Genomic DNA, 68,730 nt, shown 5'->3' on the forward strand with positions numbered 1-68,730 from the left:
TGGATTGAATGGAAACTCAATTCAGCTGATTTGGCATTTGTAAAATATAAACATTGATTTTTCGTTCAGTCGAGCTTCTGCAATCTCATCCACCGAGTTAAATAACAACTGCTTAATTTGATTTGACGTATTAAATCATTTTTACACCATCCTGTCATTCTACCTTAAATCCACGTTTCTGGACTGAAGAGACTCATTGGCCTTCTTTAGTTTAAAGATTAAAAGTTAAAGACTATTCCTCTTCTTTATGCCTGTGTCTACAGCCATGCTGCAGTGTGAGGCCAAGCAGATGCTAACATTGTTTAGCATGTTCACCATCTTATTCTAGTCTGCTAACATTTAGTAGCTAAACACAAAGTGTGCAGGTGCTCGGGTGAACAAATGGCGGCGATAAGGGAGAAGGGCAGTCAGCAGATTACACCGTGAATAAGATCACATGACCCGCATGTGGAGTTCAGCCATTAGGGGAAAGCAGATATGACTCCATATGGACAACCTCCTCCTTGTTACCCACGATGCTCCACTTTAAGAGGAATGCAGCGCTGCTGTCGGACCTTTGATCTTTAAGAAATGAAGCTTTTAAAACTTTTATTCCTCCTGAGAACAGTTTCACGGAGCACAGTGAGTGTGTTCAAACTAACGCTGCCTCACGCCCACATTCCATGTTTGGGAGACTGCAGCTGCAATGTGAGAAGCAATATTTCCTCAGCTTTGTTTATAACATTCTAAGATGAAATTAAAAGAGGGTTGATGTATTATATATTTAGGAGTTTTGTAATTAATTTTTAACCAAAAAGATTCAGATTCATATATACTTTCCCAGATGTATTACTTCAATATTGATGAAATATTAAATATTGGCCAGCTGTCACAGGTGATGAGATGCAGATTCCTCCATGAAAGCACACATCCAAACACAATAATCAAGTCAAGTCAACGTAGTGAAAACGAGCTGCTTGGCTCATCCACCCGTGTCCCTGGGACCAGAATCCACTGTTATCTAAACCCACAAAACCCACATGGAACCTGATTTCTGCAATCAAAACATCTGACAGGCCACGCAGGTGAAACGCCCCCCCCCACAGGCAGGCGTGACAACGTGGGTTCCCCTGATGATGATGTGTGTGTGGATCCAGGCTCCGGCCTTGGCCCGCAGTAATAGGATCGGCCTGTTTGGGCCTGACGGGCTCGGCCCCTTTCAGGGTGGCCCATCTGGCTGGCGCCCCCGGGCCGCGGCGCCAGCCGCCGGCGCCCGCCGAGCGGGGGGGGACCCATCTGGGGTCCCGTGCGGAATATATCGACCCTTGCGCTGCCAGGCCCGTACCAGTCCACACATGGGTCCACTGGTGTGTGTGTGTGTGTGTGTGTGTGTGTGTGTGTGTGTGTGTGTGTGTGATAGCGGCTCCACTAACAGCAGGGATTGTTGCCTGAGTGGTGCAGATGGGCTGGACCCACCAGTCCTTTGGTGCTGGAGAACCCGACTGGCAAAAATAGGCAAAAAACACACAGGTGATTGGTGCTGGGGGGGGGATAGAATAATAAAACACACCAGACTCTTCTTCATCAGCTGCTTTAAAAACACTCATAAACCTATGGACTTAATGAATGAATTAAGAAATAGGACGAGATTTGACGGTGAACACATTGAGGAACAGGTTTACTGAGAGTGGGATTCTGGCCATGTGAGCAGTGAGCTCAAGTCTAAAGTTTCTCTGTAATTCACTTTCAGAGCGCAGACATGACAGCAGCTGCACAGCCGAAGGATCCCGAGGCCTGAGCCACATCTGGCGCTGGGATCAGGTGGTCTGTGAGGCGCAAACACACACCGACCTGCGTGCTCCTCAGAGGGTGAACCCTGCTGACTCATGATCCTCAAATGTAGACTTTTCCCTCTACATTTTAAATTTCCCTTATTCTAGACAAGGTATTTCCCTGTAGGACAATCACACAGGGAATTCGGAAAGAGGGGGGGGGAGGGGGGCGGGGGCATTGCAAGATAACTTGGATGGTTCCAATAAAACCTTTCACACAAGTCATTAAGCTCCATCCTGCTGCATATATTTTAGACATGGGGGGGCCATTAAAGCCCCGGCAGCGCTGGTGTTAGCCATAAAGTAGGTGCACGTATCAGCAGTGTTTTAGTAACCGGTTATTTCTACCGGGGGTGGGGGGGGGGACTTCAAACGCCTCGCCGTCCACTCGCCTGGCAGCACAGTTTAGAAAGGCCGACACGGGGGGCGGGACAAAGGCGCCTCTGGGAGGCGTCGAGGTAATCGGGGGGACGGTGGAATTTGGCCGGCATCATTAAAAAGGGATCCGGGGTCCGTTCGCTGCGCTGATGGGAAGTTTAGTAAAAAGCCAACAAAAGGTGCCGAGGCTGCGCCCCCCCCCCCCCGGAGATGAAGGGCATCGCGGGGGCTCTGATCCCCCCCCCCCCCCTTTGTGCCGATGAACCCTTTGACCACTTCCGACTCTGATCCCTGCAGGTTTGGGTGATTTAAGCAAGTTTGTGATCCGGAGGGGGGGGGGGGGGCACCACTTCCCTCCTCTTCCTCCTCTTCCTCGCTGTATATTTTGTTAATATGGACTGAAGACATCACCATCCAATCATTGGGACTTTTCACATTTTATAGACAAACAACTAGTTCAAAAACACGAGGTGAACTATTTGATGATTGAAGGAATTGGGGGCTGCAGCCTCAGTTTCAACATAATTTACTAGGATCCACTAGAATTAATTCGATTAAAAACAAGTTCATTTAATAATAAAATATATGGAACAGGGAGCTTTTCTCTTTAGGGATCATCAATACACAATCACTGCTGGTTTAAACATTACAAATATTGAATGAATCAATGGGGAAAACGCTTGATTTTTCTGCGAGATTCATTATTTAAAAATAAATTCAATTATATTAAGTTAATTTAAGGACAGAGAGTTAAAGATACAATATTCACATAAAACATGAATATAAATATGTATACACGTTTGCGTGTGTGAATACATGAATCCTCCGGGATGAGAGGGTGAGTAACAGCAGAGAGCCGGTGGCCGTGACAAAGCACTCGAGAGGCCAAAAGGCAAACCCTAATTTCGGGGTCGACCTTGGCCTGTTTAGAATTCCCCCATCGGTGCTGGTGACCGCGACACGCGTCTGGAGCCGGGTCGACTCAAGGAGCAGAAGGCGTGTGTGCGTGTGTGTGTGTGTGCGTGTGTGTGTGCGTGTGTGTGTGTGTGTGTGTGTGCGTGTGTGTGTGCGTGTGTGTGTGTGTGTGTGTGTGTGTGTGTGTGTGTGTGCAGATGGACGGACCGTTAGGGATGCAGTCTTAATGTTCCCAAGGGAGGAGGCAGAGGTCAGGGCTCAAAGGCCCGACTGACTCCTCCCCACCCCGCTCTGTGTCTGGGCTCCACAATGAAGCGCTCCTCCGGCCGGCCGCATAATGCGGTTTGTGCAAATGAAGCGACGGCAGGCGTGTTTGTGTGTGTGTTTGCATGGAAGGGGGTGTTGTGTGTGTGTGTGTGTGTGTGTGTGTGTGCCAGGCCGTTTGCACACTGTGGCGGTGCAGCTGGCACGTGCCACACACACACACACACACACACACCCAGCAGTGTCTAGAGAGGTCTTTTAATTAAGGGATTTGTTAATTTTCCATTCAACTTGACAGTGATGAATGGGGGAGCCGGGTCCGTCTCGGCTGTGGGGCGGGCCGAGCTTCCTAGGAGGCCTCGAGGTGCCATCGTCACACTCGGGGAACCAAAATCACGCGTGAAGATTCTTTTTTTTTTTTTTTAACCCTTTGAAGGCCAAAGCTTAAGAGTCACTGGAGCTGAAAAACAAAAAGCCTAATAGATGTGATTCATACTGGGCAGCAGCCTGTGTGGAGGCAGATAGGACTGTGGGGTAAACAGAGGGAAACAATGGCCACACATTGTGGGAACAAAGCGCCTGTTTGGCTCCAGAGGAAGTAACTCTGGCTCTTTCTGGTTATCTTAGCGAGGTTATCGTGCACTCTTTTTAAGTGCCTTTAAATGCCTAAAATGTACTTTAAATCTTTTCGAGCTCCTTGCTTCCCAGCAACTAGAAGGGGTAACTGCACTTGAACTTCAAATACCAATCCGTGTGGGCCTTTTAACTAATGTACACAAATGAATCTGAATGAATGTGACCCACAACTGAAGTTCGGTTTGCAGCTTTTATTTTCTCAATTTCAACCAATAGAATAAAAAGATAAAAATGCACTCCCAAAACCCCTCCAAACCAATTGCTATCTACTGAAGATAGATCTTCAAAGAACACACAGATACACAAACACCTGACAAACAGAAGTAAACAATGCTCACATTCATCGTTGGTTTACGTCGTTTCATGGGATTTGCTCTGTAATTTATATCCCATAATACCCTAGAATGATAATAATAATAATAACACAACAGGGACCGACATATACACACAGCTCACACTACTGCGGTGCATCAGGACACGTTCAGGTGCACTAAGTCAACGCCGGCCTCGTTTAAAGCTGAATTAAAGGTAAAAGATGGATTTTCTTTAGTTTTCGTTATTAACTTTGGGGGGATTCACGTTTCACTAAAACTGCACTTTAGGGTTTATTCTTTTGTCTGTTCTTTGTTGTGTGTTAAAAATCCCTTTTTATGCTGCTCTGTGTCGTAAAAGGTTCGTGGTAAGAGAAGCTGCTGCTTTGCACTCCGCATACAAGTCTCCAGATGAATAAGTGGATGTATTTCATTTGCATTTCTCTGTGCACATTTTGCACTACGGGTCACATGGTGAGTCTGAAGCCATATTGGCCCCGATGCAATTTATCTATTGTGATTTGGCAGCCATTCATCTTTTAAATGCTCTCTCATGATTTCCTTTGTGCATACAGAGCCGGGGTGACCTTGGAAATAGACCATGTGGTGTATTCTGGTGATGATGTGTTTTCAAGTGTAAGAACCCGTCTCACTAACGTGATTTTTCGTCATGCTTTGTGCTCCACTCGCTGGAGACTGTCATCGCCGAGGTGTTCTCTTTTCAAAGAGTCCTCTTCAGGATTCATGGGGTCATGCAAGTTTTAGATTCTAGGAGGATGGAACATAGGATTCAGTTATTTAGCACTAAATCCAGGTCTTTCTCTTCAGCATTTAAACTGATTGACAATGTAGACAAACATGAAGACACACACACACATGCAATAAATGTTAAAATCCAGAAGTAGGAAGATAAAACTGTATTTATGTTTTAATAAACATTTTCCTGTAACATAGTGGAAGAAAACTGGATCTCATCTCCAATGTTCAAACATAAGAGATGCAAATGACTTTTGTCTCCACTGTGACTGCCCTTAATACTTCACTTGAGGGTCTGATAAAAATAGGAACGCAGTCATCGGCTCGGCAGTTAGGGTCAGTTATCAGGCTCTCTTTTTGTGAGCCCGTTTTACTGACACACACACACACACACACACACACACACACACACACACACACACACACACACACACACACACACACACACACACACACACACACACACACACACACACACACACACACGGCACACTCCGTTTTAATGCATATTAATGAAGTTAAACGGGGCGCTGTAGGGAGGGGACAATGGAGCAGAGGAGGGCTGGTCCTGAGCACAAAGCCGTGGGCTCGGGGGGGGCAGAACAGGTGCAGGGAGCTTCACGGGGACGGTTTGGATGTGTCCTCGTCACTGAAGCTCCATCAGGGCACGAAGGGACCTGCTAACGCGCTCAAAGGCACAGCGCTTTGTTTGCGTGGCCTTTGTGACCGAGAAATATCCACAAGTAACCGAACACAAGATCATTTTATGTTTGTTTGTCTCCAACGCTCGTTCCTTATTATTAATGAGTACTGACTTTTAGTATTTCTTTCGTTTTTTTTAGCCTGTATAATACATTTCAGATGAACATGAGACTCTTCGTAATCTAAACCTCAGATTTCACATAACAAAGCTATGTCGATGTGGACATAAGTTGCCGTGTCGGGGACGACCTCCAATGACTTCACACAGATTCTCTGCTGGTGGTTACTGGTGCATCTGGTTTTGTGCATTCTGAGGAAATATCTTTCTGATTTAATGAAGGTTTTCGGAGCTTAGCCTGAACCGATAAACACGGCTCTTAACCACATGTTTAGGGTGAGAGGCTATGAGAAGAATGTAGAATCCAGGGGGGTTTGGAGTTGTGTCTTTAATATAAAACATAAACAGTCTACAGGTGTCTTCTCCCCCGCTGCATTGATTTTCACTTTTCTCTTTCTGCTTCCAGAAAGTAATTGAGCTTCGTGGAGATGTAAAGGAAAATGAGTAGTTTAAATAAACTAAACTCGCTGTGTGAAAACAGCAGCAACCGAGTATTAATATGAATGAACTTTACCAAGTATCTAAGACAAGGGGCTGATGTCTCATGTCTCCAATGTGATGATACTAAAAACCAACAGAGGGAGGGAGGGGGGGGGGGGACTGTCATATAAGAGAAGGGATGATTTTCTCACAGCACAAAGAGATACTCCATAGTGATAACAGTCACATCCTGGGAGGGAAACAGATTGTTTTTTTCTCAGCTCCCCCCCCCCCCCCCCTCTCCTCCACTGCTCTGTGGACCCTATGGCGACGGAGAGATAATCAACTTGAACCAAACCACGCCCCCCTGGTTTCATCCTGGAGGGGGTTTATCTGCGCCTACATGTTGACTGCTCTGCATACGAGACCCAGCAAGAGCAGAGAACAGAACCCCCCCACACCCTCCTCCACCCCCTCCGCCAGACCACTCATGCTGACAGACCCGAAAAGAGCCTCCTCACCTCTGCGGACTGTGCCGGGATGGACCTGCTAGACAGCGGCTACCTGGACGCGCGCTCGCCCTACGACAACACTTTTAATTTCTGGAACGACTACCTCGGGCTGTCGACACTGGTCGCCAAGACCAAGATCCACAGCCCGTCCTGCGGGCCCAACTCCATCACAGAGTCCCTGAAAGCGACGCTGGGCTTGGAGGACGACTCGCCGGTGTGCTCCTGCGTAATCGGGCACGGCCGCGAAAGCGACGCGCACCTGGAGTGCTGCTGCTGCTGCGGCGGCGGCGCGGCCCCGGGCTCCCCGCCGATCTCCATCTACGACCTGAAGGAGCGCATCGCGCTGCTGAGGCCCTACGAGCACCTGGCCGGCGACGCGCAGCCGGGAGACAGAGACTCGCCCCCTTACCGGGGCGGCTTCGCCGGCCTCGACCTGCTCTCCGCGGACCGCAGGCGCAAACTGACCCAGAGGGGCAAGCCGGAGCCCAAGGTGTGCGTCTTCTGTCGGAATAACGGCGCACCGGAGGAGGTTTACGGCACCCACATCCTGAAGACGGCGGACGGCAGGGTGCTGTGCCCCATCCTGCGCGCGTACACCTGCCCGCTGTGCAGCGCCAACGGCGACCACGCGCACACCATCAAGTACTGCCCGCTGTCCAGAGAGCAGCCGAGCCAGAGGCCGGCGAAGGGCGGCCGCCCGACGGGCAAACGGATGAAAGTCTTCTGAGGCAGGAAGTTGGGAGTAGCTGTAAATGAATAGTGTGTATGCCGCCCCCCCCCCCTCCCTCCCTGTCCATTTCATGCACTAGAAAAGTCTGGTGTAAAAGATGTTCCTCTGTTTTCTTTGCGCGTTACTGCTTCATTTGTAATGTTTTTCTCTCTTTGGGCACGTCGTTTACACTTGGAAGCATTACGCCCCCCCCCCCCCCCTCTCCAGCACTCTTAAAGACTTGGTGATCAAAATGAACCAAAGTACTGTACCCATCGACCAGTGAATGACCACCTCCATGCTGTGATCAGAAGCACAGTGCGCGTGCATGTCCGCGCGCTGCTGTGGGTTTATTATGATGAGATGCCAACATGAATATGCAGCACTCCTCATATGAGATATGAATGTCAAGTCCCCTTTGTCGGCCCTTCTAGATTTTCTTCTTTATAATCGAGCACAGTTTTTTCTTCCTGCAGATAAATGTTTTCTACCAAAGGAACACACTTTTGTATTGAAACCTGAAGGGTCATTTCTGTATGTTGTTTATATGTTGGATCACGTTCATGATCGGATTTCATGTGAATAGTTTTTTGCAGATTATACCTGAATGTAAAAGGAAGATCTCTCTTCAAGTAGCTCCAAGCTCTTTTATTTCAGTTCGCTGTTCAAAAACAAAGATGCTGAATAGATTTTTTTTTTCAAGTGAAATTGTATTTCTGCGACTCTTGTAAATGTAATTAAGGGGTGAAACATTTTAGCAATGCAAATCCTGACATTCCAAAGTCTTTATCAGTCAATAGAAATGTTTTATGTACTTATTTTTACTTTATGTATATTCACTGTAAATGACTCTGAATTAAATGTGTAATTTGCATTTTTTCCTGACTGACTGTTTGGCACTACAACTCATTTTAACACACAACAAATCCGTCATTATGAGGACTGAATGTTATTTGGAATTGAGATTATTTTGTCCCATAACCTAAGAAGCACTTTCCTCTGATGCAGTTACGCCATCTAGTGTTACAAACCCTGTAGTGACCTTTATTAAAATATCACCACTGGACTCTAAGCACTGGGTGAATAGACAAAGACGACACAGTGAGTCATTAATAGAAAACAAATATAACGCACATCGTCCCTGCTACATCAACCATACCGTCATGAACTACAGCTTAAAGGGGACAACAACTGCACCAACACAAAGAGACCTCCGTGTCTTCCTCTACAAAAGCCTTTTGGGTGAACATTGACGTTTTTGCACCCAAAAGAACTTTATCGATTGAAGTATGCTGCTCTAAGGCCTGAATCTTTTTAGGCCATCTTCCCTTCATCAGGGTGGCGTTTCTAAAGAGTCTCGCAACCGCCCCGCAGCTAAAATGTCTGCCCCCAGAAGCCTTCCTGTACCACAGGATCAGCTGGACGGCTCTTTTTCAACATCAAGGATGACTGAAAGGAAACCTCCGATGGTTCCGCTGTGTCAGCAGACGCAGATGGTCTCCAGCGCATCGGTGACTCATCAGTGAACGACCTGCACTAAAGATCCTCTGGGAAACAATACATGGGGCCTGGAGAATGAACATCGGTTGACTAAAGGACATTCAGACCAATGAAAAGAAGTGCGTGAGAAGAGAATAGTTATTACTTTTTAAAGGATTAATGTTCAGTGACGTCAGGGCCTCGGTGTTTGTCGTGGCTCACATGAGACGGCGGGCATCGACCACATCAATCGGTTTCATTACCAGGCAACCTGCGTGCTAATCAATTAAAACCTTTAACTGCCTTGCTGTCAGAGTACACGCACGGCTACGTATTGATCGTCTCTAGGTGGGTTGTGGAAAATACTTTGTTTCCAGTCGTTTCCTACAGTTTTTGGTGTCCGTGCTTCAAAAGCTGCATTCAGGGAATAACGTCAAAGACGTATGAGAGTACGTGATTGCAATGCAATGTTTTAGGGTGAAAAGGAAAACCTGCACTACCACACGATTTCTGCCCACTGAAGCTGAGAGTGAGTCTGAAAACCAACTCCTCTCTTCACTGCAGCAGGCTGCTATTGGCCTGTTGGATGCTGACAGCACTGATGCTAATATGTGCTGGAGAGGGAGGGGGTGGGGGGGATGTGAGCCTCACTATAAAAGCCGGGGATCTGCAGCATCACCGAGCTGGTGCAGTGCAAAACGCCCGCTCATCCTCACCGATGGTGTGCAGAACAAGGGGGACATAAAAAAAAAAAAAACTTGGAAACATCCACATTCTTTTCTTAAACAAATAACAAAAAAAAAACACAACAAAAAATTCACCATGAACAATGATTCCTTCTTCTCTTCCAGCCGCCCTTGGGACATCTACAGATCCACCATGACCTCCTCCCTCTACTCTACTCCTCGAGCTCCTCCGCCTGGGAAGAGGATCCCGAGGCTGTTCTCCTCGACTCTGCCCGACGGCGCCGAGCGGATGGACCTGGCTCAGGCCAGCTCCCTCAACGCCGAGCTGATGGGCCAGCGCTCCCAGGAGAAGGAGCAGCTGGTGGGCCTGAACGACCGCTTCGCCACCTACATCGACAAGGTGAGGCACCTGGAGCTGCAGAACCGAGCCCTCCTGGCCGAGCTGGAGGCGCTGAGGAGGCGGCAGAACGACCCGTCCCGTCTGCAGACGCTCTATGAGGGCCAGTCGCGCAGCTTGAGGGCCATGATCGACTCGGAGAACGGGGAGAAGATGCGGATGGAGGCGGAGAGGGACTACCTGCGCGATGTGTATCAGCAGATGAAGGAGCGCTTTGAGGAGGAAGCGAGCCGGCGCATGGACGCCGAGGAGACCCTGCAGAGGTCCAGGGAGGAGGCCGACAGGGCCGCGCTCTCCAACTGCGACGCCGAGGCCGCCGTGGTCTCCCTCTGCGACGAGATGGCGTTCCTGAAGAAAGTCTTTGCGGAGGAGCAGGAGGAGCTGCAGGCCCAGCTGCAGGTGGCCAACATCAGCGTGGAGGTGGAGGTGCCCCGGCCCGACCTCTCCGCCGCCCTGCGCGACATCCGCGCGCAGTACGAGCGGCTGGCCGGCAAGAACATGCAGGCCGCCGAAGACTGGTACAAGGGCAAGTTCGCCAGCGTGGCGGAGATGGCGAGCAAAAACAACGAGGCCGTGCACGCCATCCGGGAGGAGACCATGGAGTACCGGCGCCTGCTTCAGTCCCGCTCCTCCGAGATCGAATCCCTCCGGAAATTCATCGACTCCCTAAATAAGCAGCTGGAGGATCTGGAGGACACGCAGACCAAAGAGGTGGCAAAGTACCAGGTGATTGAGGGCGGAGCGGATTCTGCTCTGCATGAATATTCACCCGATAGGGGATAGTGAACGAGTGTGTTGATTTGTCTTCAGTAGTGGCTTCATAGCAGTTCTCCTCCAGCAGACACAGCAAAGAGTCTCAGCCTCAAGGTTGGACGTAAAGTATAGAAACAGAAGGAAAGAATCTTCTTTTTTTTCTAAATAATGCAAAACACATTCTCTGCAGCAGCTACACCCTCCACATGCGTGGAGCTCAGCAGGTAATGATGGAAGGCTCACAGCAAAGTCACTACCCAGGATCAACCTTGAAAGCACAACGTAGATAACCTCTTAAAGTAAAAAGACATCCTGGTTTCTAGCATCACGAACAAGGATGTTTTTTTGATGAATTCATAGGTGAGGATAAGTGAGCTGGAGCGGGACATCACTGACGCCAAGCAGGAGATGGCCCGCTACCTGAGGGAGTACCAGGACCTTCTCAATGTGAAGATGGCCCTTGACATTGAAATAGCTGCGTACAGGTGAGACTTGTTTTTTTTTGTCCTCCACTAACATGTCGACATTTACTCGCTCTTACTCCACTTCATCCGTTTCCTCTACAGGAAACTTCTGGAGGGGGAAGAGATTCGTCTGGCTTACCCTTCCTTTCCCGCCCTGAACTAAAACCTAAGCCTGGCATCAACATGGATTCTTCACACCCCCCCCCTCTTCCCTCCCTGAACCCCCCCCTCATTTATTTTACACCCCCCCCCAATACTCGTCTCGATCCTTTCCTCCTCCTTCCTCCCCAAAACCAAACCTGCGAACAAAAGCTCATCCTTTCTCAAGACAGATGCGCCCTTGTGCTAAACAAGAGGTCCACCAGAAGTCCCCCTTCTTCTACACACGTTCTGACACCGCACATCAGGAAGAAGACCAACCGTAAGATGTAGAGTGGCTGCACTGCATCAGTTAGACAGCGAAGTCGGACCGCCGTATTGTTTTGGCGGAGCTCCTCATCGGTCACACGCCTTAAGGTCCAAGCAGTAGAGGTTTTTTTTTATTATTTTCTTCTGATCCCTCGTTGTGCAAACATTTGACCAATTGTTTGTGAAGGAGGACAAAACTCCCTTTTATCTCTCCATGCTTGGACTTTATCTGTGTTTGACCTGATGCAAGAAACCTGCAGCTTTGCTGATGAGGAGCTCTCCCAATCGATCACGCATTGTCCCGCATCCCTGGTTCTCTAGTAGTCAGTGAACCAGTGACCTTAAAATTTACTTTCACTATATTATAGACGCATTTTTGTTCTTTTAGTTACTCTTCCTCTGCAAATACGAGTTGGTTGGTTTAAAAACCAGAGTGAGTTTAGGTCTTTAAATTTGGCCGGTTATTTAAATTTCTAATTCCTTATGAAACAGCGTTGATTATTGCGGAAGAATTTGGGCAAGTAAATGCTTTGGAAGATTAAATTGTTACTGGTTTCTCCTTATAGCCATGCAGTGTGTCTCACAGCTTATCTGCATTCTATTTGTTTTCTGTGAGTTCATTCAAAGCTAAACAGTGAAACTGAAAGAGAAATGCAGGAGCTCCTTGTTGTACGTCTGCTGATGTTAGATCGAAATGGTGCTTTACATCCATGAAACTAATATAAACGCTCGGTGTACCTGTAACCGCAGGCAACAAGCTGAATAAACAAATAACTGAGCTGCAAATCGTTCACATCTCCTGTTTTCATTTGACATTTAGGACGTTACAATTGTTCACGCTGCTTAAATTTGTCCTTACTTGAAGCTCCCAATGTCACCACGGACGACACAGCGGCAGTGCACCATTTCCCATCATTCCATGCCCCTGGCACGCTGACTGCAGCTGTAATGTGTCGGTACCTCGCCTCAGCATCATCAATCACCGAGATGACACCTGCAGAACCCTGTGGAAAACAAACAAATGAGGCAGTTTGCACATTTACTCAAAAAAGGTGCGAGTGTAACACTAATGCTCAGCGGACACAACATGAAGTGACGCATCACTGTCTCGTTTTAAGAGATGTCCCTTTTCATGAGAACATCAAATATTATAGTCTGTTATTTTTAGCACAAGTTCGAGGCTCAGGTCACTTTATTTTTACTCGTAGAATAGAGGTATCCGTCTTTTACTTTATTTATACAAAACCACACAGACAATATACAGTCATGTATAATCAAGGCAACAATATCCCATAATAAATAAACAATGTGATGATTGATGGAGCAAAGCTCTTTTTACACCACGAGGTGTGACACCTTGAAAATATAGACCTGCGTTCAGATGGAAGAAGCTGAAATTCAACCTACTGGACAATTTAACAATGCAATTCTGTGCTTTAAAAAAGTTAGCTTATAGGTTAAGTTAACTGTTAGCTAATGTTAAGTACCAAACGTTAGCTTCGTAGTTAGCTGCCATTATTAGCACTAACATTAGAACGCCGGCGTAGGAGTGCCATTAAGTATGAAAAGTATTTCACTACAGCCAAAAGGAGCACATCATGATTGACAATCGTCCTGTGACATAATGTTATTGTATGTTACAGCGTTGTTTACGACCTACAGATGGCGGTAGAGGCTAACGAGCTCCTTAGCCGACCTGGCTAGCTAAGCTAGGATGCTAATTACTTCCTCCGGTCAGAGGACACCAACATGGCCGCCGTCTTCCGTCTATAACATTTCTGTCTCAATGTTAACTCTCAAATCCTTGTGAATTACCGCCGTCACGCGTTGAGCTTACTCACAGCTCTGCCCCCCCCCGCGCGGCCACGTTTTGACGCCGTCATGTTGCAGGCAGTTGGCGGGAGGAGCGTCCAGGCGACCCGGCTCTTGGCCGGCAGGAGGGCCGTGCTCGTCGAGGCGGTGCGGGGGAGAAAGTCCCGCACCGACACGGTGGCCAAGTCCAAACAAGGGCGCATCAAGGTGCCCCCCCCGGTCGACCCGACGGAGATGGTCGTCCTGAAGGAGAGGTACGCGGAGTACGAGATGATCACCAGGGCGCTGCGGTGAGTTAAAGCAGCAACGTTAATTGACGTGCCACCTGGTGTTTCGGTAAATTCTGTTTCCCTGCTCAAAGTCGAACAGGTGTTGGTGTGTAAACACGTGCATGCCCTCATTTCAATCAGCACAGCGTCACAATGTGCTTATTTCGATTGAAGCTGTTCAATCTGATAACATTAACCCCTATTGATCCCAGATGGACATTAGTTATTTGCTGTACATGGAAGGTTTTACATATAAATAAATCTCAAACAAGACTATCCATATATTTGAAGATTTATCAACCTGCATTCAGTTAAAATGTCATGCTAAATCCAACTAGTTGTTTCCTTTAAAATCTGAATAGACATTACTTCGCTCTAATTCCATGTTCCTGATCTGTGTCAGTAACTGTAATCTGTCTAATAAACATATGTTTGGTCCTGAAGCAACAACCGAAGGAGATAATAACCAACAGTCGCAGACATGATATTACACAATTGACAAATGACAAATGTTACGTTAAATGTAATGTTGCTTGATAGTTTCCATCTCAAACCTGAACCACGGTTTTAAAAGCGTGTATTTTGAAGAGTCCATTTTTTAATTGACGGGGTTCTCGCCCCTGTGTCCGTCAGTCTGGAGTTTAAGGAAGAAGTGCTTCGGAAGAAGTACGAGGAGGAGACGGGCTCCATGGCGGAGGAGAGGTCGAGGCAGGAGGCGGAGGAGCATCGCGCCCTCATGGCCTTCAACGACCAGGAGAACCTCCGCTTGCTCCAACGACGGTAAGAAGAAACCACAAAGGCGAAAGGAACCCATTTTTAGATGTGATCAACCGCTCTTGGTTCCGTATCGCGTTTCCGTCTCACGCCATTAGAAAAATAAGTGTTATTTTTTTGTCTGTTGTATCCCAAAAGTGAGCGTTCTCCTGTGTGTTTCAGGGTGTTGAGGATCCAGATGGAAAAGGAGGAAGCTGAGCGCAAGCAGGTGGAAGCTGTCCTTCAGCGAGAAGAACAGCAGCAGGAATTCATCAAAGAGAAGGAGAGGGAGATCCTGAAGTTACAGGTGGGATTATTTTGCTTTCTTCCTCCCAAAGTGAAGTCAACATTACATTTTATAGGGGACTTGTGAAAAAACTTTTTTTTGTACGACAGAAAACGTCGTGCTTGAGTGACAGCGAATGAGCTTCCTTTGTCGTTCTCTCTTCACAAGGAAACTGGAGTCTCTCTCACATGGCTTCAACAAAATAAGTTTGAAGTTCTGTCTCCAAATAACAGCGTGCAAAGATTCCCAAATATTGATCTGAAACGTTGTCTTACAGGAGGAAGCAAAGAACTTCATCACTTTGGAGAACCTGGATCAGCGTATCGAGGAAGCTCTGGACAGTCCGAAGAATTACAACTTTGCCATCGACAAAGAGGGGCGCGTTGTTAAACAGACGATGCTGCAGTGAAGCCGCAGAGCGACCTCTGACCTTTACACCATTCAGGACTGTGAGCCCAGTTCAGTGTTCAGTCCACCCGGTTTGCTTCAACTAAACGCAGAAAAACCTTCAGCGACAGATGAGCATTGTACCGACATGCAAGATCATTAGTACATTAAACTGAGTTTTGTGGATGAAAAGCTTATTTTCACACATTTGTGCTTTATATTGTTTTACTTGAGTGCTGTATTGTCAAAGTAAAAACATGTTGTTTTGATCATTGCTGTCGTCTCCCGATATGTAACCTGTGTGTGAGGTCACTTAATGTACCTTCAAAAGCTATTCATTTATATACAACATACCTTTTTGTAATGCATGTGCGTTGACTTAAAAAAAAACATAATTTGACAGACATTCTTAGATTTTTTTCTATTAGGATAAATAAAAAATACATCATCAACTTCTCACACTTAATATTCACCGGTTTGTAGTTTGATAAACAAGAGCACGGTGGTCTGAACTGGTCACACCCCCAAACCTGCAAGAAGGTACCTTCACACCGTTATCTAATCAAATAGGTCTCGGAGATAAAGCGTTGTTCTTGTTCCTCTCCTTTTTATTTGGCGAGAATACATCATCATACATACAAACGTTCTTGAGGGTAATTGTAGTTTGTTTGCCCCATAACGTCTATGATCTGACCCTGAATGGCCACCAGACGGCATCAGACTGGTCCTAAAAGTTGACGAGCACCTGGAATTTATAGCAAATACATTAAATATTGTAAATAGATGGTCACAGTAAAGGACGTTAAGACCTTCAACCCAGAGTGACTTATGGAGACGTTTATTGTCCAGCTGGGAGGCCGATCCCCAGTATGGAGACCAGTAAGCATTTGTTTATGTGTCCCATCGAACCAGAGAAAGATAAAACAAACATCTCATTCATAACTTGGATCATTCATAAAATTAATTTCAATAAAAAATATAGCATTAGCTCATATTAAACACTTAGCACTTGAATATTCAAGTATTATATAAAACCCCCTTCATGAAAACACTGTTGGGTTCTTCCACGACTCCAGATGTGAGGGAACGCTCTCTGGTACCTGAAAACATTCAAAGTCCGCAGTGTGTTTTACTTTAAGGAAGGAGGTTGTTGAGCTGCCCGGGGTACTTCTCAAACCTCCTCTCTGCCTCCTCGCTGAAGGCGTCACCTGATGGGTTCACAAACAAACGATCACCAAAGCAGGTCAACGCAAAGGTCGGAATAAAAGGCCCAATGTGGTGTTTGAGGACTGGTTACCAATGTGACAGTTGTGGAGCCAGACTCGGTGTCCGTCATATTTGCAGTTGCACTTCATGGCGTTGTTGGTGAAGTCGCTTTCAGACACTTCCTGGTTTGGATTGATGACAATCTGAAAGGGTCAGAAACGCAATAAATAATCACATGCATTAAAAAAACACATTCTACCCATTTGTCATTTGGAAATTAATTGCTTTGTCTGGCTTCCTGGTGAAAGTAACGGTGTTAATTAAGTATTTGAGAAGAGTCGATTTGTGATAACAAGTATTTCCTCCATCACATGTTACGCTGCTCTCCAAATACTCAACAACATTCACAGAATGATGCAATGGAAAAGTTTCCCCAACAGACCCTTTACCTCCAAAATGGCCTTCCTTAGAGGGGTTGGAGTTGCCTCCACAGGGGGTCATTTAAAAGAAATGGTGCCTCAGTCCAAATACTCATGGCCCTGACTGTAGATATACCTTCTTCAGCCATGTGCTCCCTGGGCTGCACATGCTCACCTGCAGGATGTAGTTTCCAGGTCTGACGTCCGTGATGTCGATCCACTGGCAGTCGATGTCGTGTCGGTACAGGTCCCAGCAGCCCACAGTGATGCCCTGATCGCCAAAGTTGGCGCACTCGTAGCGCTTAGAGACACCTGCAGGGCAAATGGATTCATCGGCTTTAAGATGCGTCAGCCAATTCACAATGAAGTCATCTCCAACTCAGGGGATGCTTAATTAGGAATATAACCATAAACCTTTATTCCACGGGAGGAAAACCGTCTCACCTTCCTGACAATCCGAGTCCTCCAGACAGAAGCTGGCCTTGTGGCCCTCGGCCACTCGGGAGCCGTTGGCGCTCATCAGGTCGTAGTGGGTGAAGATGTCCATGCTGTGGTAGTGGCTGGAAAACACAGGGAACAACAGTGTTGTGGATAACAAAAGCTATTTTGTGTACACTTTAAAAAGAAAAGAGCGGTAACAGCCCGGGGAGGTGAAAGTGAAATTAAGATCTTCTTAAGCTGTCTGTTTCGATGATGGACCACGTTACCCGTGGCAGGCGTGCCAGACCCACGAGTGGCGCCCGGCCTTCGGCTTGAAGTCGGCGCGGCCGATGTTGTGGATCTGGGAGGAGAAGCGCAGCAGGCGCCGGTGTCCGTAGGGCCAGTTGGCCTTGGCGGCGGACTTGGACAGGCAGTCCTCCTCGGCGGCGCAGTAGAGCATGTGCAGGGGCCGGTCCTCGATGTAGACCGTCTGCTGCACCAGAGGGGCGTTCAGGACCAGGTCGGAGGTCGCTGCGGACAGGAACACACAAAACACATGGAAAAGGAATGTTTGATTCACAGAAAATGAATTGCCCAATAAAACTATAAATCCATTTTTAATAGTGTAACTATTCAGTTATTTTGCTTTTAAAACTTTAAGAACATTTTGTGTTGACAATAACAACTTATTACGCTATTGTCACATGACTACAGCGGGCGATGTTGTCGTGGTAATAACGCGGCTCACTGTCGGAGCAGATGACTCCCGCGGCGAACTTGGCCGCCGCTTTCTGGCAGCTGAGCGCTCTGTGGTGCTGGCACTGACTCAGAGACATCTCGCTGCCCGCGCACTTCACGCCGCTCAGAACCATCTCCGTCACGTTGCTGCTGTCCCAGTACCACGTCTCCTTGATGGGGTTCAGACAGAGAGACGAAAAAAAACAGCATCCGTCAGGGGAGAAGCATTCACAAACTGGTTAAAGTGAAACAGATGCTCAGGACTCATATTTGGGCTTTCTGGTTGAGAACAATAACTTTGGTCATGTGACTCCATAATCGTTGACTTACTGGAAGGCCTCTACACACTAATACGAATGTAGCTATTGACCGAATATGATCACTGTAGTTCAATACATTTTCTCAGTATTTTGTATCACACCGCTTTGGTTTCTTGTCTTCAAAGTTACCAACTTTTTTTTCAAATGTCATTGTGTCATTTGTATACTGTATATATAATAATAGTTATTTTATACACATTTTTGTGATATGTTTAAATCTCTTGATCAATTAAATCTGTTCATATTTCTTATTTACACATTATATGTGAATCTTTTTTTGTGTCTCTGTCCCCTCTGTAAGTATCTATATTGAAGATTTTGATTGGAATAGTTTACAGGGTTATTATTAACTAACTTTATCCCTCACACATAATCAAGTTACTCCTGATGTAAATAAATGAGTCTCGATGGGTCACACCATTCTTCTCCTTCACTATTAACCGTGCTTTTGTTAAGACATGTGTTCAAACATCTCCACTCTGTACTCACAGTGACGGCATGCATGGAGTAGCCGAGCCCTAGCTGCCTGCACACCACCATGGCCTCCTTTGTGGTCCAGCCTGCGCTGCACACTGTGCCCCACTTGGAGCCAACCTGAACCTCCACCCGGCCCTCATAAGTGGACCGGCCTCCCACTATCCGGATCTGTGGACGGGCCCTGCTGGGAGTCAGTGAGGGGAAGACACTTCCTGTCCTGTCTCCTAATCTGACACCTTTAGGCCACGCGGGCGCGGCGGCGGCGGAGGAGAACGTGTTTATGGAAGCTTTGTTTGACTTTTACAGGCCTGGAGAGCGTCGGCGTGGTTTCCAGGTGAGGTCACCGCTTGGCTTTAGTTGTCAGTAGCTTTTTCAGTTTGATTAGAAAACTTCTCTTTTTTCGGTCAGCCCATTGAGAAAAGAGTGTCATCGACAAACAAGAAGCTTCTACTCCATATGGAAATGATAATGCACTGTCATTAAGGAAGGCATGTTTAAGAATATCCCAAATACACCAAGATGGAGATTTTGCATATGTTTTGGAAAGATATTAGTTATTATAGTTATTAGTATGCTGCACGTATCACTTAATACGTGACATAATTTGTTGATTGTAACGAAATGAAGTCTTCATGACAGCATATTACATTTGCATATGTAAATAATACCAGAGGTCAAGTGTTATTGACCTACTTGCACGCCCTGGTTAGCGTAGCCCAAGCCCAGCTGCCTGCAGACCACCATGGCCTCCTTGGTGCTCCAGGTCTCTCCACAGATCAGACCCCAGCCCTGCGTCCCGTTGGCGTCCGAGCGCAGCACCTCCACGCGGCCCTCGGAACGGGTCCGCCCTCCCGTGAGCCGGATCTGTGTGTGTGTGTGTGTGTGTGTGGGGCCGAGGGTTAGAGACCACAGAGCGAGCGGTGGACACACAAGGGCCGGGCTCAGAGAACCTGGGTCTGTTAGAAGTTCGTTTGGTGACATTGTTCGTATGTCACGTGACTCGGATTGAAAAGATGAGTTTTTCATCCCACTTAGTCCGGCCTCAATGTGTATCCACACGGAACAGGGGAAGAGTTCCTCTGGTGAAACGTTAAAAGGAAATCATTCATTCAAAGAGTAATTAGTTCTGAGATGTTTTCAAGCATCTGAACTAATTTGGAACACACGTTGTTTGTGGAGAAGTGTTGGCAGAGAGTGAAAATGCAAACCGAGAAGACGTTTAGAGCAGCGAAGAGCTGAAAGAACCCAGTAGAGGAATGGAAGCCATATTTCACTGTCATATCTAAGCTACATTAGTCAAAACAAAGTGATTCACAAATCATTTAGATCTGGGGTAGTAAATAGTATAAAATGAGGACAAAGCTAACAGAAGGTAGGAAGGTTCAGCTCTGACCGAGTCCTCGAGGCCCATGTGGGGCACGTTGCAGCGGACGGCGGCGTCCTCCACGTGCTGACAGTCCTCGGAGGTGATGTTCTTAAAGGGGCAGTTCCAGATGGACTTCTCTTGGCCAAGGCACTTGACCTCGTTCATGTAGATGGGACCCATTCCTGGAAAGACACACAGGCAGACTCTAAGTGGACCTTCATTTACTAAATGAACATCGTGTTGAGCTGAAAAACACTTGAAACTAGAGATTAAGACCAGAAACTTGTAATAAAACAAGTAGTTATTTTCTCACAGACCTTCAAACAATCAGTATGGCAGCGTTGTCTCTTCTTTGTTATTATTAATATTGAAAATATCGATCATGTTCTACTTTATTACTGTACTACTATACTCATGTAACCATTTCACCCTTTGAAAAAAAAAGGTTCTGTGTCTCTAATTCTTGAATCCCTACAGAAATGGAAGTTATGCAGTTCAGTCTTCCACCAGGAGCCGCTTGGATCAGGAAATTCCTTCGGGGACGTCGCTTGGATTAATTGGGCCGGGTGGTGGTTTGAGCGTGTTTGTGCTCCGCCTTCGGAGAGTTTATCATAATGTACACACTCACACAGGAGAAGACACGTCTGCACCCAGCGTCTCTGAGACCTGCCCCTCAAAAGACTGCTTGTTTCTTCTATGGTGGAATCTGAGGGCGGGTTACCAAAAAGAAAAAAAAAACTACACACCACGGATTCATAAATTTATAGAATCGACCGCCTCATTTTGACATGAAAGTGGTCCATGAGGAAGTGTAACATCTGGATTCCAGTGGATACTAAAATGTCACTGTTATTGTAGCAGCTTATTAGGAAAATGAGCTGCGTGTTTGTTTTCCTTGGAGGGCGTTTTTATTTCATGCGTTTGATCTTTGTCTCTTTTCTTTCGTCATGTACAGAATTCCTGAACTTATTAAAATAATGAGGAATCTGTGCAGGAATGCAGCCTCTCTGATGAGGGCAGATGATCAGAGATGACCTGACAGAAGATAAGATGATGACTATTATGAATATTAATGCTATAAATGAAGTTACAGCACAGCCCTTCATGTTTTTATTTGTAGTGAGGTCTCATTAGGGACTCACAGATGTTACATTTCCTACAGCTCCTTTCTAAAAGATGCCTCTTAAGGCGGTCATGATGAGGCTCAATCCCACTTGTAATCCATACGAGGTCCACTAACCTTGTCCCATGCGCCCTCCAGTCAGCGCCTCCTTGGCGCTGCCGAAGCCGAGCTCCCTGCAGACCACGCTGGCCGACTGCAGGTTCCAGCGATCGTCACACACGGTTCCCCACTCGCTGTCTTTCAGCACCTCCACGCGACCCTCGCCCACCCGGGCGCCTCCCTTCAGCCGCACGTTCCTCTGGGCACAGACGGACACATGGAACGTGAATGTATATATATATATATATATATATATATATATATATATATATATATATATATATATATATATATATATATATATATATATATATAGTCAGCCTGGAGGGAGGTATTTTGGAAGAAGCCATTTTGATCACAACACCTCTGGTTTTTCCAGCTTGAATCAGTTAAAGAACCTGCTTGGGAATAGAAAAAGACTGGTCTGGTGATCGAAAAGACGACTTTACCGAAGTCTTGGGTTTCTTTTTCAAGCCGTTGCTCTGCATGAAGAGCGGCCCCGGCATGCAGCTGACGACGGCCGCCGTGCCGCCCCTGCAGGCGGAGGTGGCGTTGGGCCTGCTGAACTCCAGAGGACAAGCTGCCAGGTGGACCTCGGTGCCCAAACACGCCACCGAGTGAATGAGGAAGTGGTTCTTCTGACGCTCCAAATACAACCTGCAGAGAGCGGAGGGCTGTGATGACGGAACTGGTCGCAGTGCAGCACGTATTTACTAATCAGCAACAAAAACACATATGCAGGAATGGTAAATTCACAAAGTCAACGCATTACTTTTTGATGTCACATTTTATCAACATGTTTTCCAGCTATATTTGCTTTTGCATTGCATTGTGGGAGAAGAGTGTCCATCAGCAGCACACTTAAAATGAATTGTACTTGGTCTCATATGTAGTATGAAGTTTTAACTTTAGGCTCAGAATTAATATCAGATAAAGTCCACACATGACTCCCTGAAAGTGAGGCGACAAAATGTTCCTTATCTACAAAAGAAAAAGACTTAAGGTATAAGCTTAAGTTGTGGGTTTGTTTCAAGTTATTAAATGTTCCTTCATAGAATAAATCCATGCAGTCATTTCCATATTTTTAGCACATATCAGGTGTTTTAATTCTGGACATCTATTCCAGGCAGCTTTAAATAACTATCCTTCCTTATCAGTTGAAATGACGTTTGCTGGTGAGTCTCGTGGGAGCAGCATGTGTGCGGGTCTTTTCACAGAGCTTAGATTTCTGTTGATCCTCAGATTACCTTTTGCCAGCGCTGCTCTGTTTAGACTTAGAGTTAGCTTTAGCTTTGGATGTCTGCCTGCAAGGTAAACATGGGTTAGACTGCACACCACGGGGACAAAGCAGCAATCACACGACGCACAATTATGGGAAGAAAATAAATCCATATGCATTTGGCCACAAATTGTATAACACATAGAACATTATATGTTTGTTAGTACATGTAGGTTTTCTTAAGGTTACCACTTATTGATTATGTTTGACGTATGGCATTGCTTTTAAATCAATGAGGTAGGTTTAACAAAGAAAGCATGATATCTAATGGGTAATATCATGAACCACACACACTCTTTGTTAATTGGTTTTTCATTTTGTGAAACAAACCTCGGATATTTTGTTACTCTGGTACAGACCCAAGTTCAGATAAGAATCTGCAAATTATGAATGTAATCATTATGTTTTAATCATGTCGTTTTCCAACATGTGGACAGTTTATAAATGGTGTCACGTCGTAGTCGAGCGTGGGAAACTCCACCCGAGTGGATCTCTCAGGAGGCCAAATGAAGCGATGTGACGTATTTGCAGATTCTACCGGACGCAGGTTGTTATTTCTTTTGTTGAAGAACCCAACAAGCAAAAAACATGCCATACTGTAATGAGGAATGGATTTTCCAGCTGATTACGGGACTAATCCGTGGAAAAATGAACCCCTGTTAGCTGACACGGCACAGATTAACCACATCAAAAGGGGCCTGAAACGGTTAACTTCATGTTGAAGTTAATTGTGCATTGAACTGCACTTACATTAAATTTGAGTATGGGGTGTTTAATACATGCCATGTGAGTGGAAAGACAATGAACAGAAAGGAGAAGACGCATCCACACACGGCAACCATGAGCTTCAGCGGGATGAAACACAGAGGTTCAACGCATTCACGATTCCATGATGTCACAAAGGGGGCAAACGGCTAAAGGGTCTAAAGGAGCTAACGGGTCGTCGTCTTCTACCAGCAGGAAACCCACTGTCAGAGCTACGCAGTGCGGACGGAGGGTTTTCCTGGGGACGGAGTACCTTCCACCGGCTGAGACAGGGACTTTTGGCCTGGAGAGCGTCTCAGCTGCTCGCTTTTTCAGACGTCTGCAACGGTCAGACAGCGAGATTCCATCACATACAGGAGAGAGACTACATGCAAACACACACACACCCAAGCTGTCTCTGAGCCACACACACACACACAGATGCATTTCGTTCAGGAGAGGTACTGGAGGGTCAGCGGTGAATAGCATTTCTCACATTCCACAAGACTTCAGCATAGTGGATTACGGACTTTAGGTCACCAAAGTGTGATCACAATCACTGAACTATTCCAAGTATTCAGAAGGTTCAGCAGCTGTGGAGGCCTCATTAATGCAGGATCTGTGGTACCGGCTGGTGATACCATGGAGGTCCAGTGACAATAACGTCTCAATGCTGGTCTACCTTGACAGTCACACACGTTTCTTGGCATTAAAATGGTCCCGGCAAATAGTCCCAGTAAGTTTCTGCCTTTAAACACCTTTAAGATCAAACTGTTTTGACGCGATTCACTTTATGGACTGACTGGCCGCCCTGAATTCATACAATATAACCCAAAGCCCCCAGAAGGTGACAGGACACCACAATGGGAGTCTTTCTGAGTGCAGGTTGGCTTCTCTTCCTTCCTAAAAAGCCGGATCCTTCCTCTCAGCCTTCACACGTGTTTGAGAGAAAACACACATTTCCCCTCGTACGACTGTGAAGCATCTGCATGAGATGGATAATGTGTGCACTCATTGGGGGGGGAGGAGAAGTTATTTGTGGTCCTTCCAACTGAGAGTTTATGTTTAAAAAAAAAAAGTGAATTGGTTTTAAATGTTAAATGTAATTAGAATCATCATTATTTTGGTTCTTTTTTGTCCAGTTTGCGTAGTTTTATTTTTACGCATCTGTGCCTGAATTTATACACACTTACATTTAACTAAAAGGTTGCACGCGCACAAACAGAAATATCAAGGTTCCTCTTAACATTGTAGACAAACTCTCGCGCTATATTTATACACATATATATATATATATTTATACCACTTTTTTGACATTTATCGAGCATAAAGTGCTATAAATTATATCAACAAAGAACTGAAAACAACGGTTTTTTTCAGTACTCAGTTTTACATTTTGGGTGGATTAAACACATGAAGACACATCCACACACGGCAACACATGTGTTATGAACAAGTAAATAACAACCTTCAAGTAATAAACAGACTAAGAACATGAAATATGTGACCCGGCCACATAAAAAAGAGAAAGAAAAGGCTTTACTTTCTAACCAAAGATAAAAAAAACATCCTCAGAAGGAAGCTTAAAGACACAGAACAGACGGAGACTCGTGGGCTTTGTTCTGGAGAAGGTCGACACTTGGTTGGTTGGAGTGCAGCGACTCTACTTACTTGTAGAAGTTCTTGTTGACTTTCCTCTCGTGCGGGAATCCCAGCATGCCGCAGACCACGTGCGTGTTTTTGATGGTCCACCCCAGGTCGCAGATCTGCGCCCAGCCGTCTCTGTGCTTCACCTCCACCACGCCCTCCGTGATGGGCAGCTTCTTTCTGGACATGGCGACCACGGGCCGGAGCCGCACCCCGTCGATCTTGTTCTCATCGACTTGAGTCTGTCCGGAATATTCCAGATTTAAATTACACTGAAAACTCAACTCATTACTGAAAATGGTCTTTCTTCCTATCATATCTTTTGGTGGCATTTCTTCTAAATGACGATGAGTTAAATTAGGTTTTAGAGGCTTTAGTTTGCAGCTAAAAAGGGTGGATTTCTTAAAAATGGCCACATGAAGGAGACTAAACAACGCGTCCCAGCTACTACCGAGTCATTTCGGGTCCAAACGGCTCATACAGGGTGAACGGAACAGTTCCTGATGGCCAGCTTTGTATTGAGTCACTGCCGTTGTGGTTTACTTGGAAAGGAAAACAGGCTTGTGGTCACAGATTGAAGCCTGGGCGCCATATTGGACTGAGCCCGACTCCACGCAGCAGGCCGAGGGAGGGAAAGGGCCGTCCCACTTATGAATCTCTTATGAAACTCTTTTTTTTTTCCATAAGAGCCTTCTGTGTAACAGAGACCCCTCGTCCAGCGGCTCAACCCGGGTCCAGCAGTCCCCGCTCTAACCTTGTTCACCTCGGACCAGTCGCTTAAACAAATTAACAAATGGACGAACGGAAAAATAAAGTAAACAGTGTTTTCTCAGATCAGGAGACCAATGTTCCCTGAGTTCTGAATCGTTTGTTTATCCAAGGAGGCTTTAATAAAAACACTCGCTCTTCATTCAAACATCCTTCACATTAGCAATCATTCCAATCTTTAATTCATACACATTTGGTGTTATTATGTGTACACATATTCATGTAAATAGCGCATTATTCACTTTTCTATTTTGCCCATTCCAAGAAAATTCTATAGCTCTTTTTATTTTGATATATTTTACATATTTCCTTCATTGAAAATGTATATTATTTGAGCTTTAGTTACTTTTTTTTCTCTTTGATCTTCATTGCAACATCAAGTCCAACATTGGACTAAAAGCCTTATCACCCCTCAAATGTTCCAGAGCAATCTGATGATGCCGTTATAATGAATTATTTTAGGTAATCGTGAACTAAAAATCATCGTGTCATTACATGTTTTGAACTAAATGATATTATTTAACTGTATTTAAGCACAACGATGCTCAGAGATAAAACCCAGACCTTTCTGAAAAGTGAACTGAAGCAAAGGCAAACCACACATCTACTGTATCACACACATCCACACAAATGCACAAGTTGTCACACCTGAACTGGGAGATGCTGCTGAGAGAGAAGAAAACATTTAAAATCCGACCCGGTGACCTCCACAACCCCCACTCACAACCAGTCGATGCAGCTGATGCTGTGCCATGTGACGGAGGAAGCTCCTCTCACACACACACACACACACACACACACACTACGTCAACATTAGGACAACACACATATGGAGAGCCTGTGCTTTTAAAAGGCTCACACACATGGTGTGGCGGAGAGGCAACGAGGAGACAAATGTCTTCCATGTGTATTGAATCATATGGTCTCAAGGCTGTGGAGACCCTGAGCTCAGTTTATGGGCCTTTAACGGCTTCTAAATGAACACTCTTTTTCCTAAAACAACACTTACGTCAATAACATTTGAATCCACGAAGCCCGGGATCCTCTCGTCTTGGCACACAACTCCGGCGTCCTCGTCGTGAGTGCAGTCGCTGTTGCCCCAGCCGCGGGACTTGCAGAGCTCGATGCTCTTCTCGCCCCCGTTGCACTGCACGTTGTCCAGCCAGATCTTTCCTGCACAGGCAGCAGACTGTTAGTGCACTCTCCTACTACTGGATTTATTCATCTATCAGGGAGTGTGCTCTACAATCACCGTTACAGTTTCCAACTTCATGTGCGCAAGACGTTTATATGAAGAGGAGCCACGCTTACCTTGGCCCTTGCCGTATTTGGCGCTGTGGGTCCATCCTGTGGCCGAGACGAAGCCCAGGTGGCGACAGAGCACGTTGGCGTTGTGTATCGAGAAGTCGTCGTCACAGATGGTTCCCCACTCGCCCTGGTGGAAAAGCTCCACCCGACCCTCGTTGTGCTTTCGGGGGTAGCCGGACAGTCTGACCTTTAGCCGTGCGCTCTGGGACTGGGCGGACGGGGACGGCGTGGACAGCGGCGAGGGCGTCCGCGTGGCTGCCCGCGTGGGTGAGTTCGACGGCGTCGTCTGGGCCAAACAGCACGGCAACCACAACCCGAACAGAAGGCCGCAAGCCAACTGTTGCCTGCGTCTGGACTTCTGCATTATTTGGACTGCACGTGAGAAGAAGGAGCAGACGGTCATGGTCACACTGAACGGGAGATGAACATAATGTGAAAAGCTAGACGATCAGTTTGCCTTTGATACCACAGTAAGACATTTCATCCACTTGTACCCCAGAGGCCTCATTCGGTTGGCCCAGAAAGAGCCTTCTGGTCGGCCTAAACGAGACCCGGAATGAATCCTAAAAGGTGCTTGTAGCTAAAACCAGGAGGCTTCACACATTCAGCATATGGAACCACTGTAAGGAGGGATTAAAGCGTCTAGAGCTGCTTCAGCAGCTTGATTAGAACCACCTGGCCAGTGATGACGTCGCTCACACAGGGGAAGAATAACAGGAAACATTTATACATGTGTGGATGTCAATGGCTGCACGATGACACGGGTCACAAAGGTCACATGAATCTTAATATGTATGTTATCAACAGCTGTACCTTCACGGTATGTTTGTTCCTTTTTTATAGTTTCTCTGTCAATTTTTCTTTCCACAGTTGTTATTGAGCAGACTGCTCCTTCATTCAGGACATTTTGCTGTGGGTTCATTCATAATTCTTGATGCGAGCCCCCTTTTCCATTAAAAATATTCCCACCGGTGCTCTAAAAAACATTTGTGTACAGCGTTGTTAACATAGGCCTGCTATTGATAACTTTAGCAGGCGGTTGGGGGTCGTTCCTCCAGAGACACAAATACAGTAGTGTGATGTGTTTGTGCAGAAACCACAAACTTAAGGTGCCCTTTCCAAAACATGTGTGAGACTGACTGCATCGTCTGAGTCCCGTTTCACGGTGTATGGAAGGACACGCGTGTCCTCTCTGAGCCGCTGTGTCTGAACTGAAGCCCGGTGCCACATTCACAGCAGATACTTGTGTTTAAGCGTGTTTAACCGATTCAAAGCGTGATGATGATTAGTTGTCACCTTTAACTGAGTGGTGAAATGATCATGTTTTCAACATCACAATAAAAACATGAACTTCCTGCTATTTTAACAGTCTTCCTGTGAAATGAGGTCTCAGTATGTTGGTGGGTGGTTGTGGCTCAGGGGTGAGAACGGGTCCATGTGTGGAGGTGTCAGCTGATCTGACCTTTTGGGTGTGTTCATTTCAACAATATATAGTTATCGTAACTGATAAAGACCCACGTTTAGTCACGTCGTGGCAGCTGTCATTACAGGAAACCTCAATCACATCAGGCCAAAGAGACTAGAAGATATCTGAGTGGAATCACCTTACTTCAAATCAAGCCTCTCTCTCTTTTACTCACCCGTTGAACGGTTTCTCTTCCTGTCTCACCCCCCACTGGAGAAAGGACTCCATACCAATGTGCACATGGATCAGGTCTTGCGGGACGCTCAAATCAACCAGCAGCAAAGGTTCACTTTGCTTCGAGACCCAACAAACTCTGAATCTGTTTGCTGATCAATTCACTGACAGAGTTCTGCAACTCGTTGTGCTTTTTAAAATGAAAGAACGCGTTTGAAAGCTTTCTGGGCAACGGAAAGGATTTTCTCGCCTTGTGCATTGTGTTGAACTTTATGTACGAACGAGTCAACATGAGATTACGTCAAAGAATGCAATCGTAGAGGAAGACTCAGGGTTTCCGTTTTAAATAGAGGAAAAATTAGAAAAAGGAACACTAAAGATTCTCTAAACGGAAACAAATGGTGGGCAAACCTTTGATTGGATCATCAATAATGAGTTAGTAATGCCTTCAGAACATCAATTCCCGAATACAAAGTACAATCACAAAGTATTTTAAAAGTGTTGCTCAATGCGGTACAAATGAAAAGTATTAATAAACAGTGCAACACCCTTCAGACTATTTTTCCAGGTCAATATTTGGCTTTGGGGACACATCTAGTTTCCTGTTGCAGCAATCCTCACATATTTCCATGTATTTGTATACATGTATATGGGCTTGATTTAGTAAGAATCATATATGAAGCAACGTCATGACTCACAGAACATTCTATAATTGTATTACAGATGAAACTAAAACTTTATGTAACGTAACGTTGAAGAATTTAAGTTCTTCAGCAAAATTCCAAACGGCATTTCAAACTTAAAAGTACAAAACAAATGTGCCTGACCTTATGTTTCCAGTGAGAGGAGGTTTTAACGGTTCCAGTGGAGGGGGGCTGGCTCTTCAGTTTTTAGCTGTTCCCAGAAGTTCACAAACGGAACCTCCCGAAGGCAAAAGTTGGAAGAAATATCCCAGAACTCGAGCTATTTCATCTCCTGCATCAAAAACGGGTCCAATTTGGGGGCCGGTGGTCCATCGAGCAGCAGAAGTACTTCTCACAGCGGTGCCGTCTGCCAGCTGTGCGGCAGTCACTGAGGAGGAGGAGGAGGAGGAGGAGGAGGAGGAGGAGGAGGAGGAGGGGGGCTGGCTTTATTCCCTGCAGAGACACTAACTCTTTCATGGATGGGTCTCTAACAGCCGGTCTTACCTCGCATAACGCCACGCGCAAAAAAAAAGAGTATTCCACGTAACGTTGTTCAGGTTCAAGCGATGAAAATAAGTGCAAATAAGCTTCTTGGGGATCACATGTTTTTGTAAAATCAATGAAATATAAGTTAGTATAAATGTAACGTTAGTTTGGAGTTAAGGAGATTAAAATGGAATCTTAATTCCCGATAATATAGCATATTATGGTATGGGGGAGGGGGGTAGCTAGCATACATCATTTATAACATCCATCGTTATTTAACATTAAACATTATGCTTCAAATTGTTCCCCCATGAAATAAAGTTCGCCAGTTAAACACAAATCTAACTCAAAGGAATGATTAAAAAGTTTGGGATAAATTAGCATTTTCCCAAAAACCTCCAAACTAAGCGAGCGTATCTAATACGTCACTGAGTGACGTTAACAGTTAGCTCAGTTAGCTCACTCATTAGCAGCTGTACAATGCAGTGTACCGCACTTCCTCCCGTGGTTTCCTCTGACGTTGTGCCGGGCAGCTCTTTTTGCTTTTAACTGTAATCCTGGAGCGAGGGATACACAAGGTACAACAGTGTTTCTCTGCAATTGAAATTAAAGACCAAAGATTCGCCCGCCTCAAACCATTACACTTAGTTTGCTCTCCGGCATATTACCATGGTGTTTCCATGGCAACATCGTTCGCGTGAGCGATAAATTCGCGCCTCGTAGAAAATGAATGAGGGCGGAGGCCACGTGACTTTTCCTTCTGTTTGTCTTTACGTTAAATTAGATCGTATTTTAAGTTAAACTAAGTTGTAATGTTTGTTCAGAAATGTCCGATACTAGTATTGCAATATTCTGGTAAATATATAAATAAGATATTTTGCAGTTTCAGAATAAAATATAGTTATATTATAACTATACTCTGTATAAGGAGAAGACTGCTACCTGCCACAACATATAATAAAAATAGTTTACCAGCTACAACATTAAAGTAATTTAAATATAATGCATCCGTGAGTATAATTCAAAACTACATTACTCACAAAAGTGCCGTTAAAAAAACACATTTCGCCAGAAGCTGTCACAAACATATGAAAATATGTTTTTAATAGTAACGCAGTAATGAATTTGCAATGGCTATTACAAAAAATATGTTTTCTTTTCAACAAACAGAGGGCCTCATTTTAAATCACATTGCTGCGCACATTATTGTATTCCATACAAAAATATGACAGGCACTTTATTTTAAAATCAACTATATAGAACATTCTGATGCTTTTCATCAAGCGACTGACAGCAACTGTGCAACTTATTAGTGAGTGAAATCTCTTTTATGGAGACAATTCATGAACAAAGCCAACATTAAATTGTGACGGTTAATCATTAAATGAAGCAATGGGACAAATGACAACGATAACACGCATGTCAGACACGAGGTTTACCGTGTTTCCAGTTCCACCTTCCTAAAGGAAACAAAGTTTAGGAAGCTTCAAAACGTTCAAGTACAAACATGCCGAACAAGACAAAGACGGTTTGGGATCAGGAGCTGAAGCTGCATTCAAAAAACATGGGGACAACTCGGGGATATAATGCCCTCGAATCCACAATCTATCGTTTCACATGCTGCGATTTCCCTCCACAAGGACGGGGTTGCAGTGGCTCAAGGGCACTTCAGCAGGGCAGAGGTCATTTTCACTTGAGCTCTACAGTCCATTGTTAATGACCCCAAAACTGACTTGAAACTGAATTTACCAGAGCGGTTATAAAATAAGAACTTGGAGTAAACAATTAAATATTCAAAAAAAACATTTCACACATTGACATGTCAATTGGGTAAATTAAATAAGCAATACACATTCTATAGAAGGTAACAGCTGATGTCTCCTTTGAAGATGAAATGGCCATAAACTTGTGTTAATTTCTTTGTTTTTCTTTAAATCAATTGTTTCAAGTCAGGAGACTGAAATGCAGGTTAAAATGCAAATTTGACATTACATTACAAGTCCAATAAATTTAAATGAATAAAGGCTCTCGGATGAAAAAACACAAATAATTATTGGTTGTAAATGATTCTCAGTGTTTTGCTTTAGTTTACAAAGAGCTGGATACGTCTAAAGTCTCAAGTTAACAAACCACGAGTCTGACCAGATAAACCAGGGGTGGCGTTCCATACAATGTTATTCAGGAATGTAAAGTATGTAGAGCACAAATAATTAATCAGTAATAATCTGCAACACTGTAAACATATTTGGCTCTAAACACTAAAGTCTGTTCAGTTATTGTCTAATGAATAAACAAATCAATTAATTCAGGAAATAAACAATGACAAATAATGCTTTACTGGGGAAATATTTCTTGGGATGATCTTTGAGTTCTAACAACCATTTTATTAACTAACAGGAGTTTGGTCGTATTGGACACCCTACCACCCACCGTGAGGGAGAACATCCTCGTTCTTAAGACTTTGTGGACGTACTTTCTACGTGTTTGAGGAGGACGCGACTTGTTTAATGCATTCGGGCAGGAAGCCCTTCCATCAGCTGACCACAGCAGCCTGTGAATCCCAATTAAGACTCTACCTTCACACTTTTACAAACTAGTTGATTGCTGAGAACATTACAGAATGTTTGAGAGTTTGCTGCAAATAATATGTCAGTAACTGGCTGGAGGCTGACACAGCGTCCCATTACGGAATTAATTCTGGCCAGCCTAAAGTGCTAAAGGATTTTTCAGCAGATTGACGAGTAGTTGCTTAGATGCAGAGTGGACGGATTAGGACGGATGCAGAAGCTCTAACAGAGCGCCAACTGCTCCAAAGTAGCCCTAAAAAAAACAAGACAACCAGTTAGAAATCACGTCAACGCACAAAACGGCTATTTGGGTTCTTGATCGTTTTATTTTGAAGGCCTGTAACTCTGAACGGTGTTATTATGAATAAAGTTATTGTTATTATTATTAAGCAGCTGAGTTCGTTACCTCATGCTGAAGGAAGAGGGCCTTGAGCTGTCCTTTGGACCAGTAGTCCATGGCGTAAGCCAGCAGCTTCATTGAGAGGGTGTTCACTCTCAGGAAGTTACCCACAAACACCACTCTCTCTATGTTCTTTGTGGTGAGGAAGAACAGGAGATAACGCAATTTGGTTAATGAGAACGTTTATTATCTGATGTAGTACAAGCACAAATGACAAATATTGTGTCAAACTGTGAAATTCATCGAGACAGAATTAAACTAAACAAAATAGTCGGTCAAAAACTCACTTCTAATGAAAATATGACTTGTTTGTGAATGAAATTAAATATTTGACTTCTTACAGTTAGGTCACGTGTAGTTACAGTGATAATAGCTGCTTGTTAAATTACCCAACTGCAAGTTAAATATGTATATTTATTTTGTCTAAAGATTATAGACTGTGCATTTGATACCTGCTGTACTTAAAAAGCACATCTCATTTGCACATTTGTGTGTTCGGATGGTTTCGGGGGATGGACACCCCTCTGCTTAAGGGCTTCAGAGACAGTGACGCAGCGTACCTCCTCTGAGCCTTCATAGCCCTGTACAATGCTGCTTGATCGAGACGCCACAAGGCAGCACCGTAAAGAGGCTGAACGCAGAGAGGAAACCAGCAGCAGGAGCAGAGCGGGGACTTGTGCGTCCACCTTTACTTGGTCACCAACCTCATTGAGGGCACACATCCTGGTGATGGAGCCGATGTTGTTGGTGATGGTGACCAGCGTCGCTCTGGCCAGGTCCTCTTTGGACACCGACTCCCTCTTCTCTTTGGACATCATGTGGCCAAAACTGTCAGATCGAAACAGGTCATATGAACGAACAAAGCAGTGTCGTATAATTAGATTGCTAATCCCCAAAGGAAGGGTCTGATCAACGTATTTTAATAAAATACGCACTTATGTAGAAGTTACACATTCGATTCAGAGGGCTACAATGAGCTTCAAAACGTCTCGCTACATGATTTTTTTTTCTCACTGTGACCAGCTGCTTTTTTTAATTAAAAATGAACACTGCATGTAACATTTCATAATAGAAAAATACCTTTTGAATTTTCTTTTCCACGTCATCTTTCGACCTGATATATTTACTTTTTTTTCAAAACCTTTTCTGACCTGATATATTTAGACTTTTTTTTCAAAACCTTTTCAGACCTGATATATTTTAAAAAGGTTTTGACTTTTTCAAAAGAAAATTTGTTTTCACTTATTCTACAACCTTTTTTTTTCATTTGAGTTTTCTTTCAGGAGAGAATTATAATACACCTAAGGATTGATTCCCGCCACCTCTAAAGGAACTTAAGTAAATGTGCCACTGTCCTGGTTTCATTACAGCTGTGACTGGGTTTATCCCGGAAACCACCAAAAACAGTTGTGACGCACAGTGAAAAAAAAAAAAAAAAAAAGCTGCTGTAAACCGCACCTTGAGGCTACAGCCCAACCTGGCAGTCCAAACCTCTCATAGTCTCCTCCATAGATGTCCCGAACCAGCTTGTCCACTCGGGTGCTCTCCCCTTGAGAAGCCATTTCTAGAGCTTCCTCGAAAGTAGAGCAGCCAGTCAGCAAGCAACACAGGCCCAGGAAGGTCCCACCACCGAGGCTGGAACACACACATATATATAGACCTGTAATACGGGTAGATGAAATCCAACATTCTGATTGGTTGAGAGTGAGTCGTTATTTCTGCGATAATGTACGGTTGCTGTTCACATGGACCCGAGTGTTCCATACGTTGTTCTCTAAATTGTCTTTCTTGTGCTTTCTCAGTACAAAAGGCCATTATGTTAGGGGCAGTCCTCAATAAAGCCACAGAGCGAGACCACATTGAACCAAACCAGTGCAGAGTCCGAGGAGGTAACACTCCCAGTTCACCTGGTGGATCTCAAACTTTAAACTAAATCCAACAAAAAGAACCATTCTACTTTAACTCATAGGCAAACTGCTAAGTAAGGTGAGGGGGGTTTGGTAGCCGACAGCTAAAAATAAATTCTGCTCCTTTTCACACCAAGGCTCTGGGGAGACAGCACTTTGCAAAGCAAGCGGCCCACTAGACGGGAGCTTCATCCCGCTGTCAGCCGCCGTCTGTCAACGCTTGTTTTCCCTCTTTGTGTGTTTCCGCTGACATTTGAGGCCAGTTGACACAAACAGCCCATACCTCTTTAAAAATATAACCCTGCACTTGAAAAATAAAGTTTCATGTTGTTTCCATTACGTGAACAATATGAAATGACTAACAGTCCACTGATCGTTACCTGGTCCCTGTAACTCGTTTGTAGTTGGTCTCCGAGTACACGGCCAGGATGCTGACCCCGGACCCTATGTTGACCAGCAGCAGGGGGTAGGGGTTCTCCAGGGTGTAGGGCCTCTGGATGCAGCGATCTGGGTCTGTGGGGTTTTCAAAGTAGTAGCACTCCGATGGTCCGCTGGACACCACCGAGTCGATGTACAACACCCCCCGGACCAAGCAGTCCAGCTCATCCAGCTTGTGGAGCTGCAGGTCCGCCATCTTTTTTTTTTTTGTGACAGTGAAAAGAATATGAAAAAAAGTCACTGAGGGGATGTGGTCATGAGAACAGAGGCACAGGGTTAGAAAAAACAAAAGCTGTTTCTCAATTGGGCTTAATTGGATCGCCTAAAGAAGGATGAGAAGAAATGTGTGAATGAATCACAACGCTTGAAGGGACCTTTGGTGCCACAGTCGTGATTTTTCTCATTGTATTCACTGTTTAGTTGGACCATAATTAACTCATCTTGTTTAAAAGGGAACAAAATATAATAAAGTAAATACATGTATTTGCTTTTATTCTCAACCCATTACATGAGGACATGTATTACCCTCTTGGCCCTGTAACCAAAGGCAGTATCGCTACACCTTGATTTTTTGTGTTCAAAGGCCATCAAAGGCTGCGAGATGACATCACATGCTATAAATAGGTTATGTTTGGACCATTCCGTCTGCTCTTTCCTTTACCGGCCAGCCTGTAAAAAGAAGAAGACAACAACCGCAGACCCACCGTGCGGAAGTCAGACTCAAACTTGTACGCTCCACCCCCCGTGGCGCAGAGGGTGGTGTGGAGGCTGGAGAAGTGCTTGTTGCGGCCCATCTGCAGGAAGGCCGGCAGGTCGTGCGTGGGGAAGCGGATGAAGTGCAGGTTGCCCGTCCTGCCGCACAGCGTCAGGTCCTGCAGCTCCAGGTGCACGTCCCTGATGCCCGTTTTTCCATAGGCGGTGTTTGAGGTCAGGTAGTGCCTGATGCTCTTCAGGTTCTCCACCTCTTCCTGCTCCTCCTCCGCTGTGATGTCTTTGGGCTCGAAGTACACCAGCTTCACCAGAGTCCCTCCAATGTCCATCCCAAACCAGGGAAATGCTGCATGATGTAAGATAATACCACAATGCAATTAAAGCACTCACTAATATACACATTTTTGGAACATTGCATAATACAATAGATTTTAAGCTAGAAGGCTAAGTGGCAGTGAGGACAATAGAGCTGATGTCTAAATGCTGGCCGACATAACGGAGAGAAGCCTCATCCACAGAAGCAGAAGTACAGGTTGTGCGCGTAGTGTTTGTACCGCAAACGCCATCTTGTTGCAAAATAGACCCTGGGTATTTACTGCCGCTACGGCCAGATATTACATTGTAATAACACCAGTTCAGTTTTTGCAAAATCGCTGCACGCTTTACAGACATTTACAATTTAATATGAGGAATTAATGCTACTCCTAAGAAGACTCTATTTTAACATCTCAAAACGTTGATTGTGAGGGGGACTCCTTGTGGATGTTGTATAGATATTACATGCGACGATGGGTCCTCCAGCAAATACACTGAGCCAATGCTTGAAACGGTTAACACCTACGCGGCCTTGTTTTTTTCACCGAGTCGCTCCGATGCCTCGCTGTCGCGTTGGAGGTCCGCCGGTCGGATGTGTCTCTTCCCGCGGACGAGGCTGCCTCGTTGTCGGGATCGTTTCTGAGACAACTGGGCATCTCCATGTCGGAGCGCGGCTGCTTCGTGGGCGTTTCGTCTTCCCCGATATTTTCATCCTCCCGTTTGTGGCCATTGAACGACATTTTAACGACTAAATCACCACATCCATGCTACGGTTTGTGATTAAATAAAAAACCCGAACGTCTATGATCTGTGTGGACAGTGAAGTCCAGCGATCTATGAGGTAGCTAATTAGCTAACTAACTAGCTGTGGCGTTAACGGTGTGTGTACATGTCCTTTTTATCTTCGCTGTCAAAGACCCGGGTGGGCGGGATCAGTCGGTGAGTGAAGGACTCCAGACCCAATCAGAATGCAAAGAAACAGACCGTAAAAAGAGGCTGTCACATTTTGAGTAAAACATTCCAGATTCAGTATCAACCGCTTTAGAATCGCGAGCAAGCATCTTAAATAATATATACTTGAAGTACATCCCGCCAACTGATTTGTATGTGTTTGTTTTTATGGTTGGTTTCGATGAAACAATAAACGTTAATAAACCGTTGAAAAATATCCTTCTAAAAAGGATTCTGCATAAAAAAATGGTTATTTACCTCACCCATTAAATTGCTGTTTCTCTGCAAGGAAGATGACATGCACACTAAATAGGGATTATTTTAATATCAAGTTTTTGTTTATATGGGTCAAATGCATAGCTTAAAATCAAATGTTTTCCATAATAGGAATACATTTAATACACAAAGCATGTTTACAGGTCAAAAGCCCTTGTTCCTTTTAGCATTTGTTTATGTTGACAATGCTATTTACAATAAAATGTAATTTCACAGAACACAAATTCTTAAAGTGGCTTCAATTAAAATGGAGAACAAATCCAATAGAGAAATAAAAAGCCATCCCAACGAATTCCCCCCAGAAGATGGCTAGAGAGGACCAAGTATCTCAATAAGTGCAATAAGGTTTACATGATAAACAGAGGAAATAAGCCATAACCCCAAAAATGAGCATATAAAAACCCAGTTAAACATTAATCTACTGACATGACAGCTCACGATTAACACTCTCTCCAGCTTTGAAAGAAAAGTATATGGTTTTAAAGCAACTTGGATGAACAGGTTGGATCATATGGATCATGGGTCATATACAAATGTATGTTAATTATGAACTCAAACTGATTCTTTGAGACATGACAGCTTTGAAATCAGTCAGTCTATGTTAAAATACCTATATAGTGAAAATATGTACAAATAAATACAGCACTAGTCATCATTTAGAGAGTGTGAAGCTGGCACTCTTTCTTCCACAGTCCATAAAATTCCGATCCATAGTACATTCATCTTTACTGGATGACCTGCCGACAGTCTTATCTTGAAAGTGCTTATTAGACAAGTGAATAGACAAACAATTTTATCACTAATATACAGCTTAAGTGTATCTTTACAGACCACCTACTGGCAGCCAGTTGCATGAATAACCTGAGATCTCCACCCCAGATCCGTGAAGAACTAATATAAGAAGGGAAGGTTTGGTTTCATCCACCATTAAAAACATTCACCCTTTCAATTCATTAATAATAAACGATCAACGGTCTGACAAATCAGCCATTACTACTGTCGGTAATTATTAAACAGCTGCCTCTCGACCGTTCCAGAGACAAAAAAAGGCACCATAACCATAAGTTTCCTCATCTCCCTTTAAAAAAGGTATTAAATCTCCTCAGTTCTTAAACCTCCACGCCAGCAGCAGGGCGCAGGCGGCCACTCCTGCAGCCGTCACAACGTACTTGGCATGAGCTGCAGTCTTCTTCTCCGAATCCTGCGGCGTCTTCAGCTGCGGGGAAATACCATCGGGCCCCGAGGGCGACTTCACGCCGGTGCAGGCGAACGGCGCCGACGTGACCCCCTCGGCCGCCTCGCCGTTCCCAACCCGAGCTGGCGCCGGGCTCTGGCCGTCCAGGTTGAGGATGGACGCCCCCTGGGACACGTGCACCACGTGCGTCATCACCTGCGGCCCCTCCGAGCTGCGACTCTCGTAGTGGTCCTCCTCCGGTTCGTTCCGTCTCACGGGAACGCCGTTCTCCCGGCACGGCGCCGCCGCGCCCGCGGGGGGCGGGGCGGCGGCCGAGGGCTCCGTCGGGGGGTTGCTGAATTCCAGCCGCCCGCTGTCGCCCGAGTAGGGCTGCGCGGGGGGGGCGGGGCCAGAGCCTGTGGGGCGGGCGTTGTTTGGCGGGTGGATGCTGACGAGTTGGCCCGGCTTGCTCAGACACACGTCGTCGTCGCCATGGAGAGCGGCGTCTCTCCCGTTAGCGCCGGGCAGGGGGGGCGTTGCGGCTGCGACTTCTGTCCCCGGGTTGCTCTCAACAACCTGCAGGTAAAATAAAAAAGTGATGTCAAATTTAATTTAATTTGGAAAAAATCTTTTTTTGTTTCTCTGTCAGATACATTTACATTTTGATGAGTAAGTGCGGGTTTGGTTGTTTGAAAAGTCGCTTTGGATCAAAGCGTCAGCTAAATGACATGTAATGTAATGTAATGAAACATCAGTGTTCGAGTAAAAGCAGGAAACGAACTACGACCTTGAAAAGGTAATGAATAATGCAGGATTTAAGATAATTAACTAATTATTGCTAATGCTAAGAAATTCACTTAATTTGTTTTGGTCAACATAACTGAACTATAGTTTTATTCAGTTGAATTATCACGGGTTAAAAAATTACAATTAGGCAAACTAATAACTTGATCTTCACGATATGTTCAATGGAATTTAGTTCTTGATTGTAAACTTTGAGGAGGTGTTTGAAGGAGTTTTCAAAACAATATAAAATAGATATTAGGGGTTTTCTAGCTGTTCAACCTACTAACATCACACTAACGTATAATAGATCATACAGATACAAAATTAGATAAGTATACAGTCGGTAAATGGTATCCAAAATACAGCATTACAACATTACTTTGGCCTTAACCACAAATATATTTAGTGATCAGTACTAAAATAATTCTTGGGAAGTCTTTAAGTGGTGCATCTTTTTTGTCCCATCCGGGTCTTTCCCTACAGAACTTGTTTTATTACTTAACTTAGATTAACATATTTTGGGACTCGCCTGTGTGGCAGCAGGTTCAAAGCTCTCTGCGGGCTGCAGGACGACCGCTGCTTTTAGGTCCACATGGGCGGCGGTGTCCTGGACCGGAGGCCTCTCCGGGGTCACCGCCAGGGACGAGGATCCGTCGGTGACATCGGAGTCCATCGGTGGGGGCCCGACCTCTGCGGAGGTCGTGGTCGTCTGAAGAGGATCCGGGTGCGACGGCGTCTCTGCTTCGCACCGTCCCATCGATACCTCGCCGTTTTCCACGCTCTGCGGATCCGGGGTCACGCCGTTATCACCGGGGACATCCTGGATGTCTGATTCCGAGTTTTCCTCCGGCTCCTGGGGAGCGTTAACCTCCCTCTGCGGTGGAGTCGCAGCCGCAGGTGCCGAGGGACGGGCCGCCTCTTCGACCTCGGTCGCCTGCGCAGGCTCGGAGACCGGCTCGGGTGGAGAAACAGCCTCGGGAAGCTGTGCCTGGGGGGCCGGCTCTGGAGGAGATGCAGCAGCTGCAGCGACCTGACTCTTTGCACCGCCCACTGGGGCAGACGGAGGACCGGCAGGTGGTGCTGGATGGACGTGTGCCCTGACGACGGTCGCCGGAGGGGAGCTGGAATCTATCAAAGCACACGAAGGTGGTCTTTTAAACCCGTTGTGAGGTCATCATTAAACATATGTGTAAATGTGAATAAGCTGTTCTTATATTTTTACGTTTTCATTAAGGTCCAATATATGTCCTATAGGTGCAATGCTATATGTATAATATCATTTTTTCATAGGTTTTTATATTATTGTCATACGATGATGTGTCATTAAGGTGTGAATGTGAGAGAACCCCCCCACACACATTGCACCTGCACTTTTACCCTCAGCAGGAGTTTATAGACATCAGAAAATGTGCAAGTCCATTCAATGCAGTTCTTTGGGATTTCACAAAACATCCAGAAGTTTTTTGCACTATTTATGATTTTTTTTTTCTTAGATGAGTTTTTTGATACTGTGTTTCTGTTGTGCGTCCAAAACAATTGTCTAATATTTTCATTTGACTTTAAATGCTGTGTAGTAAGGACTGGAGACAAATTCTCAAAACATGGGCAAGTTTGTCACCTTTTTCTTCCGTGCATGAAGTTCTTCCTTCAGTAAGACACGATCTGTGCATCAAACACTACTAACTATGTGTGTTCAGTGTGCTAATTACAGATACCCCCAAAATCATCTTATCATGACAATTCATAGGTCTTGGGTTTAATAATTAAGAGTTTGCAGGTCCCCACTCTCCCACACTTGCCTCTCACAACACAACATCTGTGAAGGTCACACAGCTGTTTGGCTTCTTCTGCTTTAATGAGCTCAAACATTTCATTCGTCACAAAAGCTTTTTTTCCTCCAGAAAAGTCAATAATTGTGTTCTTTTCTCTTTTTTTCCGTCCATGTCATCGTCGTCCTCTCGCTGTTCATAAGGAACAGCGGCTTCTCCTCGTCGTCTAAGCCCCGCCCCCCAGCTATCAGGGTAGATTGTCGTTCAATATAAAAGGCACTCGACTCAAAGACTTACTGTTGGCGCCTCTCAGAGCGTCGTACTCGGCTCGCATCTCAGCCGCTAGAGTCGTGTGCTCACACGCCTCGAGCGCGTCGATGAACTGCTGCGGCCAGCTTTCTCGCCTCTTCAGACAATCCAGAAGCATCACCATGCTGTCGAAGTTCCCATTAGTTTCCCTTTTTGCCTCGATGTTTTCCTAAAATTGGATTTCATACCAAAAAAATACATGCGTTTGAAAAGCCTACTGTTACTGTCATTAGTGTTAATAGACAGTATAAATGGCTGATAATTATCTTATTATCTATAATATAATCTTTTTTTTATAACTATGATGTCAAAACTACATTTCTTGACTCAATGTTTTTTTATCTCTATTGCCAACATAAAAAAACGGTGATACAAGTGATATCGTATCGCTAGCAGAGTTATGCTATGCCAGCTTTGACTTGCAGTTGATAAGTGTATTTAAATGAACTATTTGTCATAGTTTTCAATACTGTCACTACATAACGAAAGACTAATAATCTTTAAAAGGTTCCTCTGCCTCCTTTTAAAGCTCAGAATGGCATTGGCAAGATTCCACGCTGCCCTTGTAAAAAACAAACATCAAACTGATCAAAATAGGAATCAAGATTCTGTTACTACAGAGACTTTTTTTTTTAAATAACTGCTGAACAAACCGCGGTCCTTTAAACGTGACGAAACTTACCCGGTCGTGAAGAGTCAAGCAGGGCAGATGGGTCATTATTTCTCTCACTTTCACCTTGGTCGCGAAGGTCGACATTTTCGTCCTCAGGTACCCGTTGTACAGTCTGTCGCTGACAAAGGACATCTGGGAAATGAGAAAGTGAACAAAACAGAGAGAAAAAGGCACATTATTTCTATTTTTTACAACATGCGAGATGGGGAAAGTACCACAAAAAAAAAACACATGACAAGTGAAACCGAAAGTGAAGTTGAGACATTTCTTAAGTGTGTGTGCACAGCTGCAACGCCGTTCTTCTGATTTCAACACGCTTTCCCTCCAAGGTTGCAGTTGTGCGGCTCAGACTGGTCACTGATTAATCCCCCCCCCCAGACTTCAGTTTAATATCTGAAATCTAAAACCTCTCACACACACACACACACACACATTCCTGCGGTGTTGTCAGGGTCAAAAATAAAGCCAGGGGACCGATTGTTTGCGTGTGTTATTCCCTTTTGTTTGTGTCCAAACAGTCGGGTGAAGGAATCCGCTGTCAGGTTTTCGCAGGATTAGCCGCCGGCCTCGAACAAACGGAGCAGCGGCCTAGGAAATAAACGCCGGGCGCAGAAACCAAAGAGCAAAGTCTTGGTGTCGACGTATCATTCGCCCTCAGGGGCCGAGGTCGAAGTCAGGCTGATCTGCATCAGTGGGTTCAGGATTTAAGAAGAATACACACAGTGTGTGCGTTTGATTTACAAGCATGCACCTAAGTGTGTAGTGATGAGAGAGTTTAGATCACCGGGGAGGTGGAGGTGGTTCTGTGATGGAGGGGGGGGGGGGGGGGGGGGGCGGCACCTTGGCACAGGGGCAATCTATGCAAACCCGAGCCAAACGGATGACCTCTAAACCGGAAGTCACCGCCAGTCTCCTTGGCTTTTCAGAACTCTCAAGACTTTTTTTTAGGTCTCAGTTCAGATACAAATTAACTTTATTTAACCAGAAACGTTTGACAAGAACTGAAGAACATTGATAGGGGTGGAGTCCACAAAACAAGATCAAGTATGTTAACTACCTATAGAATATTAAAATGAAATGTGAAATGTACTTTTTGGAAGAAAAACAACCGACCGCGTTATAACTACAAATACGACCTTACTGCCTGTAAAATATTGAAATATGTTGTTGTATCACGTTACAGCAAGTGAACCGGAATAAGCATTTAAAAGTGAGCCAACTGGAGGTTACTTTGAATGAATAAATACGACAAAGCGAAGCTAGTGTCAGCGCTGCTTCCGGAGCAACACTCCATGAAACACATAATATTTGTAATAGCACAGTAATTAAAGGATAAATAATCGTAATGTCATATAAAGTGCTCACCTTCCGTGTTTTTGGTGCCTCAGCAGTTCGTGACTCGCCGTGAGAAGCTATTCCTGCTGTCTCCTTCACGCACATCTGCGCAGCTGCTCCTCCTTACAGGAACTCCCCGTCCTGCGTCCCTATTGGTCGAGAGCGCCGTCGATCCAAGCGTGGGCCAATAAGATTTAGGAGGCGGGGAGTGCTTACTCGTGACCCTTAACCCTGACATTTGCTGTGCTGCGATGGGACGGCAGCCGAATCAGATTGGATCTAGTCTTCTGTTTTACGTCTGTCTCTAATCCTCGATCCTAATTCACCCACCTGGGCGCACACACACACACACACACACACACACACACACACACACACACACACACACACACACACACACACACACACACACACACACACACACGGTTATGTTTACATGAAACACAAATCCTTATTTACATGAAAAGAAAGACACTAGCTCATGGAACTCAAATACTGAGGTAAAATATAACACAAGTACCTGGAATGTGAACTTACAAACCTTACAGTACGTTTCACCACTGCTGATATTACATTTTGTTTGTACTGATGTGTTTTAGTATGCAGCCCAGTCTTAGTACTAATCCACATTTAATGGTAACTAGTCTGTGAGAGCCGTAGGCGGCCACAGTGACAGGATTTGTTAATTAATTTATATTTATTAACGTCAACATTACCCCCCTTTCCTCTGCGTAAACATCCAAGCAATGCTGCCTTTTTGAGATGTGAGAGCAAGAACAAACACACTAACTTATTCCAGTAGAAGTGCCAAGCATGAAGAATCCACTTTAAAGCCTCTATCATTAGGGTCCTCGCTAGCACTAGTCGTAGAGGAACATATTGTATTTCAAGGAATTATTCTCACAAACTAAGGGCCTTTTTGAGGCCTTTATCACATTCAAAAAGTTGTTAAATTTGGCATGGATATCTGGACTGTTAAAAAATATTTTTTATAATTTTTCAGTCTCACATTTGGGAATTAAGAAATATCTATAGCGCCCTCCAGAAATTTAAAAAAGACCACACTAGGCCAGTTTCCCCCCCAGAATGAGGTGAGTTATAAGATAATGCAGGTAAACACGGAACATGAATCCACTGTGGTGAAGGTGTGGACTGAAAGAGGTGATATAGATATAATTAACTTTTATAATCCATGTGGGAAGATAAGCAAAGGTATATTAGAGGAGGTAAGGGGAGGTAAGGGGAGCAGAACAAAACAATGTAATATGGTGTGGGGGATATCGTCATATATATCACACACACAAACGCAAATGTGACGGGGGGTTAGGGGAAGGAGTCAACAACGCCACTTGGGGACCCACGAGCTATATAAAAACACCCAAGGCACGAAGATAAGTTACTGTGGGCTATAGGCAGAGACCAGTTGATATTTAAGTAAACGGTTTTATTAAAACAAAGCAATTAAACCACAGTAAATTCTAATAACTACAAGAAAACAAACAAACTCAAGTCTACTTAACACGGCAAACAAAACACAGCAAAAAAACCCCACAAACAGTACAACAAAGAAATGACAAAGTAGAGAAAACATTACCAAATACAATTGAGCAAAACAACAGCAGGGTCCCTGTGCAGCACAACACAAGAGGAGCTTGTTAGTATACGGATTTAGAGACATTCAAAACCAACACAACCAAACATACCTGTGCAGCACAACACAAGAGGTGCTTGAGGCCTTGACGGCAGGTGCTTTTAAAGGCCTGCTCTTAATTGGCTGGGGAGGAGCCAGCCGAAAGGCTGCGTTCAACCCCACCACACAAATAAAAATGTAATTCATTTATTTCACAAATTCAATTCCTTAAGGGTTCTCCTCAGGAGGTTAGACTCTAATTTGTACAATAACAACAACAACAACAACAACAACACTACTCTACTTATGGTTGTATTTGAAGGTGCTTCGCAGCCTGTAGCTCAGCCCTTGAAGGAGCTATGAGCAGCACCTGAGCAGAAGAAGCACCCGGCTGGCACCTGTAGCCATGACACCTCTTTGCTAAGAGACGAGTGGCAGATGCAAGATGCTCCCCCTTTACTCACGTTTTACTTTTTCCGTTCTAATTGCCGCGCCTGACTTCAAGGTGTAACCTTTATTATTGTTCGGTCTGAAACGGCGCGTCCAGTGATGGTGCAGCAATATTGTTGTCCGGGTGGAAATCGGGAGAAATTCGGGAGAAAGGTCGGTCCGGGAGATTTTCAGGAGGGGCTTTGAAATTCGGGAGTCTCCCGGAAAAATCGGGAGGGTTGATGTCTGCTCCTGTCCCTCTCGTCGGTTCTTCCGCCAAGAGACACGCCCCCTGAACGAGGAAATTACAGCGCGCTGTGTCATTGGCTGGCTGCTGTCGGGGGGAGGAGCCAGTGAAAGAACCAGGTGAGGTTCACAGGTTCAGTTACCAGTCAGTTTCCTTCATCTCGGGGTGAACAAACTGAACCTGCTTCTAGAAACGGACCCCTGGTGGTGGCGGAAACGCGCCGATTATTGATTATCTACCGCCAATAAAGTTAGAAAGAAGAAGTGAGAGAATCTGCAGGAAGTCACGGAGCTTCACTTTAACATCTTCACGTCCTGTGAGTACGTCCCGTGATGCACAGTGTGTGCTTTAGTGTGTGTTTGTTGTTAATGGACGCTACGGCCGACGGGATATTGATCCAAAACGGGACCATTGCGTATTTTACGGGACGGATGGAAACACTACGACACTCACGGAAATACTGTTTTTAATGTTTGTTCCATTTAAACCAACAACAAGAAACACGGAAATACTGTTTTTAATGTTTGTTCCATTTAAACCAACCCAGTGAGCACAAGACGTTATTTCAACGTTGAAATATGGTTGAAATCGGGTTGAAATGAGGTCTGAACGTCTAAGACCTCATTTCAACGTCTTTTCAACCGGCGAAAAAGTGCGTGAAACTTCAAAGTGCTAGAAAAGGGTAAATTTCTCGAGTATGTGTCATGTTGTAACGTAAGGTTGAAAGAGAGACGATAATATCATTACGATTATCATAATAATGAATGAACTGGTCGGCCAAATTTGGTCTACGCAAAGACGTGATTTCAACGCATTTAAGATTTTTCTTAAAACGTCATGAATATGGAAATACAGAGTGTGTGTCTGTTACGCCGCCAAACCCGGCTCGGGAGAGCAGGTGGGGCGTAACAAGATGCCTTAAGGACAAAGTAATGCGGGCCGTTTCAAACATTAGTTGAAAACACGTAACTCTGATCACATCTGTAACGCGGGCAGCAATGCAACTTATTGGATGCCGGCTGCCGTAAAATCCCAAAGAAGAAGAAGAAGAACATCTGTAACGCGCATGCGCAAGTTCTTAGACGCTTGCAGAGCTTCCACCGGGTGCAGCGCGAGGGGAAGTGTGTCCGGGAGCAGAGCGACGTGAACGGGCTGATACAACCACGGCTACCGGCCCCAATACTCTGTAAGTACGTGAGTGTTTGAATGAAGCACACCTGGAACCAGTTATTTTACTGCTGCCCACTCGATACGGGAAAGACTGTTATTTTGGTAAGCTAGTTAGCGTTAGCGCAGATAGTTTGCTAGTTAGCACGCTAGCTTAGAGCATGCTAGCTCGGAGCATGCTAGCGTTCAACATGAACTGGACCAAAAGTAAACATCATAGAGTGTTTTCCGTGTGTTTGGTGTTGCTTATGCGTTAGGTTGTTGCTGTACCCATATCATATTATTGCCGTTCCCATTTCATGTAGAAAATACACGTTTTTAAAGCAACGCGGCCTAAACACAGATTGCAGGTGAATTCAACAAGTTGTGGCCTGTAAACAAGCTAGCCAAAACATTGTAAGTTACTGCATGCTTAAAGCAACATTGTAAAGTATGGTACTGTATAATATACCTGGAAATGTTACTCCAGAAATGCCATAAATTGTTTATAATGTCATAAGTAAACAATCTATAAATAAGGGTTCTCAAACACCTCCTGCTGTTATCATTATTAAACTTTTTTTATTAGTGTCATTATAAACCCAAATTACACACGTTTCCCTAAAGTCTTTGTTCATCCCTCCTCACAGGTTCCTGTGGATGGAGGTTACATCTGATGGAGTTTGTCCCTGCAGTTGTCCTGCCTTACACCTGGTGTACTACTCTGAATATTTGAATAATTTCTGTTGCAGGAATTGAATGTACTGTACATCTTTAAGTTGTTCTTTCTGTACATACTTACTCCTCCACTGTTCACCCTTAAGTGTTGTCCAGTTGAAGGGAGTTTTATCTGTGCCCATGTGATGGTTTTGGGACAGGATGCTGCATGTTTAGACTGTAAAGCTCCCTCTGGCCTATTTTTCATTTTGGGTTGAACAAAATAAAATGAATTGAATTAACTTGTTGACTAGAGGCATCTGCAACTGAGGGGTGTTCTGCGCATTCTGAATCATTGAAGTGACGATGAGGGAGACGGAGCTGATTTCAGGTATACGATCCGGATTCAAGTGACTCGGAGCCAGATCTTGTTACAGAATCTGAAAATGAAGTGCCAATGATTCAGAAAAATGGTTTACAAACACAAAATTCTAAACTAACTGGTTCATGTTGTTGCTCCACTTATAATTTCATAGTTTATTTTCACAAAATATAATTTATTTTTGTATTCTGTTTTGTATAGGAAAAGTGTTGTTATATTGATATGAATAAATACAAATTAATCAAATTGTGTTGTCCTTGTTAAGGGCTGTTGACATGATTGACGACTGTCAACAGTTGATTGTGTGTAACTTGTACTTTTCCAGCGAGCAAGTTATCCGTTGAAAAGACGTTTAAAAGACGTCTATGGCCCGACGTTGAAAAGACGTTGAATATTGGTTTAAAAGTGAAAGTTGTCTAGACGTCTATGTTTAGACCCGTTTTCAACGTGATTTTTAATATCGGTGGTAAACGTACAAATGTGGACGTAATTTCTTTTTAGAACCTATAAAATAATGCTATAGCACAAAGTAGAGGATGACATTTTACCGTATTAAAAATGACGTTGATATGTGGTCTAAATATAGACGTCTTTTCAACGTCTACGAATAGACGTTGAAACAACTTTCACTTTTAAACCATTTTGCAACGTCTTTTCAACGTCGGGCATAGACGTTGAAAAGACGTCTTTTCAACCAAAAAATGTTCACTGGGAACAACAAGAAACACGGAAATACTGTTTTTACTGTTTGTTCGATTTAAACCAACAACGAGAAACCGGAAATGTCCTTTTAACGTCTTCTCTTAATCGTATTTGTTGGTTCGTAGAGGCTGTGACGTCACCGTATAACCGCCAGAGAACATTTGCTCTGACATAAATGTGTTGACATGGTGATGTTTAGTTTTCTAAAGCAGCGGTTTCCTGTCGGACAGCATTCCGCAGGCCGGTGTTACACCCACTGGTTTATAAACCTACCTTCATACCAGTATGGGTGTAACACTGGTGTTACTGGTTTATCAACCTGCTGGTTTCTCGCGTGCGTGTTTGTGTCCTCTGTTTCCTGATTCTCACACATTCAAGTATTGCTGAAAGTCTACAAATACATTAAGTATAAGTGAGCACTACATCACAACCACGTATGAAAACATGTATTTAAGAAAATATATTAAAGGAAAGATCGAGAAAGATGTATATCCTTGTAATTTACTGTAAGTTTATTGTTAAGCTCAGCAGGTTGCTAGGCAACGGGAGCAGCGGAGGTGATGCTGAGGAGAATATAAGAAAATAAGGGTCTCTGTTTACTGAGCACACATGTCGTCCTCACTGCACACCAGCTGGTGGCGGTAACGCGCCGATTATTGATGATCTACCGTAGGATGTAGCTGGAGGGGTAAAAAGTCAGCAAGGGGCTGTGTGTGTGTGTGTGTGTGTGTGTGTGTGTGTGTGTGCACGCTCGTTGTGGAAGATTTTCTCATGCAATCAGGAATCAGCTATAAAGTTTTCAAAGTAGCCTTTTCTGTTTATTTCTTGCAGGAAGAAGAGGTCTGCAACAGCATCACATGGACAGGCAGTGGCAGGATTCTTCTTCTTGATGTCTGAGCACCACAGATATATTTATACATCGACACCTTGGTTTTGTTACGCTAAAGAGTTTGAGACCAGCAAGGAGGTCCAGACCTGAAGGAACCTCAAGGTGCTTACAACAGATGTTTGATTAGACTTCCTTCACACAGTGGTGTCATGCAAAGACAAATGGGATCAAAGAGAAGAGGTGCTCTGAGGTTCTTCTGCTCAGATAGTTCCCACACAGCTGGTGTTATGGAACCTCCTCAGAATTAAAGTCATGAACCAGGCTTTAGCTGCACCGTTGTAGAAGTCACAGGGTTCAATGCGTGAGGAAAAAAGTAGCGGCTTATAGTCCAGAATTTTGGTAAATGGTGTAAATCTGAAGCGACAGAACTTTGCTGCTACGTCACTGAGACAACAACAAAATATATGATTTACAATTGAGGGAATTTATGGTACTTTTTACTCTGATTTGAACGTCTTTTAGGCTCTTTGCTGACGTCATTTTAAGTAATGATGTAAACATGTTATTATGACAGCCTGAACACACTTGTGCCTCCACTTTTCCTTTTTTTACGCCTCCCTGCGTTCACTTGTCGTCTCATTTTTAACGTCACAATGACTTCTGGGTAATTCCTTTGGGACGATTCAGTCATCCAAAGCTGACTTAAGGAAATGATTCATAAAGGACTCAAACACTGTGACAGATGTTAGTCTGTGAGTCAGTTTGCTAAATGGTGGATGGAATGAACTTGTTTCTCTTTTCTAGTCTTCTGACCCTTCAAAGCGCTTTAAGGCTTCATGTCATCATTCACACACTGATGAATGACAGCAGCTACCACACAGAGACACCTGTCCATCAGTGACCAACATTCACACAGGACTCACAGCCACAGCAGCAATGTGGGTGAAGTGTCCTGCTCAAGGACACATGGACACAGGTCAACAGGACCTGGGATCCAAGCCACAGTCGCCTGAGGGAGCAGGTTGGGATTGTGTGACAGAGGCCGACAGCATCTGCTGCTGTGACGTGAATGTGAGGTGAATGAGCTCTGTGAGTTTGTCCTGATGAAGATGAATAATGTGTGAGATCTCCCAGCAGGTTGTTGTGAAGGTGTGAAGGTGTGGACTCTGCTATGAATCAGGCTGAGGACCCAGAGGACAGTGTCCCTCCCTCTGAAGCCCCTCTGTGTGGGGGACATGACAGACAGACCAAAGCTCAGAGGTGAGAGGACCATCTCCAACTGTCCTCCAGTCGTCTCCATGTCCCAACGTCTTTGACTCACTGACTCTGGTTCTACATGTGTGACCAGGACCCATCAGGGACCAGGACCTGGACCTGGACCCAGCTGTGTGTCCATGAAGAGTAACCAGTCTATGGATGATTGGAGTAACTTCAAAGATGATCAGTCTATGGGTCATCTGAATAACTTCAAAGATGGAGCCCGTTCTTTTGACCCAAAGTAAGTTCTTAAACAGACGAAGAAGTGTTCAGATCGTCGTTAATGAATCACAGAAATGTTCATTCATTATTTAAAGTGTTGTTTCCATGACGATCCATCATGACAAAACTCCTTATCTTCATCTAACTGGTCCTTATGGGTTTAAGTGTGAATCATTAACTGTAAACATCCTCAGATGTAAACACAATGTGAGCTAGTTCCTCCACATCAGGATCAGCAGAGGTCACATCTGGAGACAGCTGCAGGTCTCTGGAGACAGATGACTGGGACTGATCATGTGATTAGAATGAACTCAGTGCTCTGTGGACCAGCTGACGTGGTCTCTGGACTCCATGCAGAGGTTTGGAGGAAGTATCGTCAGTAGACTCTGTGAAAAGGTCCAAAGACTAGTTTCAGAAGATCTAAGGAGACTTCTAGAGGTCAGGGGACGGACTAAAGAGAGTTGGAGTAGTTCCATAAGACTTTGTACCAGATGCAGAGGTCTGGAGACGTTGTTTTTATGACCCACAGTAAGAACTAAAAACAGATGAAACTGATGGCTGTCACTCAACTAATAAACTGTCCGTCATCAGTCTTCAGCATCTGGTTTCCATGGTGATCAATCATGACAGAAGCATATATCTTTACCTATATATTTTGTATTGGTGTTGATTGTCTAAACACCATGTGAGCTGATGGTTCATGTTCCTCCACAGAGAGGACCAGGAGAGCTCAGAGGTTCCCACAGAGTCTGCCCAGCAGCATCAAACACACCTGGACTCCATCTTCATGGTGTGTACATGTACAACTACTTGAACATCTCTCAGTTCACCATCATCTCCATGCTGCACTTTGTAGACCAGTGGATTGTCCATCTGTCCAACATGGACCCGATGGTGACTTCCATGGTTCTAGTTGGTGTCATTCATAGAATGTTCTGTTCCAGCTGCTGGAGGAGAACATCCTCACCTTTGTGAAGAACGAGCTGAAGAAGATCCAGAAGGTTTTGAGTTCAGATTACCCAGAATGCTTAGAGAAGGTGGATGAGGAGGTGCTGGATGATGAGCAAAAGAGGAGCAGAGAGGCATTTGTGAAGATCTCAGTGGACATCCTGAGGAGAATGAAGCAGGAGGAGCTGGCTGAGCGTCTGCAGAGCAGTAAGAGGGTTTCTCTAAAGACGTACTATGCTGATGAATGAGACCTTCACTAATGTCTCAAGAGATGGACAGAATATATTCATGGAGTCATTCTCTGAGTAAAGGACATATTAAAATCTATTCTGTGACTCATTGATCTTCTTTGTTGTCTTCATTCAGGACTTCTTTCTGCATTTTGTCAGCGTGAACTCAAATCCAACCTGAAGAAGAAGTTCCAGTGTGTGTTTGAGGGCATCGCTAAAGCAGGAAACCCAACCCTTCTGAATGAGATCTACACAGAGCTCTACATCACAGAGGGAGGGACTGCAGAGGTCAATGAAGAACATGAGGTCAGACAGATTGAAACAGCATCCAGGAAACCAGCCAGACCAGAAACAACCATCAGACTAGAAAACCTCCTCAAAGCCTCAGCTGGAGGAGAAGAACCAATCAGAACAGTGATGACTAAGGGAGTGGCTGGCATTGGGAAAACAGTCTTAACACAGAAGTTCACTCTGGACTGGGCTGAAGACAAAGACCACAAGGACATACAGTTAACATTTCCATTCACCTTCAGAGAGCTGAATGTGCTGAGAGAGAAGAAGTTCAGCTTGGTGGGACTTGTTCATCACTTCTTCAGTGAAACCAGAGCAGCAGGAATCTGCAGGTTTGAAGAGTTCCAGGTTGTGTTCATCTTTGACGGTCTGGATGAGTGTCGACTTCCTCTGGACTTCCACAACAATGAGATCCTGACGGATGTCACAGAGACCTCCTCAGTGGATGTGCTCCTCACAAACCTCATCAGGGGGAAGCTGCTTCCCTCTGCTCGCCTCTGGATAACCACACGACCTGCAGCAGCCAATCAGATCCCTCCTGAGTGTGTTGGCATGGTGACAGAGGTCAGAGGGTTCACTGACCCTCAGAAGGAGGAGTACTTCAGGAAGAGGTTCAGAGATCAGGAGCAGGCCAGCAGGATCATCTCTCACATCAAGACCTCACGAAGCCTCCACATCATGTGCCACATCCCAGTCTTCTGCTGGATCACTGCTACAGTTCTGGAGGACGTGTTGAAGACCAGAGAGGGAGGAGAGCTGCCCAAGACCCTGACTGAGATGTACATCCACTTCCTGGTGGTTCAGTCCAAAGTGAAGAAGGTCAAGTACGATGGAGGAGCTGAGACGGATCCACACTGGAGTCCAGAGAGCAGGAAGATGATCGAGTCCCTGGGAAAACTGGCCTTTGATCAGCTGCTGAAAGGCAACCTGATCTTCTATGAATCCGACCTGACAGAGTGTGGCATCGATATCAGAGCAGCCTCAGTGTGCTCAGGAGTGTTCACTCAGATCTTCAGAGAGGAGAGAGGACTGTACCAGGACAAGGTGTTCTGCTTCGTCCATCTGAGTGTTCAGGAGTTTCTGGCTGCTCTTCATGTCCATCTGACCTTCTTCAGCTCTGGTGTCAATCTGCTGTCAGGAGAACCTGGACCATTGAGTCTCTACCAGAGTGCTGTGGACAAAGCCTTACAGAGTCCTAATGGACACCTGGACTTGTTCCTCCGCTTCCTCCTGGGTCTTTCCCTGGAGACCAATCAGACTCTCCTACGAGGTCTGCTGACACGGACAGAAAGTACCTCACAGACCAATCAGGAGACAGTCCAGTACATCAAGGAGAAGATCAGTGAGAATGTGTCTCCAGAGAAAAGCATCAATTTGTTCCACTGTCTGAATGAACTTAATGATGTTTCTCTAGTGGAGGAGATCCAACAGTCCCTTAGATCAGGACGTCTCTCCTCAGAGAAACTGTCTCCTGCTCAGTGGTCAGCTCTGGTCTTCATCTTACTGTCATCACAAGAAGATCTGGAGGTGTTTGATCTGAAGAAATTCTCAGCTTCAGAGGAGGCTCTTCTGAGGCTGCTGCCAGTGGTCAAAGCCTCCAACAAAGTTTTGTAAGTAAAGAGTTAGATTCATTCTTCATGACTTCATGTCAACATCATGGTCGTTTATTTCTGATTCAAAAAATGAAAAACATGAAATCAGAAGATAAAGATTAATTTCTCACTTCGTTCTCTCTTTATCTTTCTTTAAAATGAGTCAGATGGAGGATAGAGACACTTAACTTTGTGTTTTCAGCTGTATTTAACAACATTAAATCTTCCTTCCTCATCCTGATACTGATACTACAGTACTTCCTGTTAACAGTAGAGCAAATTAACTGATGTTTTCCTCTTATTTTAAAGTAGTGAAAGAACAAATGTTTTTTGATCATCATGATTTCATTTTAGTTCAAACTCATCACTAAAGAGAATTTCATTTGAACACAAATGTTTTTTTTCTTGTTGATTGTTGTCTCTTCAGACTCAATGGCTGTAACCTCACAGAGAGAAGCTGTGAAGTTCTGTCCTCAGTCCTCAGCTCCCAGTCCTCTAGTCTGAGAGAACTGGATCTGAGTAACAACGACCTGCAGGATTCAGGAGTGAAGCTGCTGTGTGATGGACTGAAGAGTCCACACTGTGACCTGGAGACTCTCAGGTCAGGATTCAATGTCCACTTGGTCTTTATTTACATCAATGGTACATTTTTTACTTACTATATGATTATTGTATGATTTTAATAAAATTAAATTGTTAGAAAAAGAAATATATTTATCAGTTATAAGTGTATCCAGACGTGCATCGATTTCGATGAATCTTTTATTTACCAACGAACAGTGGGAGAAGTGCGCATCAGTGCCAATTTACAGATCTCTTCTTCCTTATTCTTTTTCTACTTTTTTCTCTCAAAACCCGCGAAAACACAACTCCCGCTTCACTTCCTGTACAAGGACCCGTTAGGTGGCCCCCCTCGTTCTCCCCTAATCATATATATATATATATATATATATATATATATTCCAAACATAACTAGAAAAATCAAATCAACAGATGCAATAGGGGAGTGTCCACTTCCTGCAGCAAACTCAATCTGGACTCCACATAAGATTGTTGATGTTAATGGGCTTTTTGTCTGTTTTGTTCTGTCTGGAAACCAGTAAGTAATAATGGTCACATGATCCCTCACTAGCCGACAGTATCTCAGTCCTGCAGTGACCTTCCAGCCCTCACAGCTCCCTCAGGTCATGTGACGTGTGTTGGTTTGTGTGTCTGCAGCCTGTCAGGCTGTCTGATCACAGAGGAAGGCTGTGCTTCTCTGGTCTCAGCTCTGAGCTCCAACCCCTCCCACCTGAGAGAGCTGGACCTGAGCTACAACCATCCAGGAGACTCAGGAGTGAAGCTGCTGTCTGATGGACTGAAGGATCCTCACTGGAGACTGGAGACTCTCAGGTATGAAGACACCTGCTGCAGCCACAGACCATCAGTCTGGTAGAGGAGGTAGAGCTGGAGACCTTTTCTCTGTCCCACTGTCAGTCTGGTCATGTGACCCTGAGACACCAAGCTGACCTCAAACTACCAGAGACTCATCAAACTGTTTCCCACATCAGACCATCAACACAGACAGAAGTATTGAGGAAGAGTAGTCAGGAGGACTGTTCCCTAAACAGGGAGGAAGGTGATGAAAGGCTTGTGTCTCTGGAGCCTTGTCTTGTTGTTATTAGAGAGGACAGAGGTGTCTCCTGACACGTTGACGGCATCATGGTGGGTTGATATGAGTCAACGTCGTCACCTGGATGTTTAGAAGCTGATCATCTGCCTCCAGTGTGTGTTGTCCTTTAGTCACACATTATTACTAAATGACACAGTTAAAGAAACAATATGTTCAAACCGTCTTGATGGATCATCACAGCAGGAATGTTTGGTGTTTTAAAGGAGCTCAGCTTCAGGTTTTGGTGCTTTGCACTGAGAGCCAGATCCCTGGATGATAAGTTGGACTTGTTGAAACTACAGGTGACAGTCGGCCACAGACACTCAGTGAAGAACCAACAGCTGATGGTGGACCAGGGGGGTATTGCACAAAAGTACAATAAAGAAAGAGATTAAGCTCAGCTTGACTTAGTTTGATCTTAATCTGTTGCACGTTTGCTGAGTCGCGCTGAGAAGGAGGAGCTCAGTGGATCCAGGTGCACATATCTGAGATCAGTGCAGGTCCACAGCTTTCTTAAGTAGACCACGGTGTCCATCACACATTCACTGATGCTGAAATGGAGAAGACGCCGCGCAGCATATTTCTCACCTGCTGATCAGCTACTGATCAAATATATGAGGAGGTGAAGCATATAAGACGCAAAACAAGGAATACGGCAGCTGTAATTAAACAGAGAAAAAGTCTGGCAGACAATCGACTGAATGTGGAAGGATTTAAAAATATCTCCTCACTAGGAAAGTTGTACACTCTGTTTTAGTTTCTTTTAATTTGACTGTTTTATGTGTTGGTTTTATTGCTGTATCTGTGTTCATGTGGTAAATGTGCTGGTTTTACTGTGAAGTGTCTTTGAGTAGCAACATGTAAAGCACTATATGTGTAGTGGCTAAACCGTTTCCTTTTGGCCTTCCTATGGCTCCTATTTCCTCGTCCTGTTGATTTCTACCACATGTGGAAATCCTCTTTGATGTGACACATTCTTCTGAGGCCATGAAGGTCATGAAGATGTGAGCTAAGGACTTCAGTGACAAACACACACTTCTAAAATGTTAATAAAAATACATCAGAACACAACAGAATAACTGTTAAACCCAGATCAGCTGATTTAACCCATGAGCTGCAGGATTAATCTTAGCCTGGCTCTTAGCCTGGTCTGGAGCAGGTTAGCTTCAAAGAATAAATCGCCATGGTTACTTGGCCCGGTTTAATTCAACCAAGTCAAGCTAAATTCCTCCAGAATAACCTGGATATCCGACTTTATCCCTCATCCGGGTTTGGTGCAACAGCCCCCTGGGGGGTCAGAGCCCAAAGAGGTTTGTTTAGGACTGGACCAAAGTTCTAGGGGGACTCAGGCAGTGCTCTGTGGCTGCAGACCCACCTGAGCTGTAACATCTTCACCTGCAGACTACAGGTGATAGAAACTGAACCACCTGTGAAACCACAGTGAAGAAGGTCAAAGGTCAATAATACATCAGAAATGGTGTGTTTTTATTCATAATTAATGTCATCAGAACAACACAAGAGGCAATCTGAGCGACTACAAGTTAACACACAGGATATAAATTCCTCCTGAAGTTGAAGCAGAAGAAACATCAGTCAGTGATCATTGATCACATGATGCATGAAGCAGCTGGTGTTCAGGAGTCAGGCTCCCTGTTAGTGAGGGAAAGTGGTCCAGCTCAAAGAAATGACTTTCAGTCTGTAAAGAATGTGGATTTACTTGAAAATGACTTCCATTGATGCAGCTTGAGCAGTTACACAATGAATAAATTCACTTTGTCACTCTGCACTGATCCAGCTGCTGAGACACACGAGGTCATTCAAGTTCCACATGATGAAGAACTTCTCTTCTTCTTGTGAACAACATGAGCAGCAGGAGAGAACCTCCTTCCACAGGAGCAGATGTTGTTCTTCAGACTGAGAGTCTGCAGCTCGTCACTGTTGTTTCACACAACTTGTGTGTCCTCCTCACGCCGTGCGTGTTGATAAGTGTTGATGCGTGTTGATGCGTGTTGGGAGGCTTCTAAGGACGCTTTGTTCTTCTTCGTTGGTTTGTCCACAGTTCTTCAGCATCAACGTGCTGAAGTCTGGCTGCTCTGGTTGTTTGTATCTGATGTACTTCATACTCGTAGTACTTCCTGCTCGTAGTACTTCATGCTCAAAGTACTTTGTGCTGGTAGTACTTTGTGCTCGTAGTACTTTGTGCTGGTAGTACTTTGTGCTCTTAGTACTTCGTGCTCAAAGTACTTTGTGCTGGTAGTACTTTGTGCTCGTAGTACTTTGTGCTCGTAGTACTTTGTGCTGGTAGTACTTCGTGCTGGTAGTACTTTGTGCTCGTAGTACTTTGTGCTCGTAGTACTTCATGCTCGTAGTACTTTGTGCTCGTAGTACTTTGTGCTCGTAGTACTTTGTGCTGGTAGTACTTTGTGCTCTTAGTACTTCGTGCTCAAAGTACTTTGTGCTGGTAGTACTTTGTGCTCGTAGTACTTCATGCTCAAAGTACTTTGTGCTGGTAGTACTTTGTGCTGGTAGTACTTTGTGCTGGTAGTACTTTGTGCTCTTAGTACTTCGTGCTCAAAGTACTTTGTGCTGGTAGTACTTTGTGCTCGTAGTACTTTGTGCTCGTAGTACTTTGTGCTGGTAGTACTTCGTGCTGGTAGTACTTTGTGCTCGTAGTACTTCATGCTCGTAGTACTTTGTGCTCGTAGTACTTTGTGCTCGTAGTACTTTATGCTTGTAGTACTTCGTGCTGGTAGTACTTTAGGCCTGTAGTACTTCATGCTCGTAGTACTTCATGCTGGTAGTACTTTAGGCCTGTAGTAGGTTTCTAACACGTTAACATGCAGTAATCCTAACAGATGATGAATGAGTGAAAATGATGAGCTGTGGTCATGGGCCAATCAGAAGAAGAAGAGGTGGTCCATGTGGACATGAAGGACCAAGCTGTGTGTATGAGAGTGATGTCATGTCCATGTCTCCATGCTGCTCTGACCCCCCTCCTCCTTTCAGGGTGGAGCCTGCTGGAGTCCGATGGATGACACCAGGTCTGAGGAAGTGTAAGTGAGCTTTGAGTTGGATTCATCACACTGTGACATCACTCATTCACCTCTGTGATGTCACTAGATGAACACATGATTAATAACTGCAGCTGTATTGTGTCTTGTTCTCTCATCAGATTCCTGTGAACTCACAATCGACACAAACACAGTAAACAGAGAACTCAAACTGTCTGACAACAACAGGAAGGTGACACGTGTGAAGGAGGAGTTTCAGTCATATCCTGATCATCCAGACAGATTTGACCACTATCCTCAGCTGCTGTGTAGAACTGGTCTGACTGGTCGCTGTTACTGGGAGGTCGAGTGGAGCGGAGGAGTTTATGTATCAGTGAGTTACAGAGGAATCAAGAGGAAAGGAAACAGTTTTGACTGTTGGTTTGGAAACAATGATCAGTCCTGGAATCTGATGTGCTCTTATGGAGTTTACTCTGTCTGTCACAATAATACAGAAACACACATCATCTTCTCCTCCTCCTCCTCTGGTAGAGTAGCAGTGTATGTGGACTGTCCTGCTGGCTCTCTGTCCTTCTACAGAGTCTCCTCTGACACACTGATCCACCTCCACACCTTCAGCACCACATTCACTGAACCTCTTTATCCTGGGTTTGGGTCCTTGTTCAGTTCTGGTTCCTCAGTGTCTTTGTGTCCTCTGTAGGACGGAGAGTCTCCTCCTGGTGGAGAACCTTCCTCTCTGCTCACCACATAGTTCAGTCTGTACAGCTGATGGAGGTCCATGTGGGTGTTGTTACGTCCCCTGTTCTGTGTATCGGTTGGTGGGTGTGTTCTGTTTTGTGTGTGTGTGTATACAGGTGGTACTGATCATCCATGATCTCCATTCATCTTGACTCCACCCCCGCTCTTTATCCGGTTCAGCTGTTTCCACTCATCTCCAATCCCATCATGCCCTTCTGTCAGTATTTGTACCCCTGTGTTTGTTTCACCTGGGTGGGTGGCACTCTGGTTGTGTATACGTGAGTGCTGGTGGACGGTATAACATTTGTATTCCCAGTGATTTGGCAATTAATACGTGTTCTTTGTTTATTTGTTGTCTTTATTACAGGGGGGGTGAGGAGTAGTTTAGTCCTGCTCCGGAGTTTACATACCTGCACGTAGTGTTACTCCCCTGTCTAACAACACTAGCTACACCTGGCTGGGCCACCCAATGTAAGTTTTGTTAGGGCGCCTTGGTAGTGTGCCATTTAGAGTGTGGTTTTGTTGGGAGATAGGACAGGTAAGGGGGTGGGAAGCATTTTGTTCTTTTCGTTGCTTTGGTACCGCCAGCTCTCCTCATTTCCCCTGTTAACAGCGCTATAAATAAAAACAAGCCTGTTAACCCCAACTTCAAGCCCCAGTCTGTTTCTTGCACCTTCAACACCACACGCTGTTTATTGGCCACAGGATGCCGTCAAGCAGTGGCGTGGATCCCACTCCCCTCCTGGGGAGGCAGAACGTAACAGTGTAGGTGCATGTGGAGCAGGTGAGGGGTACCTGGGCTGGTCTGGACTCTGGGGGTCCACAGCTCTCTGGGACTTGTGCTGTTGCAGATGAACGTGTGAAAGAGCTCAGCGAGGTGTGTTTTAATGTCTCTGTGCTCGATGCCTCTGTGGATGAATCAATAATCATCATTTAGATGTTGGCTCCTAATTACAGTTTAATCTTAATCTTTATGTGTCACAATGTTCAAGAAGACATTTCAGGTCATCTATCTTACATTAAAAGATGATTTCACATCATTAAGTTTGTTCCGTTTTAAAGCTTTTTGAGCAAACCTCTGACGAAAAGGTTTAATGAAGCTAATATCAGGTAGTTCTTTTTTTATTACCGTTATATAATAGTACAACGTTTACTCCCTCCATGTAGTACTTTGTGTTGTATAATTGATTGAATGATTGTTAATAAACGTGTTTATAACTAGACCACAATAAATCTCTCCAGTCATTGTATATGCAAACAGTTCAAAACAATGCTCATTGAGACAGAGCTTTAGAATTAGGGTGGAAATCTAAACTTTCAATCACAAACTTATTTTACATGAATGGTTGGACACACCTACAAGTTCTAGGGGGCGTGGCCAGCTGTTTCTCCAGCCAATCCAGCGCAGCTCGGCACTATAAAATATTTGTGAGCCCTTGGAGGGAGGGTGTGTTGGGAGAGAGATTAAAGAATATATGGTTTATGTTGCTCGTTAAGACTGTGGTCTGTTGTACACCCAGGTCTGTGGTTCATGTGCTTACCCCTGGAGCCCTGTGGAGCCGGGCTAGGTAAGACACCCTGGGGTCTACATACACCTGTAGGGAAACCTAGACCCACTAGGTGAGAAGCCAGTGGCTGTCGCCCAGTGTGTTGTAGCAGTGAGGTAAGTGGTGTGACAGGTTAGATTGTGGTAGGTAGCTTTAGAGGAAGCTCAGGGTCCTTGTTTTATGTTTCTTTGACAGACCGCTGGCACAGGCCTTGTTACCTGTTAGTCCTCCTATCCCGTGTCTACCTACTTGTGTGTAATTGTTGGTGTTGTATTGTCATTATAGATTATCACTGTGTGGACAATAAACCCACCATTCAGTACTCTGTTGTGGCAGCGTGTGTGTGTTTTTTGTAGCTTCGTGGTGCTTAGTGCACAGGTTCCTGCATCCAGTAGCGTGGTCTTGAGTAGTTGCGTCCTCCTCCTCTCCCGAGCCGCGTGGAGGCGTAACACTGCCGTTGTCCCAGAGGTTCTTCAGGTGTGGCCCTGGACATCAGGGACAGGAGATGTCGTGCAGCCTCCTTCAGGTGCATCATACTGGAAAGTGATTATAGTTAGATTACAGTGAGCTGCACAGGCTGCATTGAAAGAAATGAAGCTGTCACCGCAGGTAGTGTTGGTGATAGTATAAATGTTTGAGTGTAATCAATTAATCAAATGATTCATAGCTGTTGCCTTCCCTACATGAAGCCACTAACTAAGCAAAGACATCAATGAGTCCTCCTTGGAGAAACAACATGAGCCCCCATGAGAGCAGCACTTCATGTTGTTCCTAATAAAACACTCGTAAAGTGCTGCTGCATTTTAAATGATTTTGACCAAATGCAAAGTCCACTTACCTCCGTGTTGCTCCTCAGACGCCGAGCGCCCAGTCGATCCACCAATAGAAACTCCTGGTTCATTCAGCGGCGTAAGCCCCGCCCACTACGTACAAAATCCGAGAGCAAGACTTTTTTATTCGAGACCAAAGGTTTTCGATTTGAGAGCAAAAACAATAGTTTCATAAGCAAAACTAACAAATAATTCATTCTCAGTTTATATATTTTTACTTACAAACTTTATTTTTGCTTGCAATGCAAGTGTGGAAGAAGTATTCAAGTGAAAGTACTAATACCACATTAGAAAAATACTACCATACACATAAGAGTCCTGGTATTGAAAGGATACTTAAAAAGAAAGTATTCAAAGTATAATCAGTTAAATATTTCTCTGGGATTAACGTAGATGTAGAGTGACATGAGATGTACAAGTACCTCGTGCTCAAGTAGAGTTTGAGTAAGTATTTACATTTAAAAAAAATATTAAGCCAAATTGGCTCAAAAAATATCAAACTCAACAGCGCCACCTGGTGGCAGACAAAGACCTGTTTCACCAGCAGCAGGTGGAAGTAATCCCACCATCAATGACCTTCCTGCACTCAAACACTTTGTTTGCACTAAAAACTATGCACTGAACATTTCACTAGTCTAGTAACGTTAGGCAGCTTTTGTTAACTATGATGCACTATTTAACGCTCACTCAATCTGTATTACATAACTTATCATTTGCCCAGTTGCCTTTTGTAAATTATGTTTATAGCTCCTGCTTATAGTCTACTTATATTTAAATGCCCTAATCAACCTGTATAATGTGTACATATTACCTCAATCAATCTGCATATCTGTAAGATACTTATTATTATCTGTATACTTGTACCTACTACTGTTGCACTTCTGGTTGGATGCTAAACTGCATTTTGTTAATCTGTACCTGTACATGTGTAATGACAAAGTTGAATCTAATATGAAATATTTTTACTGTAAAAATTTAGAGATTTCTCCAAATAAAAAGTGTGACATCATTATGTCATGAATAATACTGTCAACATAAAAGTATTTAAATATCTCAATTCATTGGTTATTTTTTTCCAGAATAATTCTTTTCCTTTTATTTTTGCCATTTATAAAGACAATTTCGTCACCTGGCTTTTATTGTGAAGGATCCGACCGGAAGTCCCATCCCCGTGTGTTCATTAGGTAAAAGATCAGTGTAGTGGCTATTTGTCCATAAACTTAAACAAAACAAATAGTAACTAACTTCTCAAATGGCCACTTGAGGCTAGGTCATGGTTAGGCTTTACGCAGGTTCAGAGGTACCAAAGCAAAGTGATGTCCATAACAAGATTGAGTTTGAGGAGGTTTATTCACACACATAAGCAAGCTCACAGACATTCCTGCTGCCTCTCTCACGCTGGTAAAAAACCATATGCCCTCCTAGCCTGAAGTACCTCCCACCTTGACCTACTTATGCAAATGAACATAACACCATGTGACCAATAAACGACAATACAAGTAAAGCATAAATACAAAATAAACCAAATTAACCTTAACAAGAAAATAAATGAATAAATGAAGCTATAAATTAACTTAAGCCCAAAATAAACAAAAATGAAAATATAGCTCCAACACACCTCACATCTCCATCCACGGAGCTAATTGTTACGAAGGCTGAATGTTGGCAAACATTTGCTTTAACAACAAAAGTTGCTTTAACAACTAACTTCAGTCATAAAATGTAATTACGTTACTTAAATAGCAGTATTTTTAAACTTCGACATAAAGTTGTGTTTATTTTCCTCTGTCGTTGTTGCCTGTTGCTGAGGTGAAATGCATTCTGGGATATTTGTCTCTCACAAGAACAGACGAGCCTGCTCCGATGCATGCCGGGTAAAATGGGCGGGGCGAGTCACATCCGGGTATTATGACCGTTCTCGGCCAGATGCGGACTTTAGAATTGGATCAGTACTCGGGCTGCGACTGATGACGTTTCACGAGTCCACCAGAACAAAAGTCCACACAAGAACGCATATTGAGAAACGGCCAGTGAGATCCTCCTTGTGGCCGACTGGAAGTCATGTGACTTCACGGTGTCACGGTCACGGTGCTCTAACGGTGAGGAGAGGAGGAGTCAGATGAGCGTCAATTTGAGTTCCTGCAAGTACGAGATCCAGAGAGAGAGGATGAGGAACCAGGGTTCATGGATGCACATGACAGACACTACTGACCTTGTGTGAGAGCACAGGGTGGAATACTGTTAACCTTCTCAAAGACCAGCAGATCGGATGGAAATGTAGAGATGTGCTACAAAGGTGATTGTGGTATATGTGTGTATGTGTGTATGTGTGGGTGTGGATAGGAATAGTTCATTAATTCATTTTATATATATGTATATATGACATTATTTTTATTTCATTTATTTATTATTAATTAATTTTCTAGTTTATTTGTATATTTATTTATGTATTTATTTGGGTGGGAGAGGTATTTTGGGACAAAGAGAGGAAAGTATATTGTCTGATGCACACCTGGTGCAGAAGGTGGCGCTAATGGACCAAATAAGACTCCAACTGCCATAAAACCATAAAACAGAGAAGACCATGTGACCCGATGATGGGGCGTCAGTAGCACACAAAAGGCTTGAAAAGTGGTCGTATGAATGGGGATTTAAGATGTCAGCAGTCTGAAGTCCTGCTATATGCTAGTTACCAGGAAAAGAAATATAAAAAATGTGAAGTTGAGGGTGGCAAAGTTTAAATATTTAGGCTTGTGGTTTGATGAAACACGTTTGTGGAGAACTCATATTAAGCATATCGAAGCTAAATGTAAAAAGGCGCTCATCGTTATGAGAGCAGTTGCTGGATGTGAATGGGGGGCAGATAAGTGGCCACTGCTGGATATTTATAAGGCCGTGATGCGATCGTGTATCGACTATGGATCCATGGTGGATGGAGCAGCTGCCAAGAGCACATTAGAAATATTAGATAGGACATAAGACTTTGGGGGCAATTAAATCCACCCCTAAAGACGCCCTTCTGGTGGAGGCAGACGAGATGCCTCTAAGTCTAAGACGCACCAAATTACCTTTGGCATAGTGGGTGAAGCTAAAGGGGTCAGGAGAGACGTGGTGCACGAATGCTGGGAGGTCACCCAGAATAAAGGAAAGGGGTTTGGATGGAGCAGCAGTGCAGTGGTCAAAGAGGCCGGTTAGGTGGGTACGAGTATGGTCATTATGGTCAGCATGGTGTTACTGCGCTTGATTGGCCAGCAAACTCGCCTGACCTGAACCTCATAGAGAATCTATGGGGCATTGCCAAGAGAAAGAAGAGAGACATGAGACAAAACAATTCTGAAGGCCGTTATTGAAGCATCTTGGTCTTCCATAACACCTCAGCAGGCTGATAGCATCCATGCCACGCCGCATTGAGGCAGTAATTAATGCAAAAGTACGGAGTACATATGCATGATTATACTTTTCAGAGGTCTGACGTTTCTGTATTTAAAATCCTTTTTTTATTCATTTCATGTAATATTCTAATTTTCTGAGATTTTGAATTTGGTTTTCATAAGCTGTATGCCACAATCATCCAAAATTATATCAAATAAAGGCTTGAAATATCTTACTTTGCTTGTAATGAGTCTATATAATATATTAGTTTCAAGTTGAATTACTGAAATAAATGAATTTTTGCCCGATATTCTAATTTTTCAAGTTTCACCTGTATGCGAACAAACGAATCGAAGGCGTCTGGAAGAATTCAGCCCGAACAACTTCTCTGGTTCTGGGAGATTTATTTGTCAGGTCACAGGTCAAGTATCAGCGCTGCGTTTGCAAAGGCAGGAGCGGTTCTGTGGGCCCGCGGGCCAGAAGAACAACTCACTAAAATCAGGAAGAACATTGTGTTTTATAACCCTTGTAAGAGAGAAAAGGAACGATTTATATTGGCCCTGAACTGGTGTTGAGGGGGAGCAGGTTCTTTCCCCACCACACAAGACCCAGACACATACGATTTAAGGGTCTTCTAATTGTAATGTAAACAAAACGACCAAAGTGTGTGTGTGTGTGTGTGTGTTGTGTGGTGCTTGGTGTGTCCCTCACTCCCTCCTTGTCAGACTTGTGTCTGCCTGCTCGGCACATCCTGCTTTGCCCTCTGACCTCGACAGCGACACGATGGAGTCAAGAGTCCCGGTGATCTATTTTATAAACACCAGGCGGCGCCACCGGCTCACGCGCTGATTCAGAGACACACGGCGTTCACCCGCAATAACGTCCCCCCCCCCTGAAAAAACACGCTTCCACTGATGAGCATCCACAGGCGATCCGTCTTTTGTGTGACGATAATCTCATTTAATGTAAGCAGCGAGTTGACAACATGAACAGGGTCCCATGTGATCGGATTTACAGGAGGATTATGGGAAGGATAATGACATCAGGCCGGCTTTAGTTCATTATACGGCAGGTCTGTTCCACGGGGACCGAATGGCGCTCGATGTTTGAGTGCACTGCTGGGATGTGAAGTTTCAAACGTGCCCGTAAATACTTCACCACGGATCAGATGCTTCAGAGCACCAATCGAATTCACACACCGTGTGCCATCCCACAGTTATCGGTGAAGGAGGTGAACGATACGGCGGGAATAAAAACCCCCTCAATGAACTTTATTGATTAGATCTTCATCTTTGTCACAGAGACCATTTGAACCGACGTCGGCTGATGCAGAAAAGCTCCAACAAAAAGAACCCGTCTAGCTGCACCAATGGAAAGTGGAGGATTCAAGGGTTTTGGGCACCAAAATCTTTCCACGCTGACCTTCAACTTTACTCAAGCACGTTACCTGAGTTGCCCTCGAATAAAATGTGAATTACATGCAGATGGCTGCAGCTGCAGCTCTGCACACGCCAGAGATCCGCTGTCAATCAAAACCGGGTGGGCGGTACTGTGACATCTCATTTCCTCCTGGTGTTTGTGACGTAGGTGGCGGTCTCTTCTGTTTCATTTGTCTACATTACCGTTACTTGGATTCTTTTCACCTACTAAATGTAAAGCGTGGGCCGGTCCGAGGAGAGTCAGAAGAGTGCGTATGAAAGCAGATCAAATCCATATACTTCTTATTTTATGTTACGACGACAGCAGCGATTTGGATGTCGAGACGTCGGACAGAAAATAAGAGAATATGAAAAATCCCTTCTGAAAAAGAACAGGAAACCGGACGCTGAACAGCAGAACAGCTTCTTTATGCGGTGAATCGCACTCCTCTAACCCGAGTGCAGCTTAAACTACCAGCGAGTCCCATTTTAGTCTCAAGTCAGCTTCAAACCTTTCAAATCTTGCGCTGCGTCTTTCCTTTGTGACGCGATGGCTGCGAATGAAGCCACAGCGAGAGCCGGAGGTGGCATCAACAACCCATCACGGATGAGTGGGCAGGAAGAAAGAGCCGGACTGTGTTCTCTTCCGAGGCCTTCGGCTTTAAAGCTACGGAAAAAACAAGATGGAGTCATTACGTACGAGACCCCTCATGAAGCACGTCATATTTAAACTAAAGTCATATATTATAGCTTTAGATTGTAATTGTTTGTCCATTATTAATGTAGTAGCAGGATTTGGAGCTAATTTTTAACTATGTCATCGTCTTCATTTTCGATCAATCTGCTGTTTGTTTCAAAATTAAGTTTAAATTAATCCACTTATTAAAATGAATCTTCCCATTTCAAACGTGAAATGGATGATCAAAATATCTGATTTGACTTCTCACCTTAGCGGATCTTGTCTGTAGTGCTGTGTAGTTTAAATAGAAACTGGCAATTAATCTGATAAATAGTGCAATGGTTCCCTCTTGAGTGTAGTGAAGCATAAGTACATGAAAAGAAAAGAGAGTCAAGTCACTCGTGGTTTTAATTCCCTTCTTCGTTTTGGGTGAGTTCAGATCAACTCAGTTGGGTCTTCAGCAGAGACGTCTGCATGAAGAAGCTCGCCGTGCATGAGAGGAAGAACCATGCAGCTTTTTAGTCACACTGCAGCCACGAGGACGTTAAGTGTTGCCGACACTTGGGACCCGCAGGACTTGCACTGCCACCTGCAGGGTCAAAGGTCAGATCTCAGAGAACATTTCACTGGATTTCTTCAATCGTCAATATACATTTTATGTTTACAATACTAAAGCTTTAATTTACTGTATTTGCTGTGTAGAAATGAATGTACTTTGTTTTATTAAACCACTAATAACAGCCTGATGTTAAACGTGTGTTGTGTGAGGCGTTCACATTCAAGATCAGTAACGTAATGTTTTACCTTAAAAGTTACAAGCGCCCTGTTGTCGACAGCAAAGCGCCTCCATCCTTTAGTGAAGTTGAAGGAGAAATGTGGGAGGATTTGTTTGGTACATTAAATGCACTCCTTGATTGGTTGAGAAAGCGTCATTGAGGTCAGCCATTCAGTATCTGCTCTGATGGATGACTTAACAACTGGATAATAACAGCTGGAAAGCCGAGTGACCCCCAAAGGCGGACATTTGGAGACGCGGCCCGTCGTGGATGAATAAATGATGTGCCGGAGCACAATCGCCATGAAGAGCTTTGGAGGCTTGTTTGTGGGTTTTTTCCGCGACCTTTAACCTTTCTTCTCACTCAGGCAGACTAAAATGTCAAATGTGCCGCGGCGTCGGAGCCTCGGGCGCTGCTTTAAACACACAGACGACTAAAAGCAGGTTTCTTTTCACAGTCGCTGAAAGGTTAGACTGTTAAAGGGGGGGAGGAAGGGGGGGGGGGGGTCAACTGACCATCCCTTCCATCCATGTCGGACCAAAACCAAGACACACTGGTTTTAACTCTCTGGGTCTACTTAAACATGT

The 68,730-nt window shown here is 44.5% G+C and overlaps 7 protein-coding genes across 9 annotated transcripts; 4 read left to right on the plus strand and 3 right to left on the minus strand.

Moving 5' to 3' along the window:
- Positions 1-6,709: 6,709 nt before the first annotated feature.
- On the plus strand, positions 6,710-8,418 carry LOC119227271 (nanos homolog 1-like). Its single transcript, XM_037485910.2, has one exon. The coding sequence runs from the start codon at positions 6,852-6,854 to the stop codon at positions 7,548-7,550; it is 699 nt and encodes a 232-aa protein (XP_037341807.2). The 5' UTR covers positions 6,710-6,851; the 3' UTR covers positions 7,551-8,418.
- Positions 8,419-9,671: 1,253 nt separating this feature from the next.
- On the plus strand, positions 9,672-12,509 carry neff2 (neuronal intermediate filament family member 2). Its single transcript, XM_037485906.2, has 3 exons — positions 9,672-10,820; positions 11,208-11,332; positions 11,414-12,509. The coding sequence occupies exons 1-3, from the start codon at positions 9,834-9,836 to the stop codon at positions 11,472-11,474; spliced, it is 1,173 nt and encodes a 390-aa protein (XP_037341803.1). The 5' UTR covers positions 9,672-9,833; the 3' UTR covers positions 11,475-12,509.
- Positions 12,510-13,438: 929 nt separating this feature from the next.
- On the plus strand, positions 13,439-15,495 carry mrps26 (mitochondrial ribosomal protein S26). The gene is made up of 4 exons (XM_037485913.2): positions 13,439-13,821; positions 14,434-14,580; positions 14,737-14,860; positions 15,117-15,495. The coding sequence occupies exons 1-4, from the start codon at positions 13,601-13,603 to the stop codon at positions 15,246-15,248; spliced, it is 624 nt and encodes a 207-aa protein (XP_037341810.1). The 5' UTR covers positions 13,439-13,600; the 3' UTR covers positions 15,249-15,495.
- Positions 15,496-15,628: 133 nt separating this feature from the next.
- loxl3b (lysyl oxidase-like 3b) lies at positions 15,629-30,891 on the minus strand. 2 transcript variants are annotated; one of them, XM_062557312.1, is made up of 17 exons: positions 29,967-30,891; positions 29,607-29,850; positions 27,144-27,512; positions 26,842-27,005; positions 25,089-25,306; positions 23,692-23,757; positions 22,642-22,698; positions 21,844-22,051; positions 21,413-21,593; positions 20,200-20,354; positions 19,500-19,670; positions 18,020-18,179; positions 17,559-17,802; positions 17,296-17,411; positions 17,027-17,163; positions 16,524-16,635; positions 15,629-16,434 (listed from the first exon to the last, which is right to left on the minus strand). In XM_062557312.1, the coding sequence occupies exons 3-17, from the start codon at positions 27,502-27,504 to the stop codon at positions 16,361-16,363; spliced, it is 2,424 nt and encodes an 807-aa protein (XP_062413296.1). In that variant the 5' UTR covers positions 27,505-27,512; positions 29,607-29,850; positions 29,967-30,891; the 3' UTR covers positions 15,629-16,360. The 2 variants fall into 2 exon arrangements, with proteins under 2 accessions (XP_062413296.1, XP_037341794.2); XM_037485897.2 differs by lacking the exons at positions 22,642-22,698; positions 23,692-23,757 and having other exon boundaries at positions 29,607-30,891.
- Positions 30,892-31,024: 133 nt separating this feature from the next.
- On the minus strand, positions 31,025-37,223 carry pank2 (pantothenate kinase 2). Of its 2 annotated transcripts, none has more exons than XM_037485905.2 (7): positions 36,813-37,223; positions 35,965-36,317; positions 35,203-35,456; positions 34,407-34,550; positions 33,620-33,743; positions 32,922-33,047; positions 31,025-32,768 (listed from the first exon to the last, which is right to left on the minus strand). In XM_037485905.2, exons 1-7 carry the CDS (start codon positions 37,024-37,026, stop codon positions 32,718-32,720), a joined length of 1,266 nt encoding a protein of 421 aa, XP_037341802.2. In that variant the 5' UTR covers positions 37,027-37,223; the 3' UTR covers positions 31,025-32,717. The 2 variants fall into 2 exon arrangements, with proteins under 2 accessions (XP_037341802.2, XP_037341801.2); XM_037485904.2 differs by having other exon boundaries at positions 34,374-34,550.
- A 180-nt stretch (positions 37,224-37,403) lies between these two features.
- On the minus strand, positions 37,404-43,896 carry mavs (mitochondrial antiviral signaling protein). Its single transcript, XM_037485903.2, has 5 exons — positions 43,590-43,896; positions 42,234-42,356; positions 41,540-41,720; positions 40,003-40,601; positions 37,404-39,263 (listed from the first exon to the last, which is right to left on the minus strand). Exons 1-5 carry the CDS (start codon positions 43,662-43,664, stop codon positions 38,616-38,618), a joined length of 1,626 nt encoding a protein of 541 aa, XP_037341800.2. The 5' UTR covers positions 43,665-43,896; the 3' UTR covers positions 37,404-38,615.
- A 2,071-nt stretch (positions 43,897-45,967) lies between these two features.
- Positions 45,968-59,066, plus strand: LOC119227876 (NLR family CARD domain-containing protein 3-like). The gene is made up of 10 exons (XM_062557468.1): positions 45,968-46,181; positions 49,584-49,743; positions 50,716-50,841; positions 50,930-51,079; positions 51,775-51,850; positions 52,005-52,215; positions 52,375-54,139; positions 54,549-54,722; positions 55,340-55,513; positions 58,779-59,066. Exons 3-10 carry the CDS (start codon positions 50,753-50,755, stop codon positions 58,831-58,833), a joined length of 2,694 nt encoding a protein of 897 aa, XP_062413452.1. The 5' UTR covers positions 45,968-46,181; positions 49,584-49,743; positions 50,716-50,752; the 3' UTR covers positions 58,834-59,066.
- Positions 59,067-68,730: the final 9,664 nt, after the last annotated feature.

Source organism: Pungitius pungitius, chromosome 14 (genome assembly GCF_949316345.1).
Source record: "Pungitius pungitius chromosome 14, fPunPun2.1, whole genome shotgun sequence".
NCBI classification, from domain to species: Eukaryota; Metazoa; Chordata; class Actinopteri; order Perciformes; family Gasterosteidae; genus Pungitius; species Pungitius pungitius.

What these genes read in the sequence shown, in the direction of transcription:
- LOC119227876 (XM_062557468.1), top strand. Translation starts at nt 50,753, where the DNA reads ATGAATCAGGCTGAGGACCCAGAGGACAGTGTCCCTCCCTCTGAAGCC. An exon ending in AGACAGACCAAAGCTCAGAG is followed by an intron (nt 50,842 to 50,929) that starts GTGAGAGGACCA and finishes ATGTGTGACCAG; the next exon opens with GACCCATCAGGGACCAGGAC. An exon ending in GCCCGTTCTTTTGACCCAAA is followed by an intron (nt 51,080 to 51,774) that starts GTAAGTTCTTAA and finishes GTTCCTCCACAG; the next exon opens with AGAGGACCAGGAGAGCTCAG.
- loxl3b (XM_062557312.1), bottom strand. Translation starts at nt 27,504, where the DNA reads ATGCAGAAGTCCAGACGCAGGCAACAGTTGGCTTGCGGCCTTCTGTTC. An exon ending in CAAATACGGCAAGGGCCAAG is followed by an intron (nt 27,006 to 27,143) that starts GTAAGCGTGGCT and finishes CTGCCTGTGCAG; the next exon opens with GAAAGATCTGGCTGGACAAC. An exon ending in ACATGGGCCTCGAGGACTCG is followed by an intron (nt 19,671 to 20,199) that starts GTCAGAGCTGAA and finishes ACACACACACAG; the next exon opens with ATCCGGCTCACGGGAGGGCG.
- neff2 (XM_037485906.2), top strand. Translation starts at nt 9,834, where the DNA reads ATGAACAATGATTCCTTCTTCTCTTCCAGCCGCCCTTGGGACATCTAC. An exon ending in AAGAGGTGGCAAAGTACCAG is followed by an intron (nt 10,821 to 11,207) that starts GTGATTGAGGGC and finishes ATGAATTCATAG; the next exon opens with GTGAGGATAAGTGAGCTGGA. An exon ending in ATTGAAATAGCTGCGTACAG is followed by an intron (nt 11,333 to 11,413) that starts GTGAGACTTGTT and finishes TTTCCTCTACAG; the next exon opens with GAAACTTCTGGAGGGGGAAG.
- mrps26 (XM_037485913.2), top strand. Translation starts at nt 13,601, where the DNA reads ATGTTGCAGGCAGTTGGCGGGAGGAGCGTCCAGGCGACCCGGCTCTTG. An exon ending in ATGATCACCAGGGCGCTGCG is followed by an intron (nt 13,822 to 14,433) that starts GTGAGTTAAAGC and finishes TGTGTCCGTCAG; the next exon opens with TCTGGAGTTTAAGGAAGAAG. An exon ending in GGGAGATCCTGAAGTTACAG is followed by an intron (nt 14,861 to 15,116) that starts GTGGGATTATTT and finishes GTTGTCTTACAG; the next exon opens with GAGGAAGCAAAGAACTTCAT.
- LOC119227271 (XM_037485910.2), top strand. Translation starts at nt 6,852, where the DNA reads ATGGACCTGCTAGACAGCGGCTACCTGGACGCGCGCTCGCCCTACGAC.
- pank2 (XM_037485904.2), bottom strand. Translation starts at nt 37,026, where the DNA reads ATGTCGTTCAATGGCCACAAACGGGAGGATGAAAATATCGGGGAAGAC. An exon ending in GGATGTGTGCCCTCAATGAG is followed by an intron (nt 33,048 to 33,619) that starts GTTGGTGACCAA and finishes CTCACCACAAAG; the next exon opens with AACATAGAGAGAGTGGTGTT. An exon ending in CCCTCTTCCTTCAGCATGAG is followed by an intron (nt 32,769 to 32,921) that starts GTAACGAACTCA and finishes TGTTTTTTTTAG; the next exon opens with GGCTACTTTGGAGCAGTTGG.
- mavs (XM_037485903.2), bottom strand. Translation starts at nt 43,664, where the DNA reads ATGTGCGTGAAGGAGACAGCAGGAATAGCTTCTCACGGCGAGTCACGA. An exon ending in GCTTGACTCTTCACGACCGG is followed by an intron (nt 41,721 to 42,233) that starts GTAAGTTTCGTC and finishes ATCCAATTTTAG; the next exon opens with GAAAACATCGAGGCAAAAAG. An exon ending in TTGAACCTGCTGCCACACAG is followed by an intron (nt 39,264 to 40,002) that starts GCGAGTCCCAAA and finishes TTTTACCTGCAG; the next exon opens with GTTGTTGAGAGCAACCCGGG.